The following is a 60,948-nucleotide window of genomic DNA, read 5'->3' on the forward strand; positions in this document are numbered from 1 at the left end:
ATTATGACAAAAACTGGTAGAAAATGTCTATATCTCTGCATGCTGGGAAGTGGAGGAGTAGAAATTAGGATTAGATTACAAATTCAAGCAGTAAATAATTTATCCTATGTGAGAATTCTGAAAAGAAATGGGCTTAAACTTGCTATGGGTCTCAGCAAATTGTTCTCATTTATAACTCTCAGGCTGTTCTTGCTGTTGAGGTTTGGATCCTGACTGGCAAAGAATATTCCTCACAAGTCTGAACCTCTGTTATGACAAATAAACAAAGCCATGGAATGGATTTTTATTTTCACTATATTCCCTCTAAAGATAGACTAATGAAATCTAAGGACGTTTTTCTGGATTTTCATTTGGCTTAGGAAAACAGACATTTCGTTCTGTGCACCTCTAACCTAGAGGAAGTTCACCACTGCAGCTGGAGCTGCTGGGAATTGCATGTTTTTTCTAGATTCCCAAAGGAAACACTGACAGCCAAAGTTGGAAATGGCAGGAGGACAGAAAGCAAGAGGCACAACGGCTGGATTTGTACTGACATAGTATTTATTCTGCTTTGCCTTCAAAATCAGCTGCTGGAGCTCTTTTCCAGTTAAGAATTGTTTATCTAGTGCTGTCCAAATTAATACACAGAGACACTTCTGAGGCCACCCAGGGAATGTGAAAGGCCCTGTCCTGAGTTCAGGTGCCCTCTTTCACTGCTGATTCCAGACATGGGAAGGGGAGAAGACCAGCAGGATCCTTGAAGGAACAATTTCTATGAAAGGCTGTAACTGAGAGGATAATTTGTAGTTTATTGATACTCAGTGTCTGGGGATGTTGTGCTGTACCAACAGCACACCACTCAAAGATCTCTTCAGATAATGCTGCCTTGGAGTCCTTTCTGTGAGGGAAAATGAGATGGTGACTACTCCAGTGCCAAGGTCTGATATCCCTGACACAGGGCATGGTGAAAATTAAGTGAGCAGTTATAACCAACGCTGTCTTGTGCATGGGCATATCATGTTTCTCAAGAAAATCAGATCATGACCTGAAAATTTGGGCACCCGCTAAAATGTTTTTTATTTCTAGTGGTTATGAGGCATATCTGTTCACAGTGCTTCTCTCCTCACAAGGGTTTTCTATTATTTTTGTTAGTTGGACCAAAGTGCTGTAGAAACAAAGCTCCAAATTATATCAAGAACATTCTGTCTCCAGAACTTTGAGCTGCATAACCCTCAAAGGGGAAATAATGTTTTGGCTGTTGTCAGTGAAGGGCATGGACAGTGTTCCTGACTGAGATGAGCTTGGTGTTTCACTCCCATCATTGTAAGGGGTTTATATTATGAGCTGTAATTCAGTCTCTTACTGTGTCATTTTGGAAGCTGTGAGGTGGAAGGACATTCAGGTAACTCTAAGTTTATGGCAGCCTAGGTTATTTTTTAAAGTACCTAACACATATTAAGGCATCCATGGTCCTGGAGTTAGTGATTCTGAGCAAATGTTGTCAATGGCAGGAATATTTCAGAGTGCTTCCTGGCACTGATTGACAACTGATGGCCTTGAAAACCAAGATTGTTGAGTCATATCTGAAGCATAGTAGAAGAAGCAGCACCTTTGCTGCTATTAATTGTGAGTTATCTTACTCTGATTTTACTTACTGATCTAGTGGGGAGTCATGGCTTGTACAGAAAAGCAGGTGATCTGATCTAGTTCCTCCCATTCTTCTCAGTGTGATCTGTAGTGGTATCACCAAGTGGTAAAGGAATTTTAGGGGACTCCTTGTTAACTTGTTAGCATTGCACCACAGGCACCTTTTCTGTTTTTCTCCCCTGGGTTATGCAAGTTTTGGAAAAAGTTTTGAAAGTGCAGCAGAGGTGGAGATATTAATGGCAATGTCTTCCCAAGTCTGTATTAGCCAAGCTGGTTTGTTTTGGTGCTGCAGGCTGCATTAGGTCCTTCTGCAGACCCCTCCAGGGCAGTCAGCAAAGGCAGCGAGCCTGGGAAGGGGATTGCTTGAAACCCCATCTCAGAGCTTTGCTTTGATTCTCAACCACATCAAATGGCAAATGCACTCACGCGCTCGGTTTAGATCCAGGGCAGATCTGGGGATGCCACACTGACAAACACAATCAGAGCCATGTGTTTTGGCCCAGGGAGAATCAAAACAAAACTAAAATGCAAGGGCAAGTTAGGCAGCCTTCCAAGGGAGTCCAGGATAATGACTGGTGTGTCCTGTATCTCCCTGGCCTTGCATCACCAGCAGCAGAACAAACTACTCTGAGGTGGCGTTGTGCTGAGGGCTGCAGCAAGGATTTCACCTGGTGGGGTATAACTACAATGTTTGTTTTATTATTTTGCAATATTAAAAAGCCTTTGTGGGAACCTAGCAGGAACCTTATGATTTGAAAATTTACCATGTTGTCAGGCATACTTGAAAGCTGGAAAAGACGATTTTCATTTTCTTCCTTGCAGATGAAAGTTCTCTGTCCATTTAATTCCTGGTGTGATGGGCTTTATGGCCTTTTCCCACAAAGATAAACTGTTTCAAGTGAAAGCAAAATCCTGATGTAATCTTAGCAGCAGTTGTAGGGCTTGACTATTTTTAGGATTTTAAAGGAAAAGTTCAGATAATGCATAGACATGAAGGTAGTAGAGCTAAATAGGAGTGGAGCTGAATCTTTGAGGCAGTGACAGGCATTAAACAGGAACTTGTGAGGAGCTGGAACTTTGCCACAAGCAGTTTGAGCAGCAGTGTCTGAAAAGAGAGGCCATCCTTCCCAAGGAAGGGAATGGTTTAATTCTGACTACAAATTAAGTAAAGCTGCAGGAAAATTAATTTCCTATGTCTATTAAAAACTGTACTTAAATATTTGACAAACAAATGAGAATCTGATTTGTCATTTGTAAGAAACTTCCCCTCATTGCCCTCAGCTCTTAGCAGAGCTATTAATGCCCAAAAATCGAAGTGAATGGTCCTATGAGGCTACACTCATGCATTGATTTTATAATTTTATGAACTTACAGCTGTGCATTAATGTTATACGTTTCCCTTTCCCAAAAGTATATAAATAACTCTGTTCTGCTCCTGTCTGAACCAGTTGTGTGCCTTTTGAAAATCTCATTCATAAACTCAGGTATGCCAATTAAGGAATTAAAAGTTTTGACAGACTTCTCTGTTCCAGTTCATATATTAAGGGAAGCAGTGAGAAATCCAGTAGATCACACTGAGCGGGAAAGCAACTGCAATGTGTAGTCTCACATTAATGCCCTGCTTAAAATCCTTGTGGTTTCCTGTATGAAACCGGGAAGGGGATTTTCTGGAAGAAATTTGCTTGCTATTTAAAAATTCATTCTGCAAACAGCAGTTTTGTCTGAAAGCTCTACTGCATTTTGATGATGATAGAGGAGGTCATTGTTCAGTCCCTGCCATATCTTATCCTATTGTAGTATAAAAAACCAAAGCTTCTCTAGTTGCTAATAAACTGGTATAGATACAAACCTCCTTGTATTTTATAAAGAACTTAGGGTTTCATATCAAATAAGGCTGGAAAATGTTTTAAGCTGAAAACCAGATTTTTGCTCTCCCACTTGTGAACAGCAGAAACACAATTGAAAAACTAGACTAACATGTTCAACAAAAGAGAAATCTTCCTTGCCTATCACAGCAGAATTGGGCATAAACAAAAGGAGGCAGTGCCAGTACCTCGAATGCACCTCTTTCCTCTGACCACATTTGTTTTTTTTCCTCTGGCTGATGCTTTGATAAAAATGGTTATAATAAGACCTCATGCTGACTTCAGAGGGAGCTGCCACAATCCATGTCCTTGGCTGATCTCCTGTTGCCCCAGCTGGGCTGTGATCTGAACAATTTGACAGTTTAATTTTTTCAAGTGAGCCCAGCTATGGCCTTGATGTTAGAACTTAACTTTATTAGCTTTGTGTGTTGGCTCAAGCATCACTATTGCCTCAACATGAACATAAAAGAGCAGAATAAGGTAGGGCAGTGGGTAATTCCTCCGAGTTGGCGTTAACAGCTTTCTATGATATCACAGTCGTCTTTACACTGCCTAACTTGGGCTTTGATATTTTTTTAAAATATATTTTCCTTATGGCATTACCATATCCTTAGTCACAGCATCTTAATTTGAACTGCTGCTATGCATTCCAGTTGGATGGAATTTCAACACTTAGATTTTTAGCTAAACTTAACATCCCTAGAGGCCTTAGAGTTTGAAGGCTTTTTTTTTTTTTTTTTTGTAGTTAAGGAATTGCAATGCTAGTCAAGCAATATTTTCCCAGGCTGTTTGCTGCTGATGCAAAGTGGAATGCTCAGTTTGTTGATAGCATAGGGTAATACCTTGCTCAAGGAATTGCCCAATTCAATGACAGAAACTGAGGAGCACCTTGATTATTAGTCAGCTATGTTATGGAAACTATTTAAAATCCTGGCTGCTACTCCAAGGAACTACTTAATAAAAATAAGTATGAATCAAAAACAACACCCCTGTCAAACCCCCACCACTCCCACGCAGAGAAACCCAGTTGTGATACTGGGAGTGTGGGCAGGGTGGATGTATTTTGACTGCTCTGTCCTGAATGGGTCACAGAACTGCACTTCCACTTCTTTTTTAGTTAGACAAGCACAGTTGTGTTTATTATTCTGAGTGTAGAAGTCAACACACTTCAAATTTCTGGAAAACGTTCAAGGATTCATATTCCGTGCAAAAGGGTTTAAAACAGAATGTGCTGTTTGTTAAAAACAGCCTATTCCAGCTCCCTCTGCAGCCAGCACTGCAGAGCAGAGGCAGCCAAGCCAGTACTGCTGAGAGGGAAAAAAAGAGGGGCAGAAATCTAAATAACAGAAATGCATCTGCATGATTGTCACTTGATACCACTGAGAAACATCTGTGAATAAAGCACAGTTCAACAGAGTAAACAGAGTTTAATGATTAGAAATCAATCCCTCTGCAAAGGAGGTTATTTTCCAGTATGTCAGACTGATACACAGAGTCCAGGCACTGAGTAGTACAGTGGTGTGGGGTAACTCCCACTGTTTATTCTGATATTTTAACCATAAGTGCAGCCTTCTGTCAGTTGAAGTTTTTCTGAAAAAGTGCAACTTTATCCAAACAATTGTAGAATAAAAGGAGAAAAATGGCAAATAATGGGAGAAGTCACATAATCACATCATCCCACACAAGAATTTGGTCTGTTTCACATGCCTTGACAGTGTATTTATGCTACTAGAGGTGGGTAAATGTAGCTGAATCTTATGAGATCTTCCATGGTTGGTGGGAAGCTGTGGCAGTTCTCCTCAGGTTTTAACCCAGTTGCTTTCTTTTCTGCTCTTACACATAGAGAGTATTTCTATGGGAAATTAATTTTAATTTTGATAACTTTCTGCCACAATGCCTGTGAGTCATGGAATCAATGTCATTAGCATTTACAGGAAACATGAGCAAGTACAGGGATAGAAGTACACTCGAGCATTGATGAAGGCAGCAATTTTCATATCTTTTGGGGTTTTATCTTGCATTGTTAAAAACACTGGCAAGATGTGTTGGGTGGGGGAGTTCTCTTTATAACATGTCAGAAATCATACAACAGGTGTCTAAGTTTGCAGATACAAGCAGCCTGTGTAGAAATGTGCATTATAAATGAGATTTCCATAAATCACAAATAAGACACGTATGTTTGTTAACTATGAAAATTAATCAAGTAAAGGTGACTAATCTAGCAGCATGCTTTCCCAACGTACTGAATGCTCTCATTTGCCTTTTTGAATGTCTCGTGGAGAGCAGCAGGAAGATCTTCTGAATGTTAGGTAAACATAGAATGGACTAGAGCAGAAAGGAACTTAAGGGGTTTTTAATTCTTTTACCTTGCAATACATCTGGACAATGTGCCTAGGTAAGTTTGGGAATTTTCACAATTCTTCTGTTCTGAATTTTTAGTTAGTAAAGTTCCTGTAACACAAGTTTCTTCAAGCTCTGCAGTTGAAAATGTAAGTAGCTCTTGCTTTTAAGAACGCATGTGAAATGCTGTGGTAAAATCTGTCTGTGTTCATGTGTGCTTAAGGAAATTAGAGCAAAGTAACTGAGGATTTGAACTTGGACTCCTGTTTCTGTTTATTGTTATAAGTTGACCAGCCAGTGAATACTTTAAGTTCATTATGCTGATGTATGGGATGTGTTGAGAAACTCTTGATGATGTGTTTCAAACCAGGGCCTGAGTAATTCTAAAATTTCATCATCATTTTTCAAGAGGGGATCAGTGCCAAAGAGCTATACAAAAATTATTGGTAGCCTGTTGTAGAACCTGAATGCAGTCAGGTTCCAGCTGCACTGCTAGTGCTGGATCTCAATCCATATTTCTGTTTTATGGCAATGCTGTAACCTGGGCTGGTTATTCAGAGCGCTCAGACTGGGCCAGTTGAGATAATTAACAGATTTCAGTAAGTTAACATGAAACCAATGATCAGTGTTCAGTATGGTCTAAGAAATGGAGAGAAATAAAAGATAAATTAGCAGTGACTCATCTCCATTGCAGAGCAGCCTTGAAAATCAAACTAGAATTTGGCTAAGGAGACTGGTTTTTTTATTGTTGTTTGGCTGTTTGTTGGGTGTTGGTGGTTTTTTTGGGGGGGATGGTTTCACGGAAACATGGAAACACAGGCAGGCATCCCCACTACAGAGGTTTCAGATAAGTCTTTCCTGCTTTCCAACCTGGTGAAAGAAGTTTGTCTCTTTAACATTATCTCGTGTTTGGACAGCCTTCACTTTCCTGCACAAGCAGAAGTATTGAAGCTTATAATACTCCCCATGGGAAATGTCTCCAGAAGTGCCACAGTAGGTACCAAAACATTTAAAATTTTTATCTGACTTAAAAAGGAAATTTAAATATAAATAATTTTATATTCTCTAGTAGAAAGAGGCTGTGATGGAACTAAATGTAGTTTAAAATAAATACAGTTGCTCCCAAAAATTACGCAGATATTGCATTTTCTGTGCAAATGCACAGTTCAGGTCCTGTGACAGCATCTTAGAATATATTACTTCTGTCACACCCACCATGCTTTCTTTTCCTACCAAAAAAAATTATTTTTAAATTTCCCAAACTGCTTCCATATGTTTTTTTTTTTTTCACTTTTAAACACTCAAATTAAAAATTGGTTTAAACACAATACTTAAATCTAGAAGCTAAGAAAAGAATGGGTGGGTTTGCTTTCATCAATGTAGTAAATTACTTTTCCATTGCTGTATTTCTTTGCTTATCTTGCAGATTTTATCATTAAAGTAGAATTTTATTATTTGATTCGTGGAATCAAGTCAACATATTTAATATACAGTAACTTCTTCCATATGATGTGTGGTTTAATGAACTACTTAGTCACCACTAATGGTGACTCATTTCTCTGCCATATTCCTTTGCCACTGACTCTGTTGCTGTTGAGCAAGAAAAAGAAGGCAGCAGTGGTTTAGATACCAAAGCCTTCAGGGAATAGTGAGTGGAGGATGTGCAAGGGTATCCAAGTAGGAACTGAGAGTGGAGGCCAGAGAAAAAGCTCCAAAAGCAACTGAACTTGTAATTGAGAACATAATAAACCCTTAAATAAATCACTGTGGGCTTGGTACTTAAATGGGACTCTAAACTGCAATTTTAAAAAATGTACTGCTATAGACACAGATGTATCAATCTTTGTGACTGCATTGACAAAATAACTGAGACATTCATAAGCTGCATGTTGTAAAGGAAAAGTCAACCAGCTGCCAATGAAAATAAATTGCAGTGCAGTGGGATAAAACCCCTGAAGTCAGCACTCCTTCTCATGAAGATTAATTAGTTGCCATCAAAAACATCAGAGAACAATGTGCATGGGCTCACTTAGGTCTTCAGGGCATGTGGGAGGATTAGTGGCATACATTAAGTGTAATCATTTTCATTGAGCAAGCAAGAATGTTCTTTTCCTTATCAGAGCAGTGATCCACCCTTTCTTTACATGCTCTCCCCCCATGGACTCTTCATCTGTTTCTTCCATCAGTCCTGTTCCACCTCCACTAAGGAAATGATGACTCCTGTTGCTCTCTGTCTCCTGGCATGGAGCTGGAGCAGACAATTCTCATATTACAGCTGGTAGCTAAACTGCTTCTCAAATAAAAGTTTAAAATCCACCCACTAGTGTGCATCCAGTGTATTTGGACTATCCAAGGTGGAAACTGCTATATATCCACAAGAATCTGGTTAGATTTTTAGGGTTTTTTAATGGTTGTAAGATCAGTAGATCAAATTATTGATTAGTCTTTCTGTCTCTTGACAGGTTCATTGAGTATAAAACTGCTATATTGAACCTGTTCATGCAGATACTTAGATAAGGAAATTGAAAATATATATGCTTTAAAATTTCAGATTTATGTTCTCCTTCATTAATAAACTAATAAATGGCTTTAGATTTACTCTTCTGCCAAGTGATATGGCACATACCAAAGATTTATGGCTTTTCTGCACTCTGCATCTGTATGGATACAAAAACACGTTTTCATCATCAAATGGAAGCACTATGAAAACTTAGGTAAAGTTTGTTTTCCATGAACTCATGATTCCAAGGAACACTTGGATTCTGGTTAATAGTCTCTCTATGGCTCCCCTTGAATGCAAATCCATCCCAGGCCAAAGGCAGATGATAATCTGCCACAGGGTTGTCTGAGTGCTTCAGTGTTCAAAGCTCCAGTGATGGCTGCATTCTGCTGGAACTAGGGAAGTGCCAGGCATTGTGGGGAATGCTAACACAAGGAGGGAAGGGACTTTTCCAGGTATAGACTTAACCTGTGAATAAGGAAAAAGCAATTTGTTGTCTAACTTTCAATGACAAATCAAAATTTATTTCTATCACTTTCAGATAGAAGCTTTATTGTGCTAATTTTAAAAAGCAGATGCCAATTTTAAAAAGCAGACTTATCTCCATATTCTAATAAAAGTTGATAGTGCTACTATAGGTGACTGGAATATGCTGTCTTAACTTCCATTTGTTTCATATAAGATGGACCTTGAAGAATAGAATAGAACAATACACTTCAATATTATTTAATGTTAGCAGGGAATGATAAATATTATGGCTGTGTATTGTTGAATTCTAAATGGCTTTACTTCCTTTTTTAATTTTAATTTGTTCATGTTGTTCTTGACTTAGCTACTGTTATCTTTGTTCAGTAAAACAGTCCCTTATTATGAAAACATTAGTAATGGCTTTTAGATGAATGGGGGGAAAAAACAGATGTACAAAATATTACCAAAGAGTTGTAAATATTTCATGAAAGGAAGACAAGGTTCAAGTGGAATAGTTAATGAACCAAGCCACGATAGCATTAAAAATACAGAGCTGTGAATGTTCCAGTGTGACAGCACCCAAAACATTCAGCTTGTGGCAGTGCCAGTAGAGGATGAAGAACTGCAAAGTGGGAGTGAAACCAATGGCATAAGGCCCTTGACAGCAGTGAGCTTTGACTTGCTTGATGGGGGGACTTTTTGATCAGGAGAAAAATAAAAACCTTTCACTGAATGAAGCACACTCATATTTATGGGATTAGAGATATGGATGGAAAGTATTTCTGGCCCAACTTCTAAAGTGAAATAGGATTACTGCTGTTGTTAGACCAGATCAGGCACAGCAGAGTCCTGAAAATTCCAAAGATGGAGATATTTCTCTTTTCCCTCCAGAGAAGAGATGGCCCTGCAGGAGCAGGGGGTTTGGAGCAGATAAACCAGATCTCCCTGCCAGCCTCAGCCATTCTGTGTTAGGGGAAAGTGGGACACGCCTTATTTGAAGGGTCCTTCCCTTAAATGTTGGGGAGGGAAGACACATTCACACCAAGTATATCATCTGTGTGATTAATGTTGGATAGTGACCTCTGAAGAAAAAATTATTTATTAAAGTGTGTTCAGATTAAAGAGCAGGTATAGAGATGTGACTTCAAATGCTGTACAAGCCTGGAAGAATATTATCCCTCTTGAAGATTGCTTAAGCTAAAAGAATGTTCAAAAACACTCTACACAGTCAGAAGATCATCCAGGCAGAGAAGATGTTAATGTCATTCAAGATGGGACCAAAAATGAGGGGAGGAAATAGATGAAGTGAAGAGAGTGGCATCTTCACCTCTGAGCCACTTCAGCCGCCTCAAACTTCAGTTCCTATTTTCACAGTAATGACAAGTTATTTCTAAAAGTCCAAATTTGTAATGTAGTTGTACCAATTCCCATCTTCTCCTGTATCTGCTCCAGGGACATTACTCAGAGAAGTCTTGAGACAGCTGGGAGAATTGAACTGTTTCAAATATGTTCTGTGTCTTACTTGTTGTTTTGGTTTTGATAACTTTTAATTTCCTACTTTGTAATCAAGAATGTAACCCTCTGCCTTGCTAGACTAAACTCAATTGCCTTTTCAGATTTGTCTAGCATTAATGATAGCCTCATGCAACAGTGCCAAGTACAAACCATCTTGTCTTTTTCCCAAAATAGCTCTATTTGTTATCATGTTGTGGAGAATTTGAAATCCAGAAAATGTTCAGGAAGGTAATTCAGGGTGACTTTCCCACCGAGCTGCAGAGGTTGATTTGGTAGCTAATAAAAGCCAGGTTTGAATCTGAGGGAGAAATACCAACCAGTAATCATTCTCTGATAAGGTCAGGCAGAATAGAATTCCTCTGATTGCCACTTCATGGATCTTACACAACCTGCTTTATCCCACACTGTAAATTCCAGGCAGAGATGTGCTGAAGGGGAGTAGTTGTTTCTATTTCTTGTTTCCAAAGACTTTCCAATACCTTTGCCTGATCTTTTACAACAATGCAGATAGGTGAATTTCGCACATTTAAGATTAAATTAAGCAGAATACTCAGGTAAAACCTTGTTGGGAGGTCTAGAGGAGCAAGAGAGGTACTGAATGATCCTATCACAGAGTGAAGCAGCCTAGGAAATAATCCTGCTCTTCCATCAGGCCTGGATGTGTGTGAACAAGTGTTTATACTCAGTATGATGTTCTTCCATGTAACATCTGCAAGGAATACCTCAAGGCAAGATTGAACAGGAACAGTCTGGAGAGTGACAGAGAGGATGGTTAAAGAAAGTTGTTTTCATCTCCCTTCATCTCCTTCCCCCTTATTAAGTATTTTGCTTACCCTTTAATTTCAAGCCATGTTTCAGTGGACAGAACCTGTGGGAAATAAGCGAACATTCTTAGACTTTGCCTGCAGTTGTGGACTCAGTGGTGCTTATCAGACCAGTCTGGGCACCCAGGGGTTTTAACACTCATTAAAATGATTGCATATGTCCAAAAATAAACATAGGCATTGAGCAGGAATGCAAATGTCTGCTACGGATGGGAGTTGAGGGAGGGATATCCCCGTGGAGGGAACCAGCTAGATAAGGCTGCACTGAATTTTAAAGAATAAAGGAAGCACATAGGAGTCTGAGATGTGTTTAGATGCAATGAATCTTAATGTTTCGTTTCTGGAACCTAACCCGTCTTTAATAGAGGACTGAGTAAAATGCATCAACAGACACAAAAACTTGTTCCTGGCTTTCTGATAAGATTGTCTGTTGTTACTTTCTGTTGTTCCTTTAACCTGATGTTAAAGGTGACAAATTTCTTGATTTCAAAGAGAAGCCCATCGGCTATAAATTGAAATCCTAAAAGACAGCCTGTCAAAAATGTTATGTGAAAAAAAACCCCAGTAGTTTTTTTCTTGTTGCACTTCTGTGGGGATATTTACAATTGGAAAAGAACTCATACTTGTGATATCCTGCAGTATCACTAAACATATTGTAATATTGTTCACTGTAATATCTTGTGTGCATTAGTGCTGCAAATGCAAATTAAGGTCTCTGCTCTTTCCTTTTAAGAAGGAATTTACCCCATTGGATTGGAGAACCCTTGGATCAGGTCAGTCTTGCAGCTACAAGTAACAGTTCAGATGTAGTCAGGTCAGAGGGTATGAAGGAGTTAACAATATAGGCACCTGGACTGCAAAACTGCTTTTCAAAACCATAAAACAAAGCCTATATCAATAAAGCAAATGGCAAAACTACAGACAGCACAAGAGGATGACGTTTCCCACAAGTTCTTGGACCATTGCAATAATTGTGAAATTTGCTAAATAAAAATTTGGAATCATCCCAATTTCCTGTGCTAGAAAAGACATCTGTATGTCTGTCTCAAATCTCCTTAACTTCCAGATTTATAACTACAGAGCAACTTCAGAATTTTCTTGTAACTTCTGTGGCTTTTCTTTTAATTATTTCACAGGTAATTTCTTGACTTGCAAGTGACCTGCTGTGTGTCAGAGGTCTGTATGTATTTTGACTGCTTTTTCTCTTTCCAGCTGAGGAGAACGAATTCAATCTACAATATTTCTCTCATAGCACCTCAGTTTGTGTCCTGGAAATTGGAAATTGCATGTATTTCCTGCCAAGTCATGCAACTATAACATCATAGCCATCAGTAACAATACTTCTGTTGTTTGAAGCATGAGGTTTTCAGACTGTTAGGAATCTGGTGGTGCTGCTTCTTTCAGTTATTCAACTTTTTCCAAAGCCAAGAGACAATTGATATCTCGAGTATACCAAAAAGGCAGCTGAAACATGATCTTAGTCTCTGGTTCGAATATTGTCTTAGTCTGTGGTTCTCCTATGAGTTTGCAAAGACAGTAGTGCCGCTCAAATGTATTATTAATTTGCTCTTCACTGGATCACTGAGTGACAGTTTTCTTAAGTACTGCATTTGTGATTTGTTAAATGCTTTTGTTTTGGGTGGGTGGAGCCTCTTTACTATCAGAAAGATACAGGAGATAGTGGGCAGCTGGAGTCAGGCCCTGCTTCTCTGGGTGCCTCTTTAGATGTCTTTGGAGGTCCTGGCTCAGTGTTCATGTATTTGCTCTTTTCCATTAAAACCAGTTGTTCTTGCACTTTCTCTACCAAATCCTGCCATACAGGGAGCAGCACTCAGTAATTTAGTGGATCCAGAGGGGGAAGTTAAGACTGTAGTATCATTAGGTTATAGGGTATGCCAATCTAAGAAGTAGGGCAGTCATCACAGCCTGTCAGTACAGACTACCCAAGGGGTTTCATTTTATTGTCTAATGTATGTATGCATAATTGTACCACTGACAGTGCTAATTTTGAAGTAAGGTTCTTCCAGTGGAAAAATAAAAGATCTAAGAGGTTGTTTTGCTTGACAGACTATGGTTAAGTGATGTGCTATTAGGATTTGCATAGGAATATATAGGTAATATGCCAATGGAGGCTGCTGTGCCTGAAACCATCCAGTGGTATGTACTGACTCACTGTCTCACCATGCTGATAGCAAGTGTGCAAGAACTGCAAGGATATGCCATGTTTCTCACCTCTACTGCATATCCATCTCAGCTTGTAAGCAGTTTTATCAAAGGGAATATAGGTAGGAGTAAGTTTCTACTTAACAGGTAGACAGAAAGGAGAAAACTCTTGCTTAAGAAAGGATAACCAGCTATGTTGAGATCTGTGAGGAGTCACTTCTGGAAGACACAAGTAGACCCAAATAGTAAAAGGAGTTGGATTCATGGTGTGGTTTGTGTGTAAAAATCAGATTTTAGGCCCAATCTAGGGGCTGTCTCTAGTGATGCTTTGGGCTGCAGGGCAGGCACAGGGCTGCAGGCAGGCACAGGGCTGCAGGGCAGGCCATGCCTGGGGAGGTGTGGAACTTTGCCAGGTTCTCACTGCTGCTCACTCAGCCCTGAGTCATGGCTGGCCAGGCTGCCAGCTCTGCCTGGGTCTGAGGGCAGCCCCAAACAGAGAATCACTTTAAGAATACTTATTTTGTTTTCTTTTCCTTTTTGTAAGCTTTTAATGCCCTGTGTGTTTCCTTTTTATTTTCAGTTCTAGTTTCCTTGGTATAAGTAAAATAGTTGTCCTTTCCACTTTTCTCATAATGAGTCAAGCATCATATTGTTAATTTAACAATTAATGTTAATTTAAGAAAATTAATATCTAGTTTAGTTTAAGATGATACTTAGGTAACAGTTAACAGGAAGAGCTCTCTTACAATACAATCATCAAGGTTGGAAGAGACCTTCTCTTTCAGAAATGAGTAAAACTTCAGGAGGGTTTGGGGTTTTTTAGATGTAGAACAAGATTCTAGTTAGTGGAAGGTGTGAAAAATATAACATTTTGGTCAGCTAATCTTTGTTGTGAGTCATTCCTAAAAATAACCAGTTGTATTACTGGACAAAAAGGTAACAGTATACATGGTGTGTAATAGTCATGAACTTGAGTCTAACCTCAGATCCTGTCTAAGAATTATGAGATACTCTTCTTGTAACCTTTGCCATTAATACTTTCAGCTTTGTGGGTTAATATCAACAGAGCCCAATCAGGCTTAGGACCTACAACAACATTCCAAAATAAACCAAATTTAGACAGTGTGAACCAGGAAGGAGAAGGACAGGCTTCAGCTCTGTATGAAATGCTGACTGGATTAACTGCTACAAGGTACAAGGCTCCATGACCTCTACTAGAACTGCTCAAGTAGTAATCAGTTAGATGTGAAATGGATGGGTTAGCTTGTATTTTGTCAGAGGAACGCAAACTTACAAAGAATAATAAAAGATGTTAAATAGAAAAATCTGGGTTTAATTTTACTTTTGCTGAAAGGCTTTAGCAGAAGACTGGAAAGGTTTTGTCTCAAGAGGCAAAATTGATCCTGTCTCTGGATTAATAGTAGTAGGGCTTGCTTGTTATTTTCTGAACTAGCCACATGAAATAACTTTTGTTTAGAAGATTCTCATACACTTTATAGATGAACCTTGGCCAGTGATTCCTTTGAACAGTGTATTTTGAATTATAATTATAGTATAGAGTCAGATCATCTTCTCTTTGGCTTAGAATTCTGGAGGAGTGCTATAGAAATCCATTGGGATAATGTGATTTTACTGATGTATATATAGTGGACTGGCTTCTGTCTCCCTAGTCTTAGACAGAATTAAGTGGCAGAAATAATAAAACCTTTAAAATCCTCAACAAAATACACTTTATACAATATTCCATGAGAGAAGAGGGATGCTATTGTAATTATTAAAAGGCAGATAAGCCTAATAAAGAATGAGTGAAGATTGACAGGCATAATATTGCATTCTATATTAGCTCAGTCTAAATCCTATAAATCCTGTTTTTCTTCTACTGAAAGAGAATTTTTTTTAAATATGTCTGAGGGTTGTCTGTTCCCCTAGCCAACAGATGACAAACAGCTCTTGGAATTTCTCTGTGCAATGTTAGATATCTTTCTGTCACTAATGTTTTTGTCCATTTTACTTAACCTGAAAAAAGTCCCAAATCCCACCATGCAAAAGTAATCTGGTAGCAATGCTGTTTTCCATTTGAAGCTAAACTCTAATCAGAATAGAGTGCAATGATGGGGAGATAAAATAGGTAGTGAGTAGAAGGAAATCAAAGAAAGTGAAAGGACATAGCACCCTTCTGTGTCAGGCCATGATTGTTGGAGAGGCAGTGAGAGACTTCTGCTGTGTGAGAGTCACTGAGAAATTCAGGAGCACCAGCCTGGCATTACAGTGGCAACCCCGTCTCACCTAATTACTATCGCTAGAGAGATGAGTAGTCAGCCATTCAGGAAAAGGAAAACTGATTTCTATTTGTAATTGCTTTTGTTTATAACTGATGGGAGCTGTTAACATCTGTATCCTCAGGCTCTGAGTCCATTAGAGAGCTGGGAGGAATGGCTAAAATGGAATTGCAGCAGGGAGGAGCATGTGGCAAGACAGCGAGGACTGCCAGGCATCCTGTAATGTCATCAGCACGGCAGCTCCACAGATCTGCACTGCATTCCAAAACAGATCCCTCAAATCAAACTTTGGCCCTCATTATAGATCAGAAATAAAAATGTGCACAAATCACCCCAGACATTCCGTGGCTCACAGTGTTTCAAGGACCGCTTTGTTTTCTCCAGCAGTGTGACCTTTCCTCTCAGTGAGTACGCTGCTGAGCCACCCAAGCTTCCAGGACATGAGGCACAGTATGACAGCCTGTGAAATCCAGTTTGATAGGGCTAAAAACATGAAACTACCTGCAAAAAGTCCCCTAATGCTTCCTCCCCCATCTCTTCTTAGTTCTGCATTGCAAGACAGCCAAGAAAGCATTCCCAAGAGCTCTGCTCAGTCTGAGTCATTTGGAAACCTGTTTTAACTTCTTTAGCAGATATAAAATAATGTTTGAGACTATGCATCTGCCAAAGAATATAGTGCAATGGTTCATAGAATGTATTTTTTTAAGAAAGGTTAATTTTTTTATTTTTTTTTTATCTTGCATGTACGTGTTTGAGGACAGAGTGAGAAAGCAATACTGTGGTCACTTTGGAGGAAATGGCATTGGAGCCCTTGTACTTTTCATTGCAGGAAGCTGCAGGAAGCCAAGTACTAAATAGACTAAAAATAGAAAATTGGGATTTTGATATATACACCATAGTCATTAGCCAGTTTATAGTGGTTTAGGTTACGTTTTCATTGTGAGGGGAATTTGATTCCTGAGGATACCTGTAAGCACAGACTTAAAAGGAAAGTGGAGAGCATACACATTCTGAACTAATTGCACATCCTCTTTGCACATCCTATTGCCATTTTGAAAAGATGAGAGTACAGCCCACAATACGCACTTTAAAAGCAAAAGCCTTCTCTGGTAAGACTGCATGAAACCCAGGTTAGTAAAATTTCCAGGAGAGAGGGCCAGCTACATTAACAATGAGTTGTCCAAATAAACACAGATGAAGGGCAGCATATAAATTCTGCCTCCATACTATAAGTGATGCCAGAGCAGGCAACATACCCTCCTGAAGCAGCATTGCACAATGTACATCTCTCCCCTGGTACATAAATCTAAAGCATGTGAGACAGGGGAGGAAATGATGGTACCTTTCATGCATATTTATGTAAATGCTACGATTACACCAAGTAATCAAACCAGCAGCATGCAAATTTGGACATGCATCATTGAAGAAATGCAAATATTTATATAACAGTTTAAGTGGGAAACATTTAGGACAGTCCTTTGCTAGGAAAAGATTAATTTTCAAATAGCTGAGCATTGCGGAGTTGGAAGCTGGCTGTTTATCAGAATTTGAGCATTCAGCAAACTTCTGAGGACCTAATTCCCTTCTGTGCTTACAGGTATCCTCAGGAATCAAATTCCCCTCACAATGAAAACGTAACCTAAACCACTATAAACTGGCTAATGACTATGGTGTATATATCAAAATCCCAATTTTCTATTTTTAGTCTATTTAGTACTTGGCTTCCTGCAGCTTCCTGCAATGAAAAGTACAAGGGCTCCAATGCCATTTCCTCCAAAGTGACCACAGTATTGCTTTCTCACTCTGTCCTCAAACACGTACATGCAAGATAAAAAAAAAAAAAAAAAAAAAATTAACCTTTCTTAAAAAAATACATTCTAAATCAGTCTGTGAGGAGAGATAAAAGACTTTTCTAAACTGTCAATGGACTTTGTTTGCCAGATGCTCTCCAGATGAGTACAGTGAGGGTGGAGAAAGCAGGACTTTTGGCTCAACATAATTCATTTGGTTCCTTTCATATTTCTTTGAAAACAAGCTTTTATTTGTTTTTTAAGAAACGGGGGAAGAAATCTTGGCAAGAGCAAGGCATTTTAGAGGGAAGATTAGTTTTGTAGTATTGTATTGAAAAATTAGGCATCTTTAGTTCTAGAGAGATGGAGGAAATTGCTCAAGGCTTTTTCAGACTCTCTGAAGGATTTTATTTTTTCAGTACATGGGTTATAGCTTTGCTAATGTTGCAGAATGTTCTGTATGTGAGAAATCTGAAAATAACAGAACTGTCATTTTTATTACTTGTATAATTTTTTTCTCCTGTCCCCAGCATGTAAGAGTGCACTTGTTCAGAGCACTCTGGGAAGCAAAACTGGAAACAAGCTACTACTTTGTTTTCTCTTTGCACCCTGACATTTCTAAACAAGAGAAGAAGGCAGAACACTTGTAGAAGAGATTATTTTCTTATAATTTTGCAAGAAATAACAAATAGAAGTTTGATGACTTTGATTTGGTAATGATGTGTTTCATGAGAAATATGCAGAGCAATTAGAAATGCCAAGAGAGTCAAGCACTTTAAACCTCCCTACCTGGTATAAATGCCCAACTGTGCTTCTTTCTGGAGAAAGAATTGTCATATTTTCTGTGTATGACAAACTACTTCAGCATTTGGACTGCTGATAACTATAGCACATAAATCACAAAGATTGAAGGCTCCAGTGGGAAAAGGAACAATTAAAGAAGCAATCGACTGATCATCACTGTTATTAGTGAAAGTGGAGGACAATTAAACAAACCAACCAAGCAAAAAACCCACCTCAATCCTGTATAGGCTTGTCCACAGGTCTGGTGCTGAAGGCTTTTAACAATACTAGAACAGGAGTTTCCATCACAAAAATGTGTCCCCATCATGGTGCTCCAGCCTGTTGCACCCAGAATGAACAATCAGCAGCCAGGAAGAGAGGCTTGTGTGGGAGTGATTCTCACTGATGAGCCATCAGTGTCTTCTCCTTCTGCCCACAAGGGAAGGATAAATGTTCCTTTTAAAAATTTTTGCTTTGTGTGATTTACCCAGTGTATTATCCAGATCTTCAACTTGCCTTGCAAGTGCTTTAAATTCAGACAGACAGAACATAGATGTTTGGTACAGCCTGATTGCTTTGCTGTGAACAAGTTTGCAAAACCAAATCAAATGTTGGTTCCCCCCTCAAAATATTTTTCATAAATCTTTCCAAAGGACAGATTAGTTCTGATGTAGGGGCCTGGGAAAGAACTGTGAAGCACCTCAAGACAAAGAATCATGGGCTAAGGCCGTGGTCTGCTCTTTGCTGTACAGAAGCAGGCAAGTGAGGTCTCAGGGTGGACATCATAAAGCACACATGGGTTTGCAGTGAGCATGCTTGGCATATCTCTATACCACAGAGTGAACTGCAGGTCTGGAATATTTCACTGTCAGTGCCTAAGACTGAAAAATCAGTATATTTATGCTGTAACTAATGCTATTCACTGTCATTTTTTCACCTCATTACTGAGACAAATTGAAAAGCAAAGGTCACAGTTTGCTTCAGCTGCCTTTGCTGAGTTCATCAGGCCGGAAGGAAATGCCTTCTGCAAGAAAGTATTTGGATGGTAACATTTGGAAAAGATGATCCTTGAGGCTCCCTTCCAACCTGGTAGTCCATGATTCTCTGCTTCTCTCTTGTATATAATAAAATGATGCTGATTCCTGTATCTCCTCTGAGCATCTTTCCCTGTCCTTGCATTGCCACTGTGCTTCTTCCCCCCAACCTGTGCAGCTTGTCCCAAATTACTCTTCCCACTTGGTAAGAATCTGTTTCTTTCCCACCACTTGTCCTTCAAAGGTAGCAGTGCACCCATTTCCTTCTCTCCTAAAAGTCCTCTCAGCCCTTACTATGCTCTGGCTGAGAGTCACTGCCAGCTTTGGCAGGTCCATGTGCCAGGGTACGGCAAGAGCAGTGCATGGCTGTGGGTCAGTGGTGGACAAAAAGTGTGTTTTCATTGGCTGGTGAAACCATTTGATCCATGACTCCAAATATATTATCCACTGTTAAATGAGTTGGTCTCAGCAGTCTGTCTTAGCACCAAAGATAAAGGGAGTTTGCAGGAAGATGCTGTGGAAAGCTGTAGAGGGACTGTTCAGAGTTTGAGTTCATTTAATGTCAGTAAGAAAACTGCAGCTAGTGAAACTAAGGGAGGCAGATACAAGGGCAGACTTAGCACTCTCTCAGGCTACTCCAGACTCCATGCTGCTTAACGAAAATCTCCCAGGTTCTGTTCTTCTAAATGAAAGAATCTGTCCCAGAAAAAGCAAAGCTTAAGGATAATGTGGAGAGCAGTTTTAGGAAAGTTCCAGCATGTACTTGGGGTAGGTGCTGGTGCTGTGGGGAAGAGGATAAAAGAGGGGAAGTTTCCTCTAAAGCCCTGTATATTGCACAGCTCAGAAAAACAAGACTGTCACCATCTCATCAGTTGCCCTCCCTTCCCTTCACTCCACCTTGAATGTTCCCCAGTGAGAGAGACCTGCCTCTGCTTTCCTCATGAAATCAAACATCCTTGACAGCAGGCTTGGTGCCTTGTGCCAGAGGAATCTGCATGGCTGCAACAGCTCTAAATACAGTGAGGGCCTTGAGCAGGCAAATCTGGCTGCAAAAACTCTCTTGTAATTGTTATCATACTGAGAATAGGTCTTCTGCTGCTCTTGAAATATGGAAGATAAATTAACATTAACATGCTGGAGCTATCTACAACTAATAAATTGCAGTGCCTAAATGTTTAGGTATGGAACTTGTGCTCACCAATGCACAGCTCTGATTTATCTGTCCCTGGGGAGAACTAGGTAGCAGCTCTTTTGCTTAAGTGCTTCCAGTTGAGGTACAAAAAAAATGTATCATTTAGGACTTTCTGCTTAGCAAGACCATCAACTTTCCTGTACAAAATGCAGATGAGGAAAAAACTAATGTTTTCCCACCCATCTCTGGATGACCTGTTTAGTAGTAAAGCTTTGTAGCTCACTTTAGAGAAGCCAAACCCACTCAGCAATCTCCTCCTGACACAACTCCTCTGCTAGGCCATGTTATTCCCAAGTTTTTCTTTTGTGTGCCTTTAGTAAAGTGCCATTGTTTGCTTATGCACTTCTTCTCTGTGCAGTGTTCAGAACACAGGAAACCTCAGCTATGCCAAAAATCTTTAATGAAGTATTCAGAGAATATTTTTAAAAGCCATTCCCCCATGTAGCTATAAACTGTAGTCTCTCTGCTCAGACTAACAGCCATGAGGACAAATATATATACTGATAATTTTATTCAGCAGATCAATTAATTTGTGCTCAGTCCAAGGCACCAGACTAATTCTTCAGTAATTACTGGTACAGGTGAACTCTTCTTTTTTTTTCCAATAGACTCAAGGAGTAAGCTCAGCTTCAAGGATCTGGAAGAGGTTATTCGGTAATTTTAGTACAGGGCATCCATTAGTAGTTAGTAAAAAACTCCCTTGTTTTGAATGTGTGTTTTGTGTCAGTGAATTTCTGTAGCATCCCCGAGCCCACTTAGCTTGGGGTGACACCTTCTAGTTGCAAATTTCAGCTGGAAAGACAGATACTCCTTGGGACTTTTCATGGAGAAGATTTGTGCAAGCCTCGAGAGGCTGTGTTGTGCAGACTGTTTGTGACACTGGCAGGGGACAGCTTTGTCCCCAGATCTGTTTGTATGTCTTTTCCCACCTGAAACAGAGGCATGGGGCTGCCCTTTCTTTTGTGTCTGGGATGTCAGGAGGGAGGGGCCTGGCAGGGGCTCTGCTCAGCCTTAAGTGAGAAAGGTGAAGCGGGGACACAGAGCCTGAGCAAGCGGGAAGGAGGAACTGCGGGATGAGAAGCGTTCCCCAGAGGGGCCAGGGCAGGGTGCGTGGAGAGTGGCACGGAGCAGAGCTTGCCAGAGGCGTGTTAGAACAAGCAATTGCCATCTCAACAGCCAGTTCAGCAACTGGCGGAGCTAATGCAGCAACCACAGCAGCACGGAGCTCAGCTCTGGCTGTAAAACGTGTACAGAATCCTTGGCTAACACTTCAGCAGCTCAGTCCACGGGCTGGAGTCGCAGCTGCATCTGCAGTGCAGGAGCATCTCCAAGTGCCCGAGGGCAGAGAGCAGCACGGTCCTTCCCCGGGACAGCGTGTTTGGATCCCTGCACCTCTGCAGTGCACGCAGACGAGCACAGTGGATGCAAATCGTCCTCCCGAGCCCGTTTTCATGTTTATCTTGTTTTCCTGCACGGCGTGTTTGCAAATACTTGCGAGTTAAACGCGGCTCGGACTGCGTAGGAACGCGAGGGATCACGTACACAGCCCTGGCAGCGTGTCAGGCTCCGGGAGAGGCAGCGCTGAGACAGTTCTAGGTGGAGCTGTCTGAGATAGCTGCAAGTACGAGTTTCACAGACTCCTCTCAGAACATTGCCTGCAGGGCACAGATGTGATAGGAGGGGATGAATACACTCCTGTCTTTGTTGCGTGTTTGTTTTTGAAGCTGAGCGTTTAAAACAATGTCACTCTTCCTCCTACGGTTCTTTAACTACACCACAGGACGCCAGAGCCTGAGCCTTGCCACATCAGCTGCCTGTTCAATCGATCCTTTCCTTCTTGCTAAAGCAAGGCAGGATGCCCAGTCCACGAGGAGCACTGTGCAGGGATGCTCACAGGGTCCCTGTGCTCTCCTGACCATAGGTGAGGTCCTTGTGTCATTCTGTGCCCCCCGGCAGCACTGCAGCTCCCTGCCCCTCCCAGCCCATCTCCTCTGCTTGTGAGACCTGTGCTGGTCCTTTAGACCCTGCAGAGTAGGGACCCACTGGCACTCACGGTCCCACCACCTTCCTGACCACCCTTTGCCTGCTGCCCTCTGTGGATATTATTTTCACCACCTTTTACTTTTTTAGTGTAAAGCCTGGTTTTCTCGAGCTGAGTTCTCTTATGAATATGTTTCACAACACTAAGAAATTTCTCACAAGAAGACAGCCTCTGAATTGTTTATTTAGACATATTTCCCTTCAATCTTTTCCACTTTAAAAATTCCATTTGATGCTGAAGGGTTTGGTGATAGTCCTACAGTAGAAAATGCCTTTGAAAAAAATAAAAGCACCACACAAAAAACCCCTGCAAACAACGGATGGGAAGTCTCTCTTGTACACCATAGGTCTGCCTTATATCAAATACACCACATCACCATGACTATTTTGTGTAAGTTTGAATTTCTTTGCATTGGCAGCCAATGATGGATTGCCTTCGTGTTTATAAATACTGAGAGAAAATCCAAACAAAGGTTCAGATCACTGTGTCATCTCCTTTACTTATCTGTCCAATATGGCTACAGAAATGTTATCTGTGTTTTTAAAAATAAAAACTCCTAAGAGATCAAAGGACATCATAGGAAGACTGGATAAACATTTATGGATTCCAGCTGAAAAAAACTGGAGCTATAAAGTCTAAATACTTAGGAGGGTCTTTCCTTCATCAAATACTTCGACCAGTCTGACCTGCATCTTATTCTCCTAAGTTTTAGTAGAAGGTTTGGTTTACAGCATGGTTTTCAGCAGCCCTGAGGCCAGGGAACAGATCTGAACTGGTAGTGCCAGCAGTTACTTTATGACTTGGGCAGGCATGTTCTTACATGATGTGGGATCATAATGCAGTGATACTGAAATTTCTCCCATTCTTTAATACTTCAAAGCAATTTGCATCAGAAAAAATATTTTCTGTTTTATACCCTCTATAAATTCTAATTCTTTATTGCACAGTAAAAAGCGTTGGTTATTTGTTATTGGTTATTTGGTTTTCACTGTTGGAATTGGTTGTGCCTTTAGTTTAATCCCTTCATTTGAAAAAGAAGCCTGTGATCTACTTAGGACAGGTCTCCTTCTTAAAAGAATTTGGGGCTGCAGAACTAAACTGAAAATATCATAGTACTTTGTAAAGTACTACTTTGGTGCCAGCATCCAGGTTCAGAGTCATCTGATTTGCTTGTCTTTGTCACTGGTGCATCTGCCTTTACTGTGTTGCAATTCTCCCAAGCCTCTTCTGCAGAATGGGTTGCTTGTACACTTTCCCTTGCAATAATGAACAAAAATGTGCCAAAACCCTTCTGTGTAGTGATGAGCAGTTATCAGAGCCGCTTGAGGTTAAAAACTCAATCATCAGAGGTTCAGTTAAAAACTCAACCATCATACACATAGGTCTCCTATTCCAGGGTACAGGGATTTGAAATGTCATCTCTGCTGAGCGTGGGCTCAATGCACTTTGCCATTGTTTCCAAGAGCTGCCAGGAGTTCTGCTGTATTGGGAAATGCATGATCATGAATTTAAAGCTTTAAATTCATGCCTGTGATGTTGTGGGTGGGAAGAAAATCCCAGAAAATCCTTTTTTGTCAGTGCTATGATGTATTAACCATCCTATACCTGGGCCCACCCTGTCTGCACTCATTAACTGCTCCAGGGGCTCACTGATACTTATTAAGAGGGAGAGACTCATTAGATCATGTTCTCATTAATGATAGTGACATTGTGTCCACGTAGAGTGTAGATCTCATGGGCTTTTTGTGTGTTTCTGCTGCACAAAAATAAGCATTTGCTCATAGTCTGACATTATCTCTAGATTCAAATTCAAATTTAAAAAGCCCAAGGACATGGGTTTGAAAAGGTTGGACTCAATATAGTATCAGAAATGGGTCTTCTGAGAGATTACTATTTTTCCAAGTAGATAACACTTAGGTTTTTATACTAGGCAATGTGGAATATCTTCTGGTTAAAAACTTCCAAGCTGACACATGGGAAGGTTTTTGAAAAGCCCTGTCATACAAGCACCCTGACATATATTGATTGGCTGGGCATACCACCTGTACAAATTCTGCTACTTTGCTGTTATTTTAATTTATTTTTAAAAGTGCTGCTAGGAGAGTTGGGTAAAATAAACTGCCTTCACTGCAATCAGCAATGTTATTGCACCCAACTGTTGTTATCATTAGTGAAGATACTGAGAGCCATTGTTTTCTTACTCTGTTTGGAATTTGAGTCCATAAACTTTTATGAGCTGTAGTTTAGATAACGTTAGGAAATGGCTTGTCTGGAACTAAAATTATCTCATTGTGTCAAACAGGCAGGGACAGGTTTTGGTCTTTTCTACATTACTTTCTTTGCTGTATAACAGATCTTATCTTTGAAGAATTATGGAATTGCACATTAAATTTCTGGGTGTATATATGGAAATGCAGTAGATCTGGCTTCTTGATGTCTGTGGTTCCATATGAGTACAATAATTAATGATCTAGTTCACAGGGAGAGATATCTATGGAAAAAAATGTTATGCTCTCTTGGGAGGTTTTATAAGAGATTCTCAGGTTTATCTGCATGAGTATCTCTATGATTGTTAGAAGTGTGTTTCCTTTGACATATTCCCATCACAGCTGGGATTAAATGATTCTGGAGGCTGAGGGTAAATTTGTTTACTCAGTAAATCAGTGGCAGAACAAGATTTTTCTGCATTATCCATCTATCTTGGCTTCTAAGGAGCAAAGAGTGAATTATTTGTAGTCTTTTGGGATTTATATAGCTTTATAGCCAAAGTCCATGAAAGTCTCCTCCTTTTTGATAGCCTAAAGAAAACCATTTACTTTTTAAAAGTAGTTGTTTGCTATCAACAAACTGAAAAGAGCTGCATGTGTAGATATGACTTTAAAAAGATAAAAGCACTTTTTCCACTGAAGATTTGTTATCACTAGGATAGTACACTTCATATCTTCTGCTCAGTTAGATTTAGGGAAGAAGATGATTTTTGTAGAGTGTTGTTTTTGCAGTGCTCAGTGAAGATTTGTTCTTGCTGCTGGTAGGTGAATCTCAGGGAATTCCTGTACTCCAAGTGCTGCTCTCCAAGAACAGCACCAGCTGTCGTGGCTCCCTGGGGTCAGGCAGCCACTCTGAGAAGGAATTCACAGCATGAGCAAACACTTCAGTGTTGTTTGCACTGACAATGTACCAAGTGAGGTCTCCACCCAAAAGCAGAATCAAGATTTTGGAGAGAACATTGCTGAACAAAGGCACAATCAGGAAGGAGCTGGAATTTGTAATGTTCAGAATTATTGTTCAGCCCTATGATCTCCATCCCAAAGTCCCCATATTTTCAAATTCAGACTGGCTCTACACTTATGTTGATTGTTTTCAGACAAAGATATTTTTCTCCTTCTTTTTTCTTCTGTTAAGAATGAAAAAAAAAAAGTGCAGTCCCTTCAAGTGCCTCCCTTCTGCTATATATTTCTTAATTGAGTTCTTGGCATAAGGAAGGGAGAAAATATGTCTAGCTATTAGAGTAGCTGTGTGAACTGGGAAAGCCTCCAACTTCCAGAAATATATTTAAAGGCTTCAAAAAGATCCAAATTTCCAAATAATTTTTAACTCCTTTGCTTGGTCAGCTGTCAGTATTTGATAAATAGGGTGGGACTCTTGTCAATATTTAACAGCTCAACACAAATATTATTCTTCATACACTGTAAAAATAGTATATGAAATGCAAATAAAGTACTTTATTCCACAGTTTGGTAGTAACAGAAGCAAGTGATAAAATCTCCCTTGCCTCCATACAAAGGCATAGAGAGGGAGAAAAATGTTACCAGTGGAAACAATCTTCCCTGCTGGGAAACAAAACAGTGAGATTCTTCACTCCTCCCTAAAGTCACATCCCAAGGGAGTTCTGTGATAGAAGTTTGTTGTGAAGTGTTTCTGAGTAAGAAGCAGCAAGGTAGGACTTGGTGATTCAAAGCAGATCCCTGTGCAGTCTGCAGGAACAGAGTTCCTCCTGTGTCCAGCCACACATCACCAGGACCCCTCGAATTGCTCTTCAGTCAAACACTGCAATACAAAACTCAGTTACTCAGTAACTCAGTTACTTCTGGAACTTTGCCTACATTCAGAAAACTTCATCCCAGAAAGCCAGCCCTCAGCATTGCTGGATGGAGCAGACTGCCCTCTCCATAGCCACCTGCAAGCTGACTGTGGCATCCTCCTGGGAAAAATCAAAATGCAGCGTGGTCTGTGAGAGATGGGTTTAATGAGTACAAGAAGGAAGCCTGGATGCCACTTTCCAATTTTGTGTTCCAAAATGGTTTCCTATTATTTAAAATCTTTAGAAACATTGTTGCTGTGTGAATGGTTTGACCCAATAGCCAGGAGAAACTGCTTTTTTAGCTGGAGGGAGAACCTGCGTGTCAGCCACACTGTGACAAGCTGGACTGGCCGCAGGGACATGTCACACATCACTGTGCACTCCAGCTGCCCTGCTAGGGCACTTGTGGTGGTAACCTGATTAGGCCACCACCCACACAAAACAAAGGATAAGGAACAGAGCCAGTTTATTCAGGATACTTTCAAATCTGTCATTGTTTTGGATTTGGCTTCTGCCCAGTGCAAAATGCATTTTGTGTGCTCCTACAGCTGCCGTGTAGAGTGGACCCTGAGTTAGTAGGAAACTGTTCAATTACTAGAACTGTAGTGTGCCACTTATTCTGTAAATGACTGAGTAAATCCAGGAAGAAATACAAATAATAGTAAAAATTTATGCTTCCATTTTGTCCAAAACAGCCAGGATACCTTACCAACCAGCTCTTCCTCTAATCCTTTACTATGATTACTGCACTGTTAATATGTTTCAGCTGCCATCCAGAAAAGTCACATCTCAAAGCCCATTCCATCCTTCTCCTGTCCCCTCAAAGGTAGAGCTCCACTGAAAAGCAGAAAGCTGAGCAATCTTGACTAATTGACTGAAGGACAATTTCTGGGCACTTTAAGAACACCTGTTCCTGTATTTTGTCATGGTCTTATTCACTTTAAATAATTCTACTAATTCTTTTTTAATTAGTAGCATCTACAGCTGAGAATATGAGGTTATTTAAAGGAAAGAAGCTTGATGTTAGTTTATAGTAGTATGGTAGTTTATAGACTTCATTATTTGAGAAAACAGAGTAATTAATTATCTCCATCAGGAAATATTTGCAACCTTTGCAATTTATAGCATGCACTGAGGTATCGAAGTTACTGTTAAGTGTAGCTGGTGAGCCATAGGGGAAGACTTGGCACACATTGACAGTTCTTGTCCATGAAGAGGGAGTTTGCCTTCCCAGGAATCATCTTCCAGTATTGATTTGGGGAGGATCAGCAGCTGCAGAGTATCAGAGCTTCTTGCAAACATCTCTTTAAAAGCTCTGTGATGTTAATTATAGTGTCAACTTCAGTGGCCTGAGAAAAGGGGACAGGTTACTCACATAACTTCAGCAGGCCCTCACCACATTTCTGCTTTTAAAGCAGACAGGTCACGCTTTCAGGCAGGGTTTGTACAGCTGGCTTGGGCTGTGTCAGTATGAAACCTCTGCCAGACTTTCAGAACATCTGTGAGAAGTGAGGATTTCTCCCTTGTGCTGACTTCAAGAGTGGGTTAAGCCATTCTGCTTTGACAGATCACTTTGCTATCTTCACTTGCAGCCTCACTTGTGCAGCCTCTGTAGGAGCTCATGGCTGGTTGGAACACCTGTAGAAAACATTTGGTATGGATGGTACCAGCCAGTGTTGGTGTTGTTCATGATAGTTTAAACTTGTCGGGCAGGATGTGCTGATGAGTCTGGATTTGGCACAGAAACGTGGTAACCACAATCACTTGTCAGAACCCCTCAGTGTGGAGCTCTGAAATCCAGAGCAGATCTTGGCCACAGTGCTTGCAGCAGTTTATCAGTGGAGATGTGGCAAATCCTCTTGCATAGTTGCTGAGCTGGTAAACTCTTCATACTGACAGAACTGGGCTTCTGTTCATTTCTCTGTGCACTATGGACTGTAAGAAAGATTGATTTCTTCCAGAAACCACTTTTAACTGATTTTGGGACAGTCACAGTTGTTTAACTGCAGAAAAACTAGACTTTATTAATTTGTTTTCTGTCTAATCCCTTCAACTATAAAGCTGGCAGTACACACAGGGAACAAGTGCCAACATCAGCACTTCCTTTAAAATAAACAGCAACTCAGATAACATTTACATGTTACAAAGAAGTGCTTCATTTGATATTTTCTTTCTCTATTGCAGCCGATCTATAAGGCTGAATTCTTCTTCCTTCAAACCATGAGGGAAATAAATAATTCAAAAGAAAAAAAATCCCTAGAAAGTGAAGTAGCAAATGGTTTTGCTTTCTCAGAATTTTATCTCTAAGAAAATACATTTTATGCTGTGAGTTCAACCAAAAATTCTAATAGGATAAAAGTGTCCAAATTTCAAATACTCTGTCAGGATTACAATTTCTAATTGGAGATCTGATGAACATAATATTCAAGGATTTGGATCAGCAAAGCATCCAACAGAACCTAGTCTCACTTAGGGAGCTGTAGTACAGTAAAATTCATATGTATTTCAGGAAGGACAGGATATGCTAATTATCTGTCAATATAACTCCTTCTAGTAAACACCGTACTTACATAAACATTTGGGTTAAAATATTAGAAATCATATTAGTCTGACAGAAAACTTGCACATATGTTAAGCCTAAAATACTTCTGAGTATCTGGGGGACATTTATGAAGCTCTTACATAATCTAGGAGCTCACAGGAGTTGGACGGATTCAGAACTTTCAGGTACTTCTGGGTTTTAAGTGTGTCACATTAATGTCCTTTCACTCCACCTGAAGAAAAATTCAGAGACATTCTAATGTTCCACTGACTTCAAATGAAGTTTCCTTTTTTTTATAGACATGACCCTTTAGAATATCAACATACTGGTAGTTGTGGGCATAAGAAGGGGTAAATAACACTCTGCATTTATGATCCCAATTAAAACCTGTTTGGTATTTTGGATGCATGAAATCCTGACGACCAGACTCATATCGATCCTAATGCTGCTGACAGTTTTGTGGAAGAGATTTTTCAGGGCGGACATGGGAAACAAAACTCAGAGTGAGTATAAAATTGGAGTTGTGTATTAATATGTAAAGCCAGCTTGTTCAGTTCTGTTTGTTGAAGTTTTTAAATAAAATTATTATACTGGCTAACTTGCCTACCTAATTGATTGTGGTGGCACCAGAAATGACAAATGATCTGCTCCCGCCGTAAATGTAGCTGCTAAGTGACTGCTCCAGAAGGGGAAAAAATGTTTATATTTCCTAGCCTATTGGTAATTATGTTACCCTTACTGATCAGTAAACATTATAGCCAGTGTGGTAAACCCATTCAAGCTTTTCCTGTAGGTAGCTTTAGAGTGGAAGAGGTCAAATGGAACTAATGGAGTTTCCCAGCCAGTCTACTAAAATCAATGCAACTTGAATTCCATCAACCACTAAAAATGGCATAATGTGATTTAAATTATTCTGCTATTTAGATCTTGTCTACACACTAAGTTGTACCAGATTTGCTAATGATGTGTGTGGTTTGAAAATTGAATTAGTTCCTGCTGCTGAAAGATTATTTATAGACAAAACCCAAAGAGTTAAGAATGCCAGGAGCCTGCATCCCAGTCCAATTCCTCATGGGCTTGTTGACACTGTACAGAGGAGCAGTGGGAAAGATCTCCTGGCTGGCATTGTCCAAACCCACTCAGCCCTTACAGCAAAGCAGTTCTGCAGTAAATGAATCACCTTGGGCCCTGGAGTGGCAGTCTGTGAACATGACTGAGCATTTGAAGTCATATTTTCACATTGTACTGAGCCCTTGTGTCCAGGGTAGGTTCTCACAGAAATGCTTGAGAGACCCTTCACCCAAAAAGAAGCCTTTACAGATTATTGACTGCAGGGAAAGAAATCTGGTTTGATATGGAGAGAACACAGAATGGAAGAAAGTGAAGAGAATGGCAGTAAATTTCTCCTTATAATTTAATTCTGCAGTGGTTCCTTCTCAGTTAGACAAACACTTTAAGCTAGCTGGGATTTCGAGGAAATATTTATGTTGGTAATTTAGTGCACTTTGGTAGCTACTTGCTTTGTAGAGGAACTGCTTATGATAAAAGAGCATTGTTGGAAACATTGTTTTATATCTTGTCTACAATATTCTGGTTACAGGAAGAGACTTAATGACATTAAATATTGATTATATACCAAGCCCACATCCTTCCTTTTCCCTGAGAGCACCAAGGATTTGGGTCTTCTGCTGCTCAGAAGCAGAGTTTGAGGAACCTGTGCTGTTATCAGGACTTGATTATTTTATTTTGTGTGTCCACCCATCCATTGCAAAGGCAGCACTGGTGAGCAGATGTGTGTCAGGGAGAGGTTTTACAAGGCTGTCAGTCCTACCCATTGCTCCCACTGTCCCCCTGCACTGCTAACCAAAGCCAGCAGCCTGCAGGGATGCACCAGGGCTGTGAGGAAAGGATCCCCAGTGCTTCCAGGGCCACCTGCTGCTCAGCAGGGTTCTCCTTTCCTGTGTTTGTGTTACACCCCCTGCCAGCACAGCCCTGTTTCCCATGCCTGCAAAGGAGCCAAAGCCTGGTGTGGATCTGTTGTGGGGACTTGTGAGGATGTTGGCCTCTTACATTAATGCTACTTAAAACTGGGAGCACATTGTAAACACATTCATTTCTTTTCAATAAATAAAAGGATAATTCAAAGTAAAAACAATGAAACAAAGCAGCATGTTTCTCAGCCAAGTAGGAACTGAGCATTTATGTCTCAGTTTCAGAAAGGATTGAGTGGGTTATCTGTTTTCTACTTCTAGAGGAACAGAAGACTTCTTGTGGTTCAGCCCTTGGTCTGTATTGGTAGTAACACTTTCTCTCTTGGGCACCAGCTGGAAATGGTGATTCATCTTCATGCAGCAAATCTAACAATGAAACAGTGCAATTAAAACAGTTCAGAGCATGTGGTTAGCAATGAGCCAGGACTCTGAAACCAAATCCCAGAGCGATGCCTCAGGTCACACGCGTGCTTGGGTTATGGTAAGGGTGTCCTGCAGGCACCATGCTGATACTGCCTAGCCTGTCATCATGGGGCCATGAATTAATTGATTTGGTGAATAGGGATAGGTTACAGGCTCTCTTACACTGAATTGCTTCTAATGAAGTTAGAGAAGAGGATGAAATTAATGTTTTCTGCAAGCAAATGTCTGCAAGTACATTATACACAACCAAGGGAACTGCTTAGTGCTACAGAGCAAATTCCTCATTCATTCATCCATTCACTAAAAAAATATTGTTTAAGCCTGGCTGTGAACTCAAAATTGAAACAGCCATCTTTAAGCCTTGCCTGGCTGCATGTAAGTGGATGTGGGTTAGGTTCATTGTATGTTCCTGAATTTTTATTTTATTTTTTTTTAAAGCGCTGACATTTAAGACATACAAAGAAAAATGGCCTCAGGGGAACCACCTCCAATGCATCACAGAAGTTTTGTTCAAACAGTTTTCAATTACTCACTCTGACCACACATTGGCTGGAGTGGTTTAGATAATCTGCTGTACAGGGAGGGATTGGTGGTGAGGATCACCAGACAGCTTTGCACCAGCCACGTCATTTCTGGCTGGCCTCCAGAGGCAGGAAGCAAACAACAACTGCAGAGCAGGAGTTCCTACGGGAGCAGGGGAGGCACTGGCCCAGCACTGCCCAGCCAGAAACTTTCCCTTCCAGGACATGAGGAAAGTTCTGTGCTGCAGCGTCCTTGGGAGCATGGGGAAAACTGCTCCTGCTGCTCTCTCGTTCCACCAGGCTGGGGTTTTTGGTACCTGGATACAGTTAGACTGAGAGCAGTCACTTAAATTCCACCATGAACTCAGGGCAGGCTTGGGTACAACATAAGCACTTCCAAAATGCTGCAGCCTGGCTTTGCTTCTTTGTTGGTTCTGAGGTCAGCCCACTGTTTCTTATCTGAATGCAAAAAGCAGCAGCCAGGTAATGTGGTAGGAGGAACACACTTGTGCCTTTTCATTTTTAAATTCCTTTAATACTTTGCTTCTCAGTCAGTTTCACTAAATATTTTGCCTAAATTATTTTGTAAAATTTAACATTTGTTGATGTTATACTTGACTGAATAAATACTCATGAATGATTTCACAATTAATTTTAGGATATATGCCACATTATTTCGAAGTACTACGATAACTTGCAATATTTCAACTGAAAGCATAATCCAGATCTGGAATCTAAAATAATTTTAACCTGACTGGTTTTACTGTCATGTCATAGACATTCTGAGGAGTAAGCTACTAAAACAAAATACTATAGGCAATACTGTAGGCTCTTCTGGTAGAGAGTAAAAATATAGGCAAAAAAGAAAGTGAGAGTCAAATTCCCTCCTATATTGATATAATAAATTGCCTTTTCACACCCCAGGGATAAAAATCCCCAGCACATTGAAGCTGTTTCTAAAAGCATTCTCAGTGAGCTCAGTGGAAATACTCAGAATCCTGATGACTTGTTTATTGGAGTGGGTGGTTATTTTTTCAAGATTTGATTTAATATATACATGTTTTTCTAGCATCTTTCTGATCCCTGTGCTCCCAGCCTTGAAACAGCAAGGCCTGCAGGAAGGGTGGTGCTGGGCATGGGACAGCCCTGAGCACAGGACAGGTGTTGGAGCTGGAAGAGCTAATCCTCTGTTCAGACATGGCCCCAGTACTGGGCTGGGTAAACACGGCCCTTGCTGCCTGCTCTGACTGATTCCCAGAGCTCATGTCCATAAACATCCTGGCCTATTGGTACTTCCAGGAGGCTGAAGCCAAGATAACTATTTCTGCTAATATTAACTTTGTGGAAAGCAGATGCAAACATATCAATGAGGGCTGGCACTATGATTAAAGGCTTTCCTTCTTCTCCTAAAGATTTGTGTCCTTTTACACCAAATCTAAAATACATTTACCACGACATCATTTGGCATAAACTGAGTGTTTCTTGGGGCATGTTGATGGCAGTGTACCACCCCCCTCTTCCACAGTGACTTGTGCCCACACTGTTTTCTGTTCACCAGTCTGAGGATGTGCTCTGAGAGCAGCTCTGAGTCTGAGCAGAGTGCCAGGCTGTGCTTGAACTCCTCAGAATGTTTGCATCCCCAAATGAGCACCTGCTCTGAGCCCAGTGATGATGAAATGCAGAGGAGCTGTGATGCCTTCTCGGGTTTGTCACCTAACCCTTGCCAGATACCTCACCAGGGCTTCCAGGCTTCTGCCTCCAGCACCTCCAGGGTTCCACTACCCAAATTCTGGATGGACCTCAAATGTTATAACCAAGATTAATCCCAGAATCTAGTAAGATAAATTAATCATATACTTTTATGTGCAAGGGATATAAAGAGAAAAAAATATGCCATTTCAGCATGGGGTCATTTTTAGATCAGCACCATACACCATACACCACTGTTTACTCTCTTATGTAGTTTTTGATTATTTCCTTTTTCAAGGTACTGATTTTAGAAACAAATGGTTGCAGGAGGGTCCCATTATGTTGTTTTGGTGTTGGGTTTTGGTTGGACTTTTTTGATCTGAAAAAGATTTTGCTGTTTTACAAATCAGAAAAATATTTTTCATTCCAAAATGGGCTCCAAATCTCATTAAAATAGCAGGCTTTTTTGCTTCCAAGATAGCAAATAATTACTATGTTGATTTTCCTCTCATTTTATGGAGCTAGCCTGCTTAGCTAGGAAAATTTGTCAGAAAGGAGTATGTCTGAAAGTGGCATCCATTGCTTGAGAACTCAGTGCAAGAACAGCCTTTGAAAGATTGATGTTTCTTAAACACAAAACCTGAACTCACAGCACCCTTTGTCTAATTGCTATTGGAGGAGAAGGGAGCAGGAACTGTAGGAGCTGCCTTCACTATAATCACTCCCAGTGGAAGAACAGAACTGTGGTAGAATTTAAGAACTAAGCCAAAGGCTGTCCTATTGAAGCAATCCTAGCAGTGCTTCTTTCTCTAATTATTATGGACTGGAGAAAGAAGAAAGGGTGCTCCAGGATGCTTGCTGATGCTTGCCTTCTGCTTCCTCTTGTTCCTCTGATGTATAGTCAGGAGCCAGAGAATTACCAGGACTTCTCCCATGTAACTTCACCCAGCTCTTAACCAGCTCTGGTTTTGCTCAGTGAACCTATTGCATTTTCATTTTATTTAGACAACGCTGACCAGCCTGAATTCCTCCTCACTGGCATAAGCTGTTTGCTTTCACTCTAGCATTTTGTAATTCTGTTGTAACTCCATTACTGTGAAGTCTGTGAGAAGTAAAGTGTCTCTGCTATGTATGTACTAATCAACAACTCAGCAGAAACAGCCTCAACAAGACTTTATTCTTCTCTGATGTGTTTGATCCACATATACTATAGAAACAAATTATTCTTTACACAAATACAAATACTCAAGTTTCCCCAGGTAGTTGATTATTGCTATTTAATGATATAGCTACTGGTTTTTCCATTATAATTCAGTTGTCGCTAGACTCCATGACAAAATTCCTCCTTGTGTGTCAATATCTCATAAAGCACTTGTGCTCCCTCCTGCCAGAAATTATTTTATATAGGGGCACTTAAAAACAATAGAAAACACCAATGGAAAATGTGATGCAAATGTTCATACATTTAAATCCATGAGAAACTTAGATGGATAGCTAATTCAGGCATAAAGTGCTATAGCTGGCCAGATCATATAAATGCTAAAGTACACCAAAAAAAAAAAATCTACATATTTTGTGCTTTGTAGACAGGGGAGAGAAAGAAAAAGAAAATGTATTTAAGTGCTGTGAGCCTACACATATTTAGCTGGTTATTTGAACTTTCCTAAGAGTCCCTAAAAATAAACTGAAAACATCTTAAACTACTTATGACAAATAGAATTGCAGGAAAACTCTATTGTTTCCAAATGTGCATTGAAAAAATGAGTGAACGTGAGGCTGCTCTGTAAGAGAAAGAATCTTAATGGAAAAACGTATAGAACTTTAAGTGGAGCTGTATGAAAGTAGCAGATGAGTCTTGCTGCTTGACAAAATTTTATCTGTCAGTACAAAGGTTAACTTCAGGTTAACTTCAGAATGTATGTTTCAAAATTCAATTAATATACTTCCAACATATGACTTATTTTAGGGAAAACTTACTGCAGAGGCAATATAGACAGAGATTAATACAGGTCTGACTTCTTCTGTGCCATTTCTGCTTTGTATAATAGGAAGACAAGGGCAGAACATGTGGTTGAAAAGTTCGCTGTGACCCACTCTCAAATATCAGACTGTTTCTGACCAGAACCAGACCAGCATTCAGACTAAAGATATGGGAATGTATTTATCAAAAGGCAAGGAAAACTTGGAACTTTGGTGTTAAGTTTCATTAGTCATAGACTAATGACATTCTGAATATAAATGCTTCTAAATTTTAGTTGATGGGGCTCTTCCCTGGCTGCTGCAAAATAAAAGAGCAAAAGCTCAGTTATCTTCTTCCTCTAAAACAGACGAATGTCTTGTTTGAGGGCCTCTTTATTAGCACACTTTCCAAAGTTTGGTTACTGTTTAAGAGAAAAAAATAATTAATGTACAATTTCTACATCAGGAAATGGCCAGGGAGTATTATAAATAAAAGTAAAATAGAAAAAAATAACTTCTAAGGTATCTTTCTCCACTTTAAACACGTAAGTTGCAAATGATCATAGGCAGTGTGTGATTCTGGGCAGATGCTGTGAGGTTCCTTGTAAAACTCTGACATCTGTCTGTGAGCAGGCTCCTCTCAGGCTGGCTGTGAGCCACAGGCAGTTCCAGGGAAGGGAATACAGGTGTGTCTCGTGAGGAGGTGCTTTTCCAGGAAGTCTGTAAGTGCTACAGAACATTCCTATGCCCTTTGGGTATTATAAGATAATAGGCAGTGGCCAACTTTTAGTGAATCTTACCTCAGTTGTCTTTGGAGTTTGTTCTTTGCATCTGCTACTTCAGCAACATGATTATTAAAGCTCAGGTTAATACAGATTAAATGATTCCACCTCTCCCCAGCTGTGCACTCCAGTCCAAGTCTGCATCCTTTCAGAGCATGACAGAGTTGGCCCCTGCATATTGAGAGCACCTGATATTGTCTGCTCTGGATTCAGCCCATGATGCAGGAGCTGAAGCACTCAGCAGGGATTTCCAATAACTTGCAGCCTGAGCCTCTGGCTTCAAAACTGCTGGTGTGGTGTAAGCTGCTGTCTTTGGACTTAAATTCACCACTTCTTTAATGCCTTGCTTTGCCTGCTAGATCACCCCTCTCTTCACCCAAGTGTTTCATGTATTCTATGAAAAGTACATGTATTTTACTCACCAAATTGAAAGGCTGAGACAACTATCTATCTGCATTTAGTCTTCTTTCTCCGTACAAAGCTTTATGCTAAGAATTAGATCTGCACATTAAACTTTGCAGGGATAAGTCACTATTTTTTTCAGTTCACATTACTCTAGATTTTAATTGAACACTGAGAGTAAGTATCAACGGATACAAAAAGAAAAGGTTACTTTCGGTTTTGTCAGTGGTGTTTTCTCAGTAGTGTTTTTTTCAATAATTTGTAGGGTCTCCAAACTGAAATACTGACCTTCCTAAGTGATTTGGAATTCCTTAGTGCTGCACACTTATTTAGGCAGCTGCTCTGAGAAGCTTCAGGTAACCAGCCTGATACAGTAGTAAAGTGTATTAAATCAGTGTACTGAATCTGAGCTGGCACTGCTCACAGCTACTGACCCAGACAATCTCAATCTATTTCCTGCAGGATATTTGGGGTTGGGTTTCTTTCCCCTTCTCTATGATCTGATGGATTATATTTATTTTTCCATCAGAAAATTAAATTTCTAAGTAGGTTTCCATCTTGACTATCTGAAATACTTAGTACTTGATCTGTTCTTTAACATTGCTTTTTCAGACTGTAATTTATTGATCTGGGTCTTTTGAAGCAGAAGATACTTGCTCTGCTCCTGAGTGCTGCAGGTATGTCTCAGACTGCCAAAGGGTTTCAGGAAAACTTTAATGAATAATGTCGTTTTTTAGATGGTGAGAAAGGAAAAGGTCTGCAAAATTTATCCACATTAATCTGCTTTTTACTAGAGCTGATGAGAATAATTTTATTCATGGCTAATCCTAAAAGTAGGTAGAGGTACTGGAGTCAGCAGAATGCTTGCCAAGTTTCCTTTGGATATGCCCTCGTTTCAGTAGTGAATGAGGTGATCTTTTAATGAAAAACAGAACATAAGTAAACAAATAATACCGATTATTTTTTCTCCTTCCAACAAGACAGAGTCGTTATCATTTGAGATTGTGAAGTGCATTCACCGCTGGATTCCTGCTGTGTTAGTGCTCAGGGAGCCGACAAGGCATTAGCACAGAGACACTGCCCTCTATTGCTGCTGCCGCTGCTCTTGCATTGACGAGACCAGTGGGAATCAACAGTTTTAAACCACATACAAATGGGGCGTTTTAGTTCTGTAATTTTGTGCCAGTCTGTAACATTAAGGCTGTGCCAAATGCACAAAGGTCCCAACAACCCAAGCTCTTTTACAGACAGTACGTGACGTCTGTGGCAGACACTGATGTGCTGTTTGCTGCACTGCCCCTACCTGCACCTCAGCGGGATTTTGATTTGATTTGGTGTGGAGTTGTAACCTGAAAAGCCCAGAACAGTAAATCAGAACCAGAGGGGACACTCCAGTGGAGCTGGGGGTGAGGACAGCACAGCACAGCTGTCTCTGAGAAAGCAGCTCCGAGCACAGCCCTGCTCAGGTGCCACTGCTGCCCTCCACCAGCGGCCACGGGCAGCAGGCAGGGAATGACTGCTGGGGAGGCTCTGACACCGGGGCAAAGCAGGGAGTGACTGCTGGGGGAGACTCTGACACCGGGGCAAAGCAGGGAGTGACTGCTGGGGGAGGCTCTGACACCGGGGCAAAGCAGGGAGTGACTGCTGGGGGAGGCTCTGACACCGGGGCAAAGCAGGGAGTGACTGCTGGGGGAGGCTCTGACACCGGGGCAAAGCAGGGAGTGACTGCTGGGGGAGGCTCTGACACCGGGGCAAAGCAGGGAATGACTGCTGGGGGAGGCTCTGACACCGGGGCAAAGCAGGGAGTGACTGCTGGGGGAGGCTCTGACACCGGGGCAAAGCAGGGAATGACTGCTGGGGGAGGTCTCACACCGGGGCAAAGCAGGGAATGACTGCTGGGGGAGGCTCTGACACCGGGGCAAAGCAGGGCCCTGAGACAGAGCAGCCACTTCTCCTGCATCACTCTCATCTGTAAGGCGAGGGCCTGTGCTCAGCAGGGAGGACTCAAAGGAAATGCTACAGTAGCCACTCAGCCTCAGCTGCTTTTTCCACTCCAGGGTAACAGTTGATGCTGTCTAATGTGTTCCTTGGCTTAGAGCACTTCTCATTAATAAAATGGACCTGTGTTTTGTCAGAAAGATCCTGCTCTAGGTCATCTGTGCATCTCTTTTGATGCTGAGAAGGGGGAAGACCTTAATCTAAACCACATTTAATGCTGTTCTGCTAAATAACAAATTTCTTTCATTAGCTTCCTATAATGCCTCATGTTAGAGTTTGCTGGCATTTACAGTGACTTGAGAATGCTCAGTGCTGTAATTTTGGCTAGAGGGAGCTGCTCTACCATCATCTCCACTGGCCTCCAGTGTGAGTTCACTGAACTCACAGCTTTTAATGTTTCTCATTTTAATGACAGACAGCCACAAGGGTGAAAAACACCCGGTAGCTGTGTGGCATGAGGGAAAGCCTCAATGCTAAAAGGAGGAGGTGTTCAGGGGGAACCTTCATGCCAGCACTGCTGTAAGTGAGAAAGAAAAGACCAGAGCAGAGTTGTGGTTTCCCATCTCTTGTGTTTTGGGGGACAGATTCACTTAGCATAACTCAAATTGTACATCACTGGAAAATATGTTTAAGCATTTCCGCTTACCTTGATCACAAAGAGGGAAATATGTTGCTCCATCTCTGCTTTCTTACTCTCAAGGAATTTTTGGTGTAACTTCATCTCCTTTGGCTCTTCCAACAGCAAGAAAGGCCTGTCAGGCCTTGGGCTAGAATAGAGTAGTAATGATAAAGACAAAGCCTTGCTTTCCCAAGCATCAGGGAGATAGCAGACTCATTGATATTTTTGGTAAATATTGCTATATGGACTTCTCAGCTATTACCATCAGTCTGCCTGATGTGGGGATAGAGCTGGATCAAAGGTGAGCAGAAATGCCACCCTAAAACACTCTAAAGGCTGTTGTTCACCCAGAGAGCCCTGCACAAGGAGCCCTCGCTGGCTCAGAGGAAGAGGGGTGCTGAGGAAGGAATTCATTTTTCCTTTTTAGTGCTTTTTGTGGGGAATGTTCTATGCAATCTTAGGAATGGGGAATGATCTGTTGGACTCAAAAGAAAAATATTTGGACACATACTTCAGTTTAAAATGTGGAAAGTCTTGCTGACATCAGTGAATCTAATCCATACATTGGACAGGAAGCACAGACCTGAAGTGCTGTACTGGGCTGTGGTCTCACACCAAGCCAGCTTCTTCAAGGGCAAGGTACAGTATAAACTTCTCAGATATGTCTTACTGGCCAGTTCCCCTACCACAGACATCTGAAGTTGCTTAAACATTTGACTCCACTTCATAACAGTGTTTTGTTCATTAGTCTCCTATGGAAGGTAATTACAGAGGAGTAAGTGCAGGAGCTGTACAAACATCCAGTGGTCTTGAGCTTTTACCTGAGGTAAATATGCTTGAAAGTTCCTCATATACCTTAACTAAACATATTCTCAGATTTTTTTCTAGGCTTTTGTTTTGTTATGGTGGGGTTTTTGTTTTGTTTTAGTTTGGGGGTTTGTTTTCCTTTGGTTCTTCAGTAGGTGGACAGCTACTGGTTTTGTGTTTGGCTTGGTTTTTTATTTAATTCCTAGAGTGTTTGTTCTAAAAAGCTTGCAGTCGTTGAAGTGCTGAACCCCAAGAAAGATAACTTTGTAGTATAATTCTCTCAAAAAGACAGATTTAATACCAAGTTGGGATGGTACCTTTCCAAATATTACCAGATACTCTTTTCTATTTCCAAGGTGACACCATCTCAAATAATAACTTACACACTTGTATATTAAAACAAACAAGTTTTGGGACTAATTGGTCTGAAATGGGAGTATTTGAGACTTCCAACTGTGCTTGGATCAGGAAAATATCCTTTTTACAGCAGTGATGTTAGGAGCAGAAGAGAGGACAAGGCTGTGCTCAGGCGGATTTGGGAGAAAGAGAGAGGGAGCAGTGACTGGGATAAGGTGGTCAGTAATAGGGTCCAGATCGCATCAGCAGCTGGTGCACACTTCCTGGGTTTGGAAAATGATTTTATTATTTTTTATGTACCAAGTACAGCAACCTTTTTAATTGCTTAGAAGTTGATTGGCCAAGTTAAGGCAGTGTAATCTTCCAAATAAATGTACTCATTCAATTAATGGAGATGGCGTATCAGCAGGATACAGAATTAATATACTCAGAATTGCCAAGAAATACCGCAAGAGCGCGTGTTTACCGGAATGATACATAATCTGGGAATGAAACAACAGTGGAGGTATTGCTGTGCAACGCTTCCCTCGGCAGCGGGCCAGCGCCGTGCCGGGAGCGGGCTCAAGGCTGGAGCCCAGCGGGCTCAAGGCTGGAGCGCGGTTCCTCCAGCGGCCCGGCGGGCACGGCCCAGGGAGCACCCGGCCTGCGGTACCGGCCTGAGGTACCGGCCTGAGGTACCGGCCCGGATCCGCGCCCTTGCCCGGCCATTGCTCTGCCCAAGGCAGCTCCAGTGCGCGGGCTGTGCGCAGCGCCGGGTGAGCCGGGCAGAGCCCGCCGCGACACAGCTCCGGAGGGAAACGGGGGCTCTCGTGTGTCACCGGGGCTCCGGGATGTCACCGGTCCCTCACTGGTGTCACAAGGGCTCTCGTGTGTCACCGAGTCCCTCACTGGTGTCACCGGATCCCTCACTGGCGCCCCGGGTCAGCCGAGCCCTCGGCGGCAGCGCCCCCAAGCGGCAGCGGGTGAGCACCGCGGGCGCGAGGCCCCGCCCCCGGCGGCGGCGGTGGCGGAAGTGACGCAGCGCTATGGCGGAGGCGCCGGGCGCGCCGGAGGGTGAGCGGCGGGGCCGTACGGGGCGGGACGGGCTCCCCGCTCACGGCACTCGCGGCCCAGCTCTCGCTGTCCTTCGCAGAGTGCCCCGGGACCGGCAGCGCCCAGGCGGGCAGGGCGGCCGCCTGCCAGGGATGCCCCAACCAAGGGCTGTGCGCGGCCGGCGCGGCCGGGCCGGACCCGGGTGAGTGCAGCGGCCGTCCGGGGGCGGCTCGGGGGGGGGCGCGGTGCCGGCTCGGGGGGGGCGGTGCCGGTTCGGGGGGGCGGTGCCGGTTCGGGGGCGCGGTGCCGGCTCAGGGGGCGCGGTGCCGGCTCAGGGGGCGGTACGGGCGCGCTGACCGCGCCGTGTCTCCGCGGTGTCTCCGCAGCGGAGGCGGCGGAGCTGCGGGCGCGGCTGCGGGCGGTGCGGCACACGGTGCTGGTGCTCTCCGGGAAGGGCGGCGTGGGCAAGAGCACCTTCAGCGCCCTCCTGGCGCACGGGCTGGCGGCGGACGAGACCAAGCAGGTGGGTAGAGGGCACGGGCAGGACGGGCGGCGAGGGGTCGGGGCCGAGCACCTGCGGGCAGGTACCGATCGGGTGTCCCTGCTCGTTAAAGTTTGACTTTCCTGGATGAGTCTTGCTGGAGTGATTTCATTGCATGAGATTACCTTTAGAGACAGCCCTGTGCTACCTTGTTTCCAGTGGGGCAGGTTGGCTGGTTTGTTTTCCAGGTTGCTCTGCTCGACATAGATATCTGTGGGCCATCGATTCCTAAAATTATGGGTCTAGAAGGAGAACAGGTGAGTGAATGCTCAAGCATCTTGTTCACGGGGGGGGCGGGGGGGCTTTCTCTATTTTTCATTAGCATATTCAGGTTTTTTGGATGTAGAGCTTCTAAAAGGAGTGCATAATGGGAAATGTGGGGCAGTGGTAGGGAAATGAGGTGAGATGTAGAAGTTCAACATAACATATTTTGCAAAAGAGTCATCTGCTTTCAGGATGAGCAGTTCTGCAAACCAACTTTCATTGCATGTCAGCCACATAATGCTGACTACTTGAAACTACTACATGAGTAGTATTAGTGTGATGTGCTTTATCAGCCCTTGAATATTTCTTACAAATGCAAGTAATGAGTAAACTTGCATAAGGGTTGAACAGTTGTTGTTCACTTATTAATGGAGATCTGGTGCTCTTGCATTTTTACCTCAGCTGCCCCACAAAAGCAGGATTGTTCCTGCAGGCAGGAGAGCTCTTTGCCCAGGTTTGACTAACGTTTATGTTTTGTGTAACATTTGTTGCTATTGCAACTTTTGTGTATCACTTCAATTTTCAGGTTCATCAGAGTGGGTCTGGATGGTCTCCAGTGGTGAGTTGATGCTGTTGTTTCAGAAAGTTCATTGGGTGTGTTTGGGTTGGGCACCATTCTATAGATATATATAACCTATATCCATGTTCTATAGAATATCTAGAGACCACTATAGAATGTATTTCCAGATTTTATAGAATATAGATTAGATCTATGAAATCGAGATACATATCGTATAGAATCGGGATATAGACTATGTAGATCAGAGTGTTAAATTTCTTAAAAACAGTAGTACTGTATTTCTAGAATTGTTTTATTACCTTGTGTCTACTGACTTTGCAATATGGGCAATAAATATAAATTGCTCAGGTTTGTTATTTTGGAGTAACATGCTGTAGTGTGTCATGTCTTCTGTGACAGCCAAGAAGTATATTGCACCCAAGACAAACCTTACTAATCTTTGGAATATGCAGAGATTTTGCAGTACTGTTGGTTGTCTAAAGATCCCCTGTAGTGTGCATGCTGTTAGAAAGGCAACTGGTGTTGAGAGAGAAAGCTGCTTTTATCCTTCTGTTGTCCCCAGTGATTCCATAAACTGCTGTAACAATTTCATTTTTTCATTCTTAGTATAGTTAGTAAGTGTTGGACAGGATGCAGTTTTTAATGCCCTGTGATAAAAGATAAAGTTCTGTTTTTATTTCGTTAATGTCTTCCCCCTCATTTGCTTTTTCTGTAAAATAGGGGTTCAGAGTTTGTTTCTCTAGTTTTTCTTCACTGTTATGTTTCTCTACTTCTCTTTCAGTATGTTGAAGAAAACTTAGGTGTCATGTCAGTGGGATTCTTGCTTAGTAGTCCTGATGATGCTGTCATCTGGAGAGGACCAAAAAAGAATGGTATGTATTGAGTGTTTTCAGCAGTAATTTACATACTTGAAAAGTTTCAAGTGTAGAAATATGTTTAGTCATGTAGATAGGGTAGTTAGCTAAGACCCAGAAATTTCAAACACAGGAAGATACCTTTTTCTCTTCCACGTTCCTGTCCTTTCCTGTAGGGCTGATCAAGCAGTTTCTGCGTGATGTGGACTGGGGTGAAGTGGATTACCTGATTGTGGACACGCCCCCAGGGACGTCGGATGAGCACCTGTCCATCGTGCAGTACCTCAGTGCCACCCGCATCGACGGCGCTGTCATCGTCACCACCCCCCAGGTGTGAGCCAGAGCCCACCAGGGAAGCATCATGGCACTTCCAGGCAGCCCTTGGGTTCCAGGCTGTTGATTTCACAGAAATCTAAGGGTGCAGCATCTCAGGGAAATTACTTTGTTGTGTTGCCCCTGCAGCTGGCTGGTCTGTGGGATAGGTGGATGTGTCAGGGATGGGGATCCACATGGGTCACTAAACCACAGCAGCTCACAATCAAAAGCTGTTGAGACCAATGTGGTGAAAGGAAATGCAGTGTGTCATTTCCTCCTTCAGAATCAGACTTAACACCATTGTGGATCTGTAATTTACTCACCAACAGCTTAATGTTCAGAAGAATGTTTGTTAGAAGCTTTGTTTTTAAGTGATAAGCTGTGCACTCTCTGACACCGGTGAAGTAGCCTGTCACCTCCAGGTGACCCACCAAAGTAGGCAGCTTTGTCATGTGCATTTTTAAAAGAGAAATCAGCCCCTGGAAAGCTGAAACTAAAACCACCCCCAGTTCAAACAGAGGTTTTCATGTCTGGTTTGGAACAGAACAGGAGATCAAACTAGCATGTGACATGAAGTATTTCTATAACAGCAGAAAGGATAACACATAAAGGAAGCAAAGTGTTGAGGACAATACCAGAGAGGTGGTGAAGGAGGAAGGGAACGGGAGAATGGATGAGGTGAGTCATATACATGAAAACTCTGAGGAGAGATAAGATATTTTAAATTTATTGGAAAAAAGGTAACTAGTGTAAGCCTGGTGGTTCTTGTCTTCACTCTGTGGAGAATACCAAGAGTCCTTCTGTAAGATGAAAATGTGAAAAAGTTGCATTTAAAGAAGATAAGAGATGAACATAGGAGATATAAAACACAAACGTGGGTGAATATTGACTAGAGTCAGATTTCAAAACAGAACCACATCCAGTAGTCTTGAAGTGTTGCACCTGCTCTGTTGATGGAGCTCATAGCACAGGTTTGTGTTCCTAAAAATATGAAGGCAGCAATAATAATTCATTATGCAGTAGCTCTACAGAGGTTACTGAATGGATTCAGCATGAAACAGCTGAAATACAAGTGTTTGCTGTTATTTGTAGGAAGTGTCACTTCAGGATGTTCGGAAGGAGATCAACTTCTGCCGCAAGGTGAAGCTGCCCATCATAGGTGTGGTGGAGAACATGAGTGGCTTTGTGTGTCCCAAGTGTAAGGTAAGGCTGGCTGTGTATTACAGTGTTCTTTCCTTGGTATTGCTTGGATAGCAAACATTGCTCCAACAATGCCCTTTTCTCAGAATTGCAGTATTTTAACTCTGATTTTCTTGTTGTCCCAGAATGAATCTCAGATCTTTCCCCCAACTACTGGTGGTGCAGAGAAGATGTGCCAGAACTTGAGTGTTTCTCTCCTGGGTAAAGTGCCTCTGGATCCACAGATAGGTAAAGTCACTTATTGCACTGCACTTAAAGCAAGTTGTTCCTCCTATACTGATGTTACTGCTGCAAAACCCTGATGTGGGCACTGATATCTCTTAGCACTTTTAGATAGAATGTTTTTTTGAATCAAATGTCACTGGAACTATGACTATAGCTTGGTGTAGAATGTGGGAAGTGCTGGTGATTACATGCTACATCTTTTCAGCTCTGTAATCATATCTGAAATACAACATGTTTTGCTCTTTGGTGAAGTCACCTGCAAATGCAAACTGAATGAAATAATAACCACTCAAAGAAGAGTATTTTGTAGATGTCAAGCATTAAAACCAGAGCTTTAACCTCACTGTTAATGGCACTGCCCAAATTCTCTTGTGGGTCATGAGGAGGTGTGGTTCTTTGCCCACTAACTTATCAATTAATACATGAATTAATGACATCAAGGAACAGCTCAGTACTTCCAGCTGAAGGTTTCTGCTAGTACTATTCCTCTGTCAAGCTGTACACTGTATTTCTAGTCCTGTTACTGACTTCAGGGCTTCCTAAAAGGAATAGATGCAGGTGGCTGTTTGAAGAGGTGTAACTGGAACAAGATAAAGGCTAAAAACCAGAAAAACTCATCTTTTCCTGTTGCTTTGTTTCTGTGTTTTTTCTGTGTCCTTCAAGGAAAAAGTTGTGACAGCGGCCAGTCTTTCTTGGCTGAAGCACCTGAGTCTCCAGCTACACTGTCTTACAGGAATATCATTCAAAGTGAGTCTGAGAATCACTGTGCAAATGAATCCCCTGGGTGCTGAGCACTGCTGCACTACACAAAGGTGTTACAAAGTAGCAGGTGCAAAGACCGCGGCTGCTAAAGTGATAATGAAATTGTATGTGATAACTGGTTTCAACATTTGACTTCAGAGAAGTCAGACTTTCATTTTCAGAGATGGGCTGTCCTTGTGCTCAGAGAAACCTTCTGAGGCTCTCGAGCAGGTGTGGAGGGGTGCTCACCATAACCCAGTGGGAGGCAACTGACTGACCAATGCCTCCACTTCTTACAAAAACCCCTTGCAAAAACTCCCTAAACAGCTGGTGCTATGCTGTTTAAAATAATCCTAAAACTACTTTCAGTGTAAGGAAGGCCCAACTTCAGGTACTTGTAACCACAGGGGAGTGATGCAGCAGCAACTAACTCCTGATATACAACTGAAATAGTACTTACATTACTTTTTCTCCATCTTTGCAGGAATTCAGGAGTACTGTGAACAACACCATTTGCAAGAAGAAAAGATAATGTAATCTGTAAGTGGAACAAAAATGTAGCTCATGTCTAATTATAGAAAAGTAACTTATGCCTTGATTTATTAAAGGAATGTATTCTTTTTGTATATTGCAAATAAATTCTTAATATAAAGGCTCTTGCCTATGTTTTTTCCAAAAGTTGAAGATTCTTTTAGTTCTTCCCTCACTAGAAAGCTGTGAAAATGAGTCTGCATCTGGATTATCAAGTGCATTCTGCCTCCAGTGTCCTGGTACCAATAACCTGACTGTGAAAGTAGCAGTTGAAGAGGTGAGAATACAACCCACATTTTACTTAGGAGGTTGAATTTAAAATATGCTGGGTTGACACTGGGGCATGTGCAGCAGCCTTAGTTCTGCCTGCTGCATAAGGGTGAGCTGTAATGCCCCTTCCCTCTCCCAGAATAACATCATTTAAATGTCTCCTTTCATTGGAAAAGATCTGTGTCTAGAGTGAAAGCCAGGGTAGTATTACAGTACATGTGCACTGCTTTATTTATTTTTTTACAGGTATCAAAACAAGATTAACTTTTTAGCTATACATAAGTAGTGGGTGAACATGGTTCATGACTTCTGTTTTGTTCTATTTGACCCTAAGCCTGAACATTAAAAAACAAACATTCGGTATTTTTAATAATGAAGAGGTCCTTTGTGTTTGTAGTTTGAAAGCTCTGAAAAGTCAGTATTGTGTACAAGAGGGAAAGGCAGTTTGGTTTTGTTTATTGTAGTTCCATAGTTAAACAAATCAGCATCATATTTTCATTACATGTAATTTCTGGTTAAGATAATCCAACAGTTTGAGGTTAGTTGACAGCTTTTCTGAAAGCAGCGTGCTCCTTGTAAACCATGAGCACTGTCTGTGCTCACACAAACAATTTTTTGGTGAAGCTTTTAAGTAACAAAGGCATTAAACCTTCCAGGATCTAAAGACTGAAACACAAATTACTTTATTTCATGCAGGCATAATTCTAGAAGAGCTTTATGTTAATATATTCCCATAAAGAACAACTTTCATGAATGACTTTTTTTACTGCTCATCCTTTAGCTCTTCCTTATTTGGTTACCTAGTGCCTGTCTTCCCATGATCCTCAGTGCCATCTTCTGCAATTCTCCTGCTCTGTCCTGTTGAGGGAACAGAGCACACATGGCTATAAGCACAACCTGGGACACAGAGATCTCTTACAAAAGCAGGGAGCTGCCAGCTGGAAGCCTGAAGGTTGAAGATGGCTCTTCCAGCTCTGCTTAAACAGAGGAATTAGAATTATAGCAACTCCACTGATTTAAGCTAAGAACATTCTTTTGGAGCTTGGAAGCAGCTCAGTTGTGGAGCTCAGCAGGCTTCCAAACCTGGAGCAAAGTGACCTGGGGTTATGGCTTTTCCTTGTGACACTGCCAGAGAGGCTTGGTGGAGAATCAGGATTATCCTGGACTCACTGCAGGAACTCAGAGCCAGGAAAGGCCAGCACCAGCCCTGAGAGGCAGGTTGGCTGTTCTACCCTATGGGCTGAAGCTCAGTACTCACTCTTGGGAACATCTGTGGTGCCAAACAACCTTGAGGTTACTCTGCTGATGGTTTTTGGTCCTCCCAACTTGCAGTGGATGTAGCCATATAAATTAGCAGTCTGGAGGGAGATGCCAGCAATCACGAGAGCCTGTGGACAAACAAGAGTTCAGCAGGAACAAATCCATGGTTGTGCATTGATTGTGTGTGTGTGTGCACTATCCAGATAAGTGTGCTGTAACAGGGGGACATTATTCACAATCATAAATGGCCTTCAAAGACATCCAATAATGGCAAACACAATAGTTCCTTTCTACAAATATTTATTTTTATCAAAACACCAATACCAGTTGTGTCATTTTGTATCTTGAAGGACTTCATTACTTTCCTAAAAGCACTTACTCAAAAAAGGACCTACTCAACAGATTCCAGAAACTTTTCACTTTTTTTAAGCCCCATTCTTATCTAAAAGTTTTACATCCAGATACATGGCACACTTGCAGGCCTGTTCAGCTGACAAACAGCTTATTATAAACAAATGAGATCTGTAATTTATGGATTTACAAAAAGCATCCATAGATGGATTTCCTATCTAGCCTTGACAGGCAGTGAAAATAATCAGTTCCTTTTGTGCTACTTCAGGTTTAGCAGCAGGTGGAACCAATCTGACTAATGCAGTAATTTATAAAAATGTTTCTCTTAGCCTTCAGAACCAGTTTCCCAGAAGTGATTTTATTTTTGTTTGAGTCATTTGCCTTTTACAAGCACCTGGGCAACCTGCCTCCTGTGCCAGTTAGAGTTCTGTCTCCAAGCAGCTCTTGGCTTAGCAAACAATCTCTGCTTTTCAAAAATAAAGGTGGAGCCATGAACAAAGAGTGCTGATTTAATTTTAACTATTGCTTGTTTAGGGGCACCAGAAAGCAGGTAATGATTTGCAATTGATTCATGCCCATAGCTGAATTTCTTGTTTAATTGAATAATGAATATGCAATTTTGACTGTTACTGGTTATGTAGCTGCACATGTCAGAGGTGCTTTTTATCTTTTCAGACTGAATTAGAAAATGGTACTGAGCATGGCTGGGAACTTGACAGCATGAATAGCGTGGCAATTAGCCAAGCATTTAACGTTTACAGGGGAAAATGTGAAGATTTCATAGACAAAAATATCTTAATATAATGCAATATATGGGGTAAATTTCCTCTTGTATTTAGAAAAAAAGTGTTGAGGTTTTTTTAAGTAGATGATGTACAAGTAGAGCAATACTTATAGCTCAGTTTATCAAGGTTTTATGAGCTAATGATGCTGGTTCTTTCAAAAGGAAATGGTACCAGACATCTAAATTCCTTACTTTTAAAAGTACATTTAAGTTCCCAGGAGACCTAAAACCCTGAAAACCAATATCACTGGTTCATTTTTTGTCCTCTCCTGTTAGTTTTATTTGACTGAAATAAATTGGGGCAGAGTAAGTTGCTACAGTTAAATAGAAGCTCATAATTTTGCCCACCACTTGAGGTTCTCTAGAGGAAAGAGCTGACATCTGATAACCCAGTAGAAGTGCAGCTAAAAATGACCAATCCGTTCCAGAGTGCAAGCCTTGACTGCAGAAAACTCCTCGGGATTCTTTGAAGCTGCTGGTGAAATTTTTCTACTGTTGAGTTCAAAGCTAACAGATCTGGGTTTCCCTCTACCAAGATTGTTTTCAGTACCCCCTGACTCACCAGCCATTTCAGCTTCAAGGAGAACAAGGTGCTAAAGAAAAACATTGTCCAAATCACTGGGCAGATGATGAGACCGAGCCAGAAGATTCGGGCTTCAGCTTCAGTTGAGGCAGCTACTGTAGGCACCTGGAAGGAAAAACCGAGACTATTAGCCACAAAGTCAAAACCCACAATAAATGACAAATTGACAGAAGAGGAAGATTTCACTTATCATATGCACAGAAGATTAACTAAGAAGAGCAGTAGCTCGTGCCCAGTTCCTTCCTGATGCCCTACTGTACAGCATTTTCATCCACAGGAATTTATCAGTTGATTCTAGTTCAGAATGTAATTCTTATAAAAGTGCACATTTCTATATGTTTTCATAAAAAGATGTTGTATCTTCATTTATATCTTGCATGAAGCTTATTTTCCTATTATATAAACTATTATGTTTCCTATTATATAAGTACTTGGTTTTGCTTCTGAACTGTGCTGACATTCCATGAATTAAGAACCATGGCTTTGAAAATGCCTCTTGTGTCATGCTGGAGTTGAGCACACTGTAACTGCAGGAGGCAGCCTTATGGTCTGTGCTCTGTCTGCTCTTCAGGGAGAGCAGAAACTTCAGAGCAGGATGAAAAGCCCTGCTTACAGATTTCTTCAGGTCAGCACAACTCACATGTCTCTACACTGAAGGGCTCATCGCTCTTAAGAAAAACAAAAAAAAACCCGTAAAGTGAGAGAATTATTCAGAAGTCTCTGATCTTTCCAAACTTCAAAATCTCACTCCAACCCTCAGACCAATTGATTACCACTAGTACCAGCTTCTGAAACAGAAGCATTACAATTGGAAAAGAAAACCCTCTGAAACTCTTCCACTCTGAAAAGCTTTTTAGTTAATTTTCAGTATATTGAATTTTCCATGTATTCTGTCCTATAGGGTTTCCTCTATTCTGTCTTCAGGCCTCCCTCAGTCTCACAGGAAGCACATGAATTAATTTGTGTTCCATGCTTGGGGCTCCCCAGAGCTGCAGCCAAGGATGCAGGGGGCACTGCAGAGGGTGCAGGGGGCACTGCAGGGGACACTGCAGAGGGCACTGCAGGGGGGCACTACAGTGCCACACACTGGACAGCAGCGGCACAGCCGGCGGGGCTGGGGACACAGCTGGAGGGCTGCAGACAATGTCCCTGTGAGCAGCCCCGGGTGCTGCTCTGCCAGGCTCAGTGGGGCTGCAGAGACAATGTCAGCAAGTGAGAGCAACACCGAGTCTTGACTCTGGCAGTGATGCCAAATGCCATCCTATTGTGCTTCCTTCCCCCTAACTCAGTGTGTTTAGGGGGCACTGGCAGTATCAGAATGCTCTGTTATTCAGGTTCTCTTTCCCACCATATTCCATGAAGGTGAATAAAATATTAACTTCAAAATACTGAATTTGAACTATTCAGCATTGCTTTCCACATAGATCTTTCCTGAAGAGGATTCTGTGTTGGGATTATCTATGGAGAGATGTGTTTATCACAAGATATTCTCACTAGAAAATAAAATAGAACTACCAGAAACATTTCATACCTATAGCACCATGCTATGAATATTTATTCTGCTGATCCATATGCTGACAATGTTGTGAGTCCTGTTTTGCCCTGAATGCTTCCAGGATGTGACAAACAGTGCTTGCACCTGAATACTGACATTGTTTTCTATGGAAGCAGGATGAAAAGTAACTGTTACAAAGGTGCTCTATTTGTTACTTTGTTTGACTTGGTATCAGCTTTACAAATTTCCTATGGATTCTGTTTGCCTTGTGCCTGCTTCTATTAATATATTTACCCTTTTTGCTTCAAACACCCAGTGACTTTTTCCATCTTCATCAATCTGGTTCCACCAACGCAAACCAACCAAGAGTCTTCCTGTCACATTCTAGTGATGAAACCATTATTTGCATTAATCAGTAGCACAGTGATTTGTCAGTATAACAGTTAAAAATAGAAAAAAATTTAAAAGACAAGCATGTTCAAAAATCATCTTTTATCTAATACAAAAATATCTTCTAAAAGCTGTTCCAGCTTGAGTACAACAGCCATTAACAATGGGTGAAGTTACAAATTTAGAGGCCTCTTCTCTTTCAATATGATAATAAGCACAATAGCACTTACTTAGACAAGAAATTATAGGTTGTATCCTTTTCAAGTCAATTATTGGGTGCTTGTTGGACAAGCACCCAATAAACAAATTTATTCAGTAAAAGAGGAATATTAATAACAGAAGCACACTGGAAAATGGGAGATTAAGGACAAACGAGCTGTGTAGGATCAGAGAAACAAACCAAGAAAATATTTCAGCACCTGGATGAACCAGAAGCTTTCAGAATACTGGAGGTGCATCAGTGCTTCACTTCTACAAAACAAAAGCCTTGCTCAACATGTGGAACCCCTGGATCCTGGGCTGGCCTGACCCACCTGCCTGCATGGGATTAGGGCAGGGCACCAGAGCTATAGCTGGGCTGTCAGGAGACTTCTGCAGCCCTGCTGTGGGGTCTGGGCACAAGGTTGCAGATCCTGACATTCCTGGGCATCCATTGCTGAAAGCCAGTATTACTTTAATTTTTAAATTTATTTTTTATAGGGGGAAGCATACAAACAAATTACCTATGGCAAAGCAATTTTCTCACCATATTAGTAGAGTTTAGTAGTCAGCCATAGAAAACATGGTGCTAAATAACTAACATATGTGAACATCTTCATTAAAATGGGCTAGACATTTAATAAATCAACAGATTGCAATATTTTTGTCACTTCTGTCATTATACATATTTCAATTTTTTTGTTTTAATTAATGACAAAATACTTCCCAAGGTAATTACTATTCAGGGTCATCTTACCTTGACAGACCAAAAGTCAAAGGATAGAAGGAGGAGAATAGTGACAAAACAGGCAACAAAGCTGTTGCTGAACCAGTCACAGAACAAGTAGGTAACAATAGCACTCACTCGGAAAAACAGGTGGAAAAAGGTGGCCAGTGGGTGCCTAGAAAAAACAGAGCATAAATGAGGTTATGGGACAGGAGGGAATGTTCCAGTGCTGGCTGACAATGTAGCACAGCACAGGTATTTCAAGTTTGTAATGGTATTTTGGTTTGCAGCTGCTATTATTTCAGTGTTGGTGTATATCTCCATTAGCAAACAATGGTATTTTCAATAGCCAAGCTTCAGTCTAAATCTAAAATACAAATGTGGTGTTCCTGTCAAAACTTTCTCAAAGTATGGAGCCTTTCACCAGATTCTTTGATCCTGTGTGAAGGAATTTAGTGGCTGTGTGCAACACAGTACCATAAAATCCTTGTTGATTCATGAAATGAATCAGCATTGCAAAGCACAAAAGAATTGAGAGAGCTCCAATGCCTTTCAGAACAGCTTTCAAAACAAAACATTAACTCTAAAAAAATTGTAGCTGTTTGCTATAAGACAAAATGAACTTTCATATTTAATGTCTAAACCCAACACTTCCTTTTAGGCACAATGATTTGGGAATCTAACAGTTCTTCTGAATTACTGCTTATTAATTTCACTATAGTATTTACATTTTGCTCATTGAACAAATTTTTATCTGTAACAAAATAAAGAGAAATTTCAGTGAAAGAAGTATGTGACATGGAATACTGGCCTGCACAGTAGGGTGGGGGGCTGGAGAATCTGTAATGAGCACAGCACAATTTTCAGGGTAATATGCCAAGTAAAAATTTTACTCTGTGCAATTGTTTGTGTTAATTGGTTGAAAGTGAGAATTAACTACAGGCTCTTGCAGTTAAATAACTTCTTCCTTGAAGCTTAGAGAATAAAATATCTGAATAAGATATTTAAGTCAACAATTGTCTCCTTAAGCTCCTATGCCTCTGTGACCAATTAACAGTAGAATAGCCAATTAACAAAAGTATGACCTAGGGTGTAATCAACTATTTAACTACTAAATGTTATTCTGTTATTGTGTTTAATAAAATGAGATATATAATATATACACAATTGCTTCCTATAAACTTAAATTATAGCTATATAAGAATAATAACTTTTATGACTTTAATATCCTTGTTGTTCTATTATTTCTCTATAGCTGTTTAACTGTTCTGGTGTTTATCTTTCTCCAGTGGTAATACTGTGTTTGTAGAACTACACATATGACTGGGGAGGGAAGGATGATGCACAGGTGAAGTTTATATTTACTCCTGGTCATGCCCATGTGAACTTCAAACTTTCCAAAAACTTCTTCTGACTTAGAACTGAACATGTGACATTTTAAGCAAAGGGGCTTTTTCTGCCATAAGCAGCCAGGTGGGTGGAGTGGGGATTGTGAGCTGGCTCAAACAGACAGGGCTTGCTGCTTCCAGCCTTGATCTTGGTCAGGAAGATGCCGGAGTCAATGATGGAATGGTGCCCTTGTGTCCAGAGCAGCTTTCATAGATCACAGCCCCAAAGCACACCAGGGTTGCCTGAGCTTTTCTAATGGATCAGTGCTTCAAATGTGGCAGTAACTTTGGGGAATTCATGTTTCATTTTGGAAGGCAGATTCAGCAGTATGACTGGATTACAGCAGGATTATTGTTTGGATGCTGAATTTGTTCCAATGTCAAACACTGAAGGGTATTTACTAAAAACCAAACAAAACAAAATCCATGAGCAAGGAGCTGTCATTTATTACAGTGCTGAGCATTTACTGAGACTCTGGAAAGGATAAAGGAAATGGCAACTCTACCATGGCTCAACTTAGCATAAATTTGCTCCTGAAAGGACAGGAACCCACTTGCTTGGCCTTCTTGTTTTCCTGTTGCAGCTAAACATCCATGTGATGTACAACTGGAGCCTGCAGGCTCAGTGATTGCCATGTACTTGTTACAATAACCTCTGTTCAGTTTGGGAGCACCATGCCTGCTGGGACAGGAAGGAGCTGTAATCAATTCAGTTGCATCCCATGTTAAAGAATCAAATTTGGGTCAGGCCTAAGCTGTGCCAGTGAACTACAGGAGAATCATTCCAGGTGCCTGCTCAGGGTGCCACAGCAGAACTCTACATGCTGTCCCCCCTCTTTTTTTTTTTTTTTTTCTCCTGTCTCATATTTCAAAATGTTTTGAGGCAAATTTTAAATAAATGAGCTCTCTTTTCTCCTTGATCACTGTTTCCTGGCTGATTTGTAAAAGAAGCAATCATATGCTCCCTACTTCCAGATCTAAAGTCCTGGTACTGCAATCTTTTTCCAGTTTCTTAGGAAAGAGGAAGAATTTCCCAATTTCCAGAACTTATATTTTCCCTATTTCTTAGGAAAGTAGCCACTAACCTTTTGCTTTTAAGGAGCCTTTTTGCACATACCTCAGAGAATCACAAAAGCACAATTTGTCATAGCCTATGCTAATTATAACCAAGTTCAAGATACATGAAATTGGAATAAAGACAAATGACTGGAACACCTTGTTATGGCCTCTAATATGATAACAAAATTTTGCAGCACCTAGGTGACTTTCAGATTCATTTGCACAAGATTCTTCAGAAATATAAAAACAAACACATGTGAGCAGTGTAAGCAGTTTCATTTCTGCATTCTATAGCAGAAGAATTTTCAATACTACATCATCTTTCAATACTGTCTTGAGGGCCAGAAAGAAGAGCTGTCTCTAATGAAGCCACTGTCTAACAAAGTGGATCACAGAACAGTACAGTTTGCTGATACTTTACCTGTGCTGTACTACTGAGCAGCATAAATCAGGAGGAATCTCTAAGATCTCTAGAGTAAAGTGCTGCGTGCTGTGACCTCCTACAAACATTCCAGGGTGGTTTCACTTCATGCTAAATGTAGTCTGCTCCTTCAGAACCTGTGGCTCATGTGATCAAGGTACTTCTAAGCTGTACTTCCCAGCTTAGTTGAATCCTTTAAGCTGTGCTCTCCAAGACTGCACCAAAATATAAACCTTCATTTAAAATGTGTGCTGTTACTAAGGTGTAAAACCAAGGCAATTCTGGGAAGGTTAATCTTATGTCAGGGCTGACTCAAGTAGTGACCAAGTGCAAAGCACTGCTTCACCAGACACTTGAAAAAGTAATTATATTGTAAAGATACATGATTGCTTTTTATCTCAGATAATGTTGTGTCAGGTTTAACATCTATTATATTTTTTGTTTACACCTACAGAAAATATTATCACTGGAATGGACCAGACTAAACTGGGGCAAGGCAGAGAAAGCAATCTAAATCAAAGCTGATTATATACATTATTGATCAGTGCGTGCCTAAATCCTTTTGACACAAAACTCTTCCTTTCACAGTCTTTAATTGGAGATTCTTCAAAAGCCACTGATTGAACAGCTCTGTCACCCAGGACCTCTGTGTGGCCAGAGCTGCAGAGTGACACCTCTAGTGAGGAATCCAAGCTTAGCCTGACACATGAGATGGGTTAAGGGTTTGGGTTTTCTCAGGTAATGTCTACAAGCATAAGATATTTTAAATTCCACACAGCATCACATCCCATGGTAGGAAATCATGGCAGTTTTATTGCAGCTATCTGGCTGTTGCGCCAGGTGCCCACTGCAGTGCCTGAGCACTGCTGCACAGCGGGCTTTGCTGGAGCTGAGCAAAGCTGAGCCCTGCTCCAGCTCTAACTAAAGCACTGTTTCCTCGGGGTTTGGGATGTTGGGTGTGCCAGGTTTTCACTTCCAGTGACCGGGTGATGCCGGGCAGCAGGGCCCGGCCTCGCCCGCTCCACCCCGAGCACCTCCCGGACAGAGGCCCCCCAGGCTCCCCGGGCAGCCTGTTCCAGCGCTTGACCACCCTCCCTGTAAAAAATGGGAATGAAGTGTTTAAATGGAGTTTTCTGTACAGCGGAACAGCCAGGACCGCCCGGGCCCGGGCGCCGCGATGCTGCGGCCTCCACGCCGTTACCTGATCCGCGCTTTCCGCAGCGCCAGCTCCTCCTCGCTCCCGAAATCCAGGGACACATCCTCGGTGTCGTCCACCAGCGCCTGCGGCGGGAGCCCGTCAGCGCGCAGGGCCCGGGGGAGCCGCGCCCCGCCCGCAGAGCCCGCCGCCCCTGCCGCCCCTACCGCCCGTACCTGCTTCATCCCGGCCCGCGGCTCCAGGCCCGCAGCTGGCCCGGCAAAAGGGGCCGGGCTCCGGCCGGCCCTGCGCGCCTGGAGCGGGGCTGCCCCTCGCCACAGCCCGCGGCGGCTGCGCCTCACCGGGCACCGCCCGGGAGACCCCCGGAACGCCCGCTCCTCCCTGCGGCCCTGCAGCGGGGATGCCTGTGGCGGGGGCCAGAGCGGCCGGGCGGGCTTTAACAGCGTGAGGGTCCCCGGGAGCCCCGGCCAAGCGGGCTTTAACAGCGTGAGGGGCCGCAGGAGCCCCGGCCGAGCGGGCTTTAACAGCGTGAGGGGCCGCAGGAGCCCCGGCCAAGCGGGCTTTAACAGCGTGAGGGGCCGCAGGAGCCCCGGCCGGCCGCCCCCGGCCCTCAGCGCGATCTGCTGTCCGCCCCGCGGGCTCGCCACACGCACCGGCCGGGTCAGGGCCGCTGGGGTCTCGTGCTGAGTACAAACCCTGAAAGGAAGAAGGAGTAGCGGGACAGGTGAACGGAGGTGTATAAATATGAAAGCACAGCTGCGAGTCACGTTGGGCGCACACCCCCAGCCGGCCGGTGCCGTCCCCGCTGCCCGCGGCCCTGTGCCCGTGTGGGGGCCAGCTCTGAGGGCAGGGGTGGCTCCACAGCACCGTGCGTGTGCCCCTGGCTCAGTGCACGTAACGCGGCCCCTGAGGGCGGCTGAGGGCACTCGGCTCCTTCAGCCTGGACGAGCTGAGGGAACCCCGCAGTGTGGTCTTCAACATCCTCACAAGGGAAAGGAGACGGGCAGACGCTGATCCTTCTCTGTGGTGATCAGTGACAGGCCCCGAGCGAATGGCCTGGAGTTGTGTCGGGGGAGATTTAGGTTGGATATTAGGAAAAGGTTCTTCCTGCATAGAGTGGTTGGGCACTGAACAGGCTCCCCAGGGCAGTGGTCACAGCACCAAGCCTGACAGAGCTCAAGGAATGTTTGGACAGGGCTTTCAGGGTGTGACCTTGGGCTGTCCTGTGCAGGGCTAAGAGTTTGACTCAATCATCCTTGTGGGTCGCTTCTAACTCAGGATATTCTATGATTCCATGATAAATATTTTTTTCATGCCTTAATTTAAAATACACGTGGATTATGCAGCAGAGATAAAGAAGTGAAACAAGACAACCAAACTTCAGGATAGGGGTAAGGGTTTCACAATAGTGGGGGGGAAATAGTCTGGACAGCTTAGTATGAAGTGGAGGGTCAAGGAAGATCTGATTAATCACAGCCACATATAGATCTGACTAGGTACTAGCATTAAATTAACCTGCAAAATAATTTCTTAGTCTTTTCTAAAGCATCTAACTAAACCAGGTTCTTGAGTAAGTACAGAAGCTACTGAGGTGAACTTTTCAAAAATGTCAACTGGAAAGCAGCTTTGCACGAGACTTACTGGAACAAAGCAATACCTAATAGGTAAGAGAAACTGATACACTGTTCTTAGTAGGATTATAACTGTAAGGCTGGAAAGGTGTACTTAATGACTAATGATGTTAATATTTTGATTGTCATATTTTGGCCTTGATAGTGTTAAAACCACTTGTACAGTGTGCTAGTAAGTACAGTAGACTGCCACTAAAAAACTGAATAGGCACGTGCAATTTGAGGGGATGGCTCATGATAGACTACAATATTCAAATACTGAAGTGGGCTTTCAGTCTGCAAGGAGATATAAAGAGCTCTCTTTGAGAGCTCTCATGAGATACAATTATTAAATCTGTGCATACCTGAAGCTGACCCTGACTTCATTTCCTGTATCAACGTGCACTTCTGCTTCCAAGGCATGAATTAACAGTAACTCAAACAGATCTGGCTTCTGACTCAGAAGCAGCTCCCAGAAGTCACTGACAGAAGCCTCAGCAGGGCTGGGAGGTCTCGCATCCTCCGGCCTGCCAGATCATTGACCTCAGCTCCTGCAGCAGCTCCTCTTGCACCTCTCAGGGCAGCTCTGCCAGCAAAACTGATCCTTTGAATTTAGTAATTCTGTGATGTTGCTGTATTGTCCAAGCCATTGCATTTTCATTCTAAGGCACCAGAAAATAACTGTGTCCTGTGTCCCTCATCACGTAAAACAGCACCTCTATGGGAGAAGGGACAAATAGCCTGTCACAGCATTAGGTGTCTGATTTACTACACTGATTTCATGAGTGATGAAATAACTGGGAAAAAAGCAAAACCTGTGTTTTGTGTTTTGATTTTAAAACAGATAAATGTTTCCTTAGTTTTCCCTCCTTCCAGTGCCTATCTCCCCAGGCTCACTGTAGGGATTATCTGTTTTCCTTACAAACTCTATTGGATAATCCCACAGGAGACTGTCACTGTACCATGCAAATAGTTTTGGAAATTCTCTAAGAAGCTATATGAAAGTGTGCTGTGTGATTATTCAGGGCTCATCATTTTCTTTGAGAGCAAATTGAGGGCTAGAAAGAATCCTTGGTCTCTAGAGGAATCATTGGTCAAATGAATTTCCTTCTTTGGGGTTTGCTAGAACAGAATTCTTCCTTGTTTTAAAATTAATGCATCCATGTGAAACCTCATTAGAAGCTTCTGGTGTTTTTTAGGATTTTACAGAATGAACTGTATTTTCCTATTTTCAACACTTTTTCTGACTTGTAGCTTAACTACAAATTGTTTGAACATTGGAAAGATTAGCAACACCCTAAAGATGATGCAAGTCCTCAAATACTGCTTCAGCAGCCCCAGATGAAGAGATCATTAAACTGAATTTATGAATTGTAGTTTGGTTTTCAGGTTTTTGCACAGGAAAACCTAGACCATTTATGAAATATATTAAGATTTCCCTTAATTGCTGACAGAAGTATATAGCATAAAATATTTCAAAAATCCATCACATGCTGCTGTGTCCTCGCCATTACCTTACAGGGAATTCCCTCCCCACAATAAATAGTGACATTTCTATTTTAGAACACTATCAGAGTCTTGATATGAATATCTGAAAAATCTCTCCCATTCTTTGATTCAACAATAAATAGAGCTTCCTCTGAGATTAGTATGGTGCTTATTCACTCTATTACTGGGAAGTCAGCTGATTTCTCTTTCTCCTTGGAACACTCCCTAGAATCTTGCAGAGACTTAGCAGAGACTTCCCCTGTAAACTGCCTAAGGATATTGTGAGTAACTTAATTGGTTTTGCTCTGGTTTAGGCCTTTCAATGGAGTTTGTAGTTTAGTATTCTATTCCCCTGAATGTTGGAAAATGCTGTTAATCCAGTAATAACTTTTACCTCACTTTTATTCATCAGAGGTACACTTAAAATGTTTGTTGGTGTTTCAATAAAATGTTTATATTATGGTGTGATAGGGCAAATCATAGAAGGTACTAAATAGATAAATTTCTAATAGCATCACTTTCTAATTCATTTGTCAAATATGATTTCCTGTGTTGGCCCAGATTTCTATAGATTTTGTTGGCTGTACATACATGCATTGTTGAAATTGGCAGCTCAGTATTAACAGAGGAGAAGCCACAAGATTTACTTGTTGGATCAGGACAATTTCTTTCATATATAACAATACATTCTCAGTAGAGATCAGTAAGAAATGGGTAACAGAAAAATATGTCAGATGAGGAAGTTTGGGCCCTAAATATAAACGGGGATTTAAAAAAAGTATTGATCCTTCCTTTAGCTATGCCCAAAAAGGGGAAAAATAATTTTTGAGTATAGTATGTGAAGAAAGGAGTATAAATTTCCATTATTGTACAGTAGCTGGTTTTGATTCTAACAAGTGCAGTAGCAGCTCTATTCCTTCCAGTTAGGGAAAAACCAGGGAAACATTACATATT

The 60,948-nt window shown here is 41.7% G+C and overlaps 2 protein-coding genes across 4 annotated transcripts; one reads left to right on the forward strand and one right to left on the reverse strand.

The window, feature by feature from the left end:
• Nucleotides 1-41,616: 41,616 nt before the first annotated feature.
• On the forward strand, nucleotides 41,617-46,935 carry NUBP1 (NUBP iron-sulfur cluster assembly factor 1, cytosolic). Its single transcript, XM_058816058.1, has 11 exons — nucleotides 41,617-41,644; nucleotides 41,724-41,825; nucleotides 42,010-42,146; nucleotides 42,353-42,421; nucleotides 42,955-42,987; nucleotides 43,730-43,820; nucleotides 43,979-44,133; nucleotides 45,210-45,320; nucleotides 45,443-45,545; nucleotides 46,206-46,289; nucleotides 46,768-46,935. The coding sequence occupies exons 1-11, from the start codon at nucleotides 41,617-41,619 to the stop codon at nucleotides 46,818-46,820; spliced, it is 966 nt and encodes a 321-aa protein (XP_058672041.1). The 3' UTR covers nucleotides 46,821-46,935.
• Nucleotides 46,936-47,521: 586 nt separating this feature from the next.
• On the reverse strand, nucleotides 47,522-57,190 carry TVP23A (trans-golgi network vesicle protein 23 homolog A). Of its 3 annotated transcripts, XM_058816077.1 has the most exons (8): nucleotides 57,112-57,161; nucleotides 56,942-57,021; nucleotides 53,011-53,047; nucleotides 52,367-52,418; nucleotides 51,852-51,941; nucleotides 50,042-50,167; nucleotides 48,343-48,472; nucleotides 47,522-47,942 (listed from the first exon to the last, which is right to left on the reverse strand). In XM_058816077.1, the coding sequence occupies exons 2-8, from the start codon at nucleotides 56,997-56,999 to the stop codon at nucleotides 47,881-47,883; spliced, it is 555 nt and encodes a 184-aa protein (XP_058672060.1). In that variant the 5' UTR covers nucleotides 57,000-57,021; nucleotides 57,112-57,161; the 3' UTR covers nucleotides 47,522-47,880. The 3 variants fall into 3 exon arrangements, with proteins under 3 accessions (XP_058672060.1, XP_058672061.1, XP_058672059.1); XM_058816078.1 differs by lacking the exon at nucleotides 52,367-52,418 and having other exon boundaries at nucleotides 57,112-57,190; XM_058816076.1 differs by lacking the exon at nucleotides 52,367-52,418 and having other exon boundaries at nucleotides 52,903-53,047; nucleotides 57,112-57,156.
• Nucleotides 57,191-60,948: the final 3,758 nt, after the last annotated feature.

The sequence above is a fragment of the Ammospiza caudacuta genome, chromosome 17 (assembly GCF_027887145.1).
Source record: "Ammospiza caudacuta isolate bAmmCau1 chromosome 17, bAmmCau1.pri, whole genome shotgun sequence".
NCBI lineage: Eukaryota > Metazoa > Chordata > Aves > Passeriformes > Passerellidae > Ammospiza > Ammospiza caudacuta.

Coding starts and splice junctions, on each gene's coding strand:
- NUBP1 (XM_058816058.1), top strand. CDS start 41,617: ATGGCGGAGGCGCCGGGCGCGCCGGAGG. Junction 41,826..42,009: donor CGCGGCCGGGCCGGACCCGG/GTGAGTGCAGCG, acceptor GTGTCTCCGCAG/CGGAGGCGGCGGAGCTGCGG. Junction 45,546..46,205: donor GCCTCTGGATCCACAGATAG/GTAAAGTCACTT, acceptor GTGTCCTTCAAG/GAAAAAGTTGTGACAGCGGC.
- TVP23A (XM_058816076.1), bottom strand. Junction 50,168..51,851: donor GGGTGTTTGAAGCAAAAAGG/GTAAATATATTA, acceptor TTTTCCTTCCAG/GTGCCTACAGTAGCTGCCTC. Junction 48,473..50,041: donor CCTTGAAGCTGAAATGGCTG/GTGAGTCAGGGG, acceptor GTTTGTCCACAG/GCTCTCGTGATTGCTGGCAT.